The sequence below is a fragment of the Mchenga conophoros genome, linkage group LG22 (assembly GCF_057382185.1).
Source record: "Mchenga conophoros isolate Kocher_MC1m ecotype Shallow Benthic linkage group LG22, M_conophoros_male_GT1.1, whole genome shotgun sequence".
Taxonomy (NCBI): Eukaryota; Metazoa; Chordata; class Actinopteri; order Cichliformes; family Cichlidae; genus Mchenga; species Mchenga conophoros.
Genome location: NC_140546.1, coordinates 2,214,992 through 2,285,558, shown reverse-complemented (window position 1 = coordinate 2,285,558; position 70,567 = coordinate 2,214,992). Strand labels below are relative to the sequence as shown.

The following is a 70,567-nucleotide window of genomic DNA, read 5'->3' as shown; positions in this document are numbered from 1 at the left end:
GATGATGAGGGATCACTCCACACACACACACCGCTACATGAACCCTGTGATGCGGCGGAGTCCCATAATCATTTAAAGCACTGAGGTAAAGTCACCTCGATGAGGGAGCGTCCACCGGTCCCTTTGACCGTCGTCCATCCCCGACCTCACCGTCCGTTGACACAACGAAACGTTTCACCCGCAGCGCTCCGTGAACCAGCCTGCACTTCTGCAGCGCTGAGCAGAAACGCCGCGCGGGATAATGGAAGTCCTCGTCGCAGCTGACGTCAGTAGGCGTCACCTCGGTGGCCGCGGAGCTCCGAGGCCGGGCCAGTGTCCACGTTTTTGTGCCGTCAGTGAAATTGTGCACCACTTGTTGAACATCAGATTAAAGCCACCACGCTCTGCGCACGTAGGGAGATCCCAGATGAGCTTTTGGAAGAAGCTTGTATCTTCTGACTGATTCTTTCAGGCTCTGCCCACGGCGGGGTGCGTTTGTGGGGATGGGAATATAGATCAGCAGTAAACAGTCAGCTCCCCACTTCGATCCACATGGGGGTGTCCCTCGTCCCTTTTTACCACTTGTGTGCCAGACTTGACGGTACTTGAACTCCTCCACTTGAAGCAGCTGCTCCAGCCGAGAGCAGGCAGTCCTCTCCGTTCACGTATCTGACTGAAAGTGGCCGACTGACTGTCAGAGCAGCCAAAACCACAGCAGCGGCACACTTAACAAAAAAAAAAGGATTACAAGAAAAACATAATAAATGTGAGAGGTCTTTACCCTCGAGACTCACACACAATAGTATGGAGGAGCCTAGCTTTCACTGGAACTGATGGGCTTAGTCTGAACCTTGGAAAATAGCCCAAGGCCAAGATTCAGTTGGATAAAAAAGTGTGTCCTCATACTTTTGGGCATTCTTTTATTCTGAGAAATAAAAGAATCAGCCGTGTAGAACCGACTGAAAGGTGGCTCAGAGTGTTTTAGCTGTAAAATTAACAGGAATTCGTCGCGCCTCCAACGGTGTTGTGTAGCATTTTAGCATCCAAATAATTAACACGTTGACTCTGAATCACAGCTGTCACAATCAGCATTTCCCCAGACGTCGCAGCTGCAGGAAACACTTCGAGCAAAGTTTGTGGAAGTAAAGCAGCTCGTGAGGTTTCTGTTAAAACGTTCCTCCTCTGTGCAGATCTACCGCATCATTTTTAAAAGTCTGTTATGACTGAGTTACGATGACCCTGTGAAGGCCAAACGCAGAATAAAAAGTCTTTTCCTGACAAATAAATCCCGGCTATGCCCAGACTCGTCTGAGCTCCGGGCTGTGGGCTTAACGGGCACGTTAGCTGCACATCAGAAATGTGCGTTAAAAACATTTTTCGGACTCACGTATTCTTATTGCCGCCGTTCACACAGACCTGCCACTGTCACAGGACGCTGTTTATTATTTTAGCTCAAGCTTGACTTTTTTTCTTTCAGATTTTTTAGATCTGAATAAACAGATCTGGCCAATCAGACGACTGCGTTTGGAAAGTGTGCTCGTAGCTCAAAAAAAGCAGCAGTACTGAAAATACAAAAACTTACAAAGAAACTTTAAAATCGTGTTTTCCCTCAGACGCAGCGCTTTACACACCATGAAATCCTCCCTGCTGCTGAGATTTGGATGAACCAGAATCTGTTTCTTCCTTTTCTTGTGTAGCAACAGCTCGTCATTGCAGGAAAGATCCACCACGCGCTCGGTGTGGAATGCCCTTCAGTTGGCATCAAGTTATAAAATGCTTTCAGCAAGAATAGAAACCCGCTGAAATAAAAGTACATTCAAGTATTTTCACTCAGCAGCTGATGAAAACAGAAGCAGATGTGTTCCCTGAGGTTACCTTCAGCCCACACCTCGGGCTTTTCCTGTACCTGAAGTATTTTGGTGTTCCTTATTCTTATCCTGGGACTGTTTAGCCGTTCACATTTTAAACTAATCCTCCTTTCTCCCACTCTGGGTCTTAGTGCAAACAAACAGTTATCCTGTCTCAAACCAGCAGCTTTAGCTCCACCCAGTTCCAAGACAACTGTTTTCTGATTGGCTGCCCCTCAAACAGAACATTTGAACAGCAGGTGGGTGGAGCTTCTTTGTTAATAGCATCCATATAAGCCCATTCCTTCTAAAGTCATAAAGATCCAGGAGTGTTGAAACGTGTACAAACTTCCAGTCAGACCCAAAGTCTTGAACCTGATTTTACAAGCGTCCTTTAAATGTTCGTGACTCATTTGACACAAAATTCAAACGGCTTCAAAAAGAGTCATTGACGAGCTTCACGGTGGTGGAGTTAGCACGTGTGCTTCATGTCACTCCTCAGGCCCGCCGGCCCGCTTGGTGCTTTGGTGATGGTGCGCCTGACACGGAGCTGGATTGGACATCAGTGTCAGCTGGTCACTGTGTCCAGGTCAGTGGTGTGTGGACTGTAAAAAGCTGGATTAGTGCACTTTTTATTTTAAATGCTTCCCCGAGACTCTCTGTGCACACACTGTAATGTTTTGTGTGGCTCCTCGTTTCCCCCCGGCCTCTCGGCAGAGAAGGAGAGCACAAACTCACAGAGACTCAGAGCCACAATAGCCTCACTAATGGGAAACCCACCAGGTTGAAATAAAGCAGAATTATCCTTTAAGCCCTATTTTGGACGGGATTAACCTTCCGGGGAGGTGGATGTGGCTCCTGGGCACTGATCCGGATGGGATTTTAAACTTCTCAAAATTACATGATCTTGTTTGTACAAGATAATCAGCAGGACGATCCGAGGGAGGAAGAAAGGAAACATCATTAAATCAGCTTAGATGTGTCAAAAAGACTCGTCAGGACCTGCCTGTGAGGAGTAACGAGTGTTTCCTTTAGTGTCACAGCGATGCAGTCAGGGTTCCCTGTGCGTTACAGGCGGGAGGTAATGATTGACATTAGAATACTAACATAGTTATCAGAGTTTGGACTCGGAGCCACACATGTATACATGTATAAACACCAATAAATAATGGTGTGTTTATTTATTTATTGGCAATGATGTGACGTCTGCTCACTCAGGTAAGCTCACGTTAACCAGCAGAAAGCCAGTGAAGCTCCTCCAGCCTGCAGGTATCCTTGGCAACATGCCGAACCCCAGGTTTGCCCCGATGCATCCAAAGGAGTGCGAGAGTGTGAACGTCAGGCTACAAGTGCTTCGGCTGTTGTCCTGTATGAGTACCAGTCCACTTCCTGAAGCCTGGGTGGGGTCCACTGTAGGTCAGGACCAGCCGTGAGCATTCATGCTAACTTAGCTTCAGATTTATTTCCCCTTTTTGTGTGTTTACAGTTTTTATATGGACACATTTGCCCTGCTGACCCATGTATGGCAGTCATGTGTCCACTCCATGTTAACTTGTCAAGGTAACCTGAATAAGGTCAGTGACCCCAACTGCCTGTTGCTAGGGCAGGGGTCGGCAACCTGCGGCAGTTATTCTCCACCGTGAACGATGTTACAACAAACATGCTCGCGCCTCACAGACGACAGCTTACAGTCCTGTAGAGATGAAAGTGACTTCGTACAGCCCCGACCTGCAGACGCTGTGCGCAGAGGTTCAGGAGCAGAAGTCCCGTTGTAAACATATCACGACAGACCCGACGATGTTTGCATGAACGCGCTTTACAGCGTCTCTTTATTGACCACTTTTCACACACGGTTCCTGTACGCATACAGCCGCTTTGCAGCTTTGTAGCTTTGCAGCTCACAGCCCGACGCACACCAACAACAGCAGAGATGTATTTGCGGCTCACAGTGTTTTCTTTTGCTCCAAACGGCTCTTTGGGTGTTAAAGGTTGCTGACCCCTGACCTGGGGTAACCTCTGTAAACCCCTCAGCTGGTTTCACCGGGTGAAACTGCTCTTTGCTTTGGTCGCTGACGATGTCGACTTGTCTGCAGATGTTTCACAGCTGCTCTCTGAGCTGCAGTGAAGCCGTAAAAGGTTCGATAAAATAAAATAAAATCAAAATAAAAGGTTTGAATCTGCTACCCATGAAAATAACAAATGCTCCATCTTAGGCACTGAATTCATTACCCAGTATGTGATATCATCCTCCATCATCATCAGGGTGATTTTTTTATTCTTATGCTTTTATTTCTTTAAGATAAACTGTGAAAAATAAAAGATGGAGGAAAATTATACAAATTATTACTCATATATGCAAAATCATTATTTAATTAATTTCTAATTTGTCAACAAACACTGCAGTTAAAAGGAGAAAAATGTGAATTTTCTGGCATTTATTTCAGGTTCAGCCGTCACAGAGAATATGAAAATGCATGAAACGCTTTCTCAGCTCAAACTTTAAACTGGGCTGACTCTTATTTTCATATTTCTCTGCACAAAGCATTTATGTTTGATCGTTCTAACCAGCTGGATATTTTTAATGGCACAAAGGAGGAGAACGGCCCTGCCACACCTGAGCGAAGGAGGCGAAAGGCTTCGGTTTGCAACGTGGAAACGGTGAAAATCGAAAGCAAGCTGTGTGAGCGAGCCGTGCCGCAGTTTAATCACTTCAATTGCAGCTTTTAAAGGAAACTGGAAGCAGAGAAAATAGTGCCTCATTTTCTGTTTTGGTGACGTTTGGGAGCCAGAAAAACAGGCGGAGAGCTGAAATGAAAGGCTGGAGAATGAGGGCAGGGTGAGGCAGAGATCAGGTTATAAGGAGTGAGGAGGGCGTAAAAGAGCGAGACGGGGGGAGAGAGTGTAGACAGAGGATGGAGAGAACAAAACCGAGCAGAGGGAGAAGCGACGAAGCGAGACGAGTGACGAAAAGAATACTAATAGATGAGAGACACACAAACACTCCTCCGCTGGAGTTTGTCTGAGGTCTTTACAGAGGGACTCTCTATATACGAGTGTGTGTGAATGCAAACAGAACGTGTGACAGGTGATCATCATCCTCCTCCTCCTCCTCGTGCTCACAGCGTCCTCGACTGCATCAATTAGACAAAGGTGGTAATGCGGTGGCGTTTGAGCGGCGGTGACGGGTCCTACACTTTGTGAATTTCGATGAGTGAAATACAGCCGACACGTTTCTGTGCGGTCGCACTTCTGCCAACACGCTAAACACTTAAAGGTGTGTTTGGAAACTTTCTGATGGGTCTGTGTTTCCACAAGCCCCGCTAGGTTAGAAACGTATTCCCGCTAACGACAAAAACAAGGCGAACATCAAGGGAGGCCCCGCCGGTGTCTCAGCGAGCACTCTGAATCCTACCGCAGACTGACCCCGACGACGGCCTCCGCTTGCTGCCTTTTATTGGGAAAACAGTTCACACAAAACACATCACAGCAAAAGCACCTCCCACCGTAAACCTCCAATGGTTCTAAGACAAGGCACTGTGTGTGTGTGTGTGTCTGTATGCATGACTTCCTGCTCACCAAAAGGGTCATAAAAGCAGGAAGCAACAACACAAGAAACAGATCTGTCAGATAGGCTGTATCTGCAATAAAACCTCCCCCAGCACCGAGTGGCTGCAGAGGTGCTCAGGATCAAAGGAATGTCTTGATCCTATAGATTGAACTCAGAGTTTACAAATTTAAGAAACACAATGACACATTCAACAATTGGACTTAACATTTCTCCGTGTGTTTATTAGAGATGGCACGATACCACTTTTTTATGTCCGATACCGATATCATAAATTTGGATATCTGCCGATACTGATATGAATCCGATATAGTGTTTTTTAATCAACAAAACTGTTTTTTAAATATCTTGCTGCATTTTGTATAAGTTCATACTCAAGTTTAAAACAACAACTACACTAAAGCTATTCTGTTATACCTGTATGCAAAAGAAATATTTCATAGTTCAGCAATACTGATCAATCTAATAAACTTAAACCTGCACCATCCTCCCTATTCTGGTATTTTAAAGAGTACTTAGCGTAAATATTAAGCAACCTAACTAATAGGGTTCCAACTCCCAGCAACAACAAAAATAAATAAATAAAAAATAGGGAACCACCCCTCACGCTCCACCTCAGATGGTACCTTCCCAAAGGAAAAAGTACTATAGCTTACTAGGGTATATTAGACTTAATAGTCACTATATACAGTAATTGACTTCTATTCATTTTACATCAAATTAAAACTTTGGGTGTAAGATTCAGATAAATATTAAATAATTAAAAGCTCGACATTTTAAATGAGAATAAGAAAGAAAAGTATGTCTTTGTGCCCCCTTTTCCCTGTTAATGCCCTATCGGCCCCCCCGGCTAAACTTTGCTAGATCCGCCCCTGCACAGTTACCAGCGTCAGCTACATAGAAAAAGATCCTCGAGTAGAAAGTAATATTAAATACATTCTAACAACAGCTGATCAAGCTTAAACGTGCTGCTGTTGTTCAGCCGCTGGTTTCCTGTTTCTGGTGCAAAGTGGACCAAAAACAAAGGAGACAGACGGACTCGGACAGAAAAGCCGATCAGCTGATCATTAAGCAGTTTCATGATTGAAGTAGCAGCAGGAGAGGCAGTCGCTCCATATATCGTTTGTTAAGCTTAACGCAGGAATGCTTTACAAACATTCAGAGATGGACTTACACACTTGCTTTACTTCTCTCGGGGATAACTTTGTCAGAGATGAAATGCCGGGTTGCTAGCGAAGCTCCACATGCTATCCAGACCACCACAGGTCCCGCATGCCACAGCCGCTCTATCACGTGATGCATACTGCTCCGACGTGCTAACGTTCTGAGGTGAGTTACGGCGTGTTGCAAGTTTTGTGAGGTGCTTTCGTGATATTTAATGGATCGGATTACATTTTTTATTTTTCTCCGATATCCGATCCAGTAATTTAGGTCAGTATCGGACCGATACCGATACGTAATATCGGATCGGTCCATCTCTAGTGTTTATTGGCTTTCTGAACAGAAACGTAATAATGAGAGCTTCACTGACTGTTTGAAGTACTGTGCAGTTATCTCAGTGCAAGTGAAAGCACAGGTGTGACGTGTGCGCTCGCTGCCCAGAGCCTCGCTGCATCAACAGTGAGCAGCGGTCGCTAACGTTAGCTTCAGCAGGGCGTTGGTCCAGATTGATTTTCACAGTCAAACTCCACCCTGAGCTCTTTCCTCTGGTTGCTGATGGCAGCTCAAAGATGTCTCGCATAATTCAAAAAACGCCTGCCAGGTCTCTGGGTTTGAGCAGCGCTCTCGCCAACTTCACTGAGCACAAAACCTAAAAGATGAAGCTCAGATTTCACGCTAGCGAGAGCCAACCACCTCCAGCAACCACTCGTTGTGGGGTCTTCACACTTTTCTCAGCTGATGGTTGCTGACTCGTCTCCCCAACCTTTGATTGGTCCAAACCCTCAGAGCGCATCTGGAAACTCTGTGATCAGCTGTTACAAACTAACTGTCCTCAGATTCATGGAGCGCAGCTGTAACTACGTGTGTCTCACTTCCTAAATCAGATCTGATTGGCTGTTCGGTGGGGCTATTTTGTCTGATCAGCTGATCAAGGATATCAGCTTGTTTACATATTTTCTAAAGAAATTATTTTGGAGATCAGTAAATCATGTAATGGCACAAAGCAGAGATGTTCACGGTTTAAACAGTCATGCAGTAATGGGTAATATATGTAGGTGTCCAGAGCCTGAAGGGTGGATGCAGCTGCTGCGGTGTCACTCATTGGTTAAACAGCTCCGAGCATTTTCCTGTTGTCACGTCGGTGTTTTGAACTCAGACTGTGAAATCACAGAGAAACACGAACAGCTGGTGACTCTCAGCGCTTCCAGAGGTCAGGGCCAGAGGTCCTTCTGTAGCTGCAGGTATCGCCCCCTGATGGTCATCAGAGAGAGTGCAGCTCCACGTAGGCTTCACTTCCTGACCCTGAAGCTAATGTCCATCTTTTCTACTGTGGATGGTTAAAGTCCGTGTGGGAAGCACTGCGTATATACAGAAATATGTTCATAAATAATAAATACCGGCTGAGCTCGGTGAGCGATGCAGGTCTGTGTTACAGTCTGAGTGAAGCAGTCTCAGTCGGCCTCACAGGTCACAGAATATTTTCTTAATTCGCAGATGCAGCAATGATCGAAGAGGAGCTTCAGGGATTATTAAACATACGCAGACCTCATTATTTGAGTTTATGGACGTGTTTAATAGGAGCAGCCATCACTGGAGCATGACAGGAAGTGAGGAAAAGCAGTTTCCCTTTGATCTCCTGCTGAATCCAGATGTTGGCTCCTCCCACATGTATTTCCAGGTTGATTATTTGTCTTCCCCGCTTCAGCAGCTGTCCGGCAGAGGTCACGCTGCGTTCACCGGGTTAGTGAATCAACCAGTCGGTGTTGGAGGTGTCAGTCGGGCCGGCTCCCTGAGATGGAAGCGTTCTATTTAAAGCCACCGTGCAGAAGCGGCATATGTGGGGTCACCTGAGGACGCTCAGAGGCGTTTTTTCCTCAGTGGAGGCTCAGAGTGTGTTTGTGCGCTCATGCGTGCCCCCCCCCCCCGCCTGCATACGTGTTGGCCGGCGTGTGTTTAGGTTTCCCGACGCACTGACCTGAAACTGGGAGTTGGTGAGCGGATGGTTTTAAAGCCGTGAACAAACAGGAGTGAGAGTATATAAGGTCTCTCCTGACCAGGTGACTCGCCCGCCGAGGAGTGTATTTATGTTTTCTTTTCTTTTTTTATTAAATGGAGGCCATATAGCCTCGGCGAGTGCACACGTGCCGAGCTGGAGTGTGTTTGTTCGCTCAAACGTGAGCGCGTCAGAGAACATGAGGCGGTATGTACATTCAGGCTGCCTGGTATCCTGGGAAGACCCGTCACACAGGCCGGCTTTCCGCCACATCACACACACACACACACACACACACACACACACTCTTACCCTCAATTTTACCCTCGCATCAACCCAGCCTTCATCCTCCTTAAAGTTCTGATTCCCATCATGAGGAGCAGCTTTCTGTTTACAGCGGGACTCTGGAAGCAGATTTATCTCACACGCACACACACACACACACATGCATGCACACACACATGCATGCACACACACATGCATGCACACACACACGGCTACATCTCCTGCGTTTCTGCAGTCACACATGTCCTCGGCTTGACCTCTATCTGACCTCGCTGCAGCTGAAAGTTTCTCAAAATCGTGCAACAGAAAAAGTCGGCTTCAGTAACGGCGCTGATCTTAAATTCACAGACATAAAAACAGAAGAAGAGAAAAACAGAATAACCGTTTCATGTCCAGGTCACACATGTCGTAGTTTGAATGCTTACATTAGACATTTTGTGACATCAGCAAAAGCTTCATTCACATGTTAAATCAGTTGACGCCACCATACTGTCGTTTAATTAAGGTTGAATTCTCGGAGCTGCGTTCAGACTATGAGACACACATCAGCCTTCGTCTACACTGATTTCGTGGAAGCGTCTCTCGACTGTGGTTCTGTCACAGGAATCGAACCAGGACAACAGAGTCTGAGGGAGGCTCACACCTGACCTGCTCCGTCTCATTAAAAGGAGCTTGGTTCGCTTTGCTTCTTGGTGCAGTTTGTTTGTGCAGCAGCCAATAAGAAGCATCGGGGTCAGACTTGGAAACACCTCGACGTGAGGGCGACTTTTTTGTCTTAAAGTTTGAGATAAAAATCTTTCTGAGAGCACGAGACGTTCAGGGTTTGTTCTGGTCTCATAAATAACTGCACCGAGTGACTCCGGTGAACAGATGATGTATTAAAAAGTAAAACTGCAGCAGAAAACAGTCGACTTCGTGCTTGCAGGCGCAAATATAATAATATTGGGTTTTTGTTGTGTGTTAGTTCTGCCAATGCCATGCACAGAAAGCGATGCTTGGGAGGGGCTGGATGTTTTTATTATGTGCTTCCAGAAGACAAAGAGGCAGCAGATTAGGCAGCTAACATGGAACTGCAATTAAGCACTGCACATTCATAAACACAAGCTGACGAATACAGAAGTGAAATGAACCAATAAACTTCAATTATCTCTGGTGGGCCTGACAGCAAGCGAATAACCAACTCGTCCGGTTTTAGGAGACTCGGTGAGTGAGGAGGCCAGAATATGACGTCTGTCTCATGTTTCTGACCTTTCACATAATTTTGTGTAATTTGAAGCAGAATTTGGCAAAGTGCTGTTTGTCTGTTTCCGAGAGTTCATCGGGTTTCACCAGTTTTGTGCGTCAGCGATGCTTTTGGGAGCAAATATGCTTGTTTATGCAGTGCTGCCCTTGGGTTGCAGAGTAAGTGGAAATGTGATTTATGAAATCATATTTTAGGTTGTTTTAGGTGTTTTTTTCTATACCACCAATTCACAACAGACTTATCTCGTATCACCCCACAGTAATACAGAGAAAACCCACAACAATCAGACGACCCCCTATGACCAACCACTTGGCAACAGTAGGAAGAAAAAGCTCCCTTTTAAAAGGAAGAAACCCTGGGCTGAACCAGGCTCAGGGAGAGGCAGCTAAACTAACTGCTAAAAAATAGCTTAAAAGCTGAACTCTGGATCCAGCTGCTGCTTAAACACTTAAACCCAGAAACTGCCCATCTGTCCATCTTCTTCTGCGGATCCAGTCCAAGGTCACGGGTGGTTGGAGCCTATCCCAGCTGTCACAGATCGAGAGGTGGGGTTACATCCTGGACAGGTGGCCAATCAGTCACAGGGCAACCTGAAGCTGATGATCCAACAACCCAGCCATGCAGTCCTCAGAGGACACTTCCACCACCTCTGACTGAGGTAATGTTGGAGACTCTGACTGCTATTTGCTGTGTCGTGTTCGGTTTATGATGCTTCCTGATGCAAAATGTAATCTATTCATCACAAGCAAGACAGAGCCAGGAGACCCATCGTCATGCCTAAACACCTCAACTGCCTCCTTTCGATGTGGAGGAGTAGCGGGTCTACTCTGAGACCCTCTCGAATGACTGAACTCCTCACCCTATCTCTAAGGGACAGGTCAGCCAGCCTTCGGATAAAGCTCATTTCTGTTGCTTGTATTTGCATTCTTGTTCTTTCAGTCGCTATCAAAACTTGCGCCATACTATAGATGAGGGTAGGAACATAGATTGACCAGTAAATCGATAGCTTCATGTATTTGCTCAGCTCTGTCTTCACCACGATGGACTGCAGACACCGTCGCAATCTGTCTGTGAATCTCTCGCTGCCCTCTCTCGTGAATAAGACCCAGAGATACTACCTTTCTCCAGTTGGGGCAGAAGCTCATCACTGACCCAGAGTTAACATGCTGGCTGAGGACCACGGCCTCAGAACCACTTCAGCATGAACTGGAGGGCACCACCTGATGATGCAGAACAACATCGGTCCTGGCGAAATCCACCACCCTCCAGGAAAAAGTCCAACTTATCTCAACAGGCGTCCAGGACTGTTGTTACAGGCCAAAACCTCCATAAAAAATCCAAACTGAGTCCTTTCACACTGTAAAACCATCCAGTCAGACAGACTGGACCATTGTCCTAGCCCGTTCTGGCCAAAGTCACACCTACTGCGATTGAGTATTGACTATTGATTTATTGATTAGCATTCAAATATCTCAGTGAGTACAGAATAAAGATCTACCACAAAGCAAGAAAGCACGAGACAAGGCTAATCAAAGCATTTGCTTATTACGCCAACCCTTTTAACAAAAGATCTTTTAGCATGCAGCTCAAGCTAATTGTTATTCACCCACGGATTCACTTTTGGAGTGGCCTCTGGTGGACATCGGAGACACTGCGGTTTCTGGCTTCATTCTTCAGGCTCTTGCTGGGAAAAGACGTATATAAGTACACATAATTTATACATGCAGCCCCAGCGTTGTGTGTTCTGCTAATTATGCGTGGTTTGGGTTCGTCTTGAACATTTTCTGTGAGCTTAGAGTTCCTCGGTGTAACCAGAATAAATCAGCGCTTCAGGTCGGTCTCAGAGGGTCAGCGTGCATTACACATGAAGCTGGCTGACTCTTGATTTGGGTTTAGACAGTTTTAATACCAGCGTGCAGTAAAGTAAATGCAGTTCAGTCTTGAGCTCAATTCAAACAAAGAATCAGTGAGTACTGGATATTTGTCTCTCCCTGTAAGCCAGACTTCAGCCTGTCAGGGGTCTTCTGAGGACACGGCGGTCCAGCCAAGCAATCTGTCAGAGCTGAGGCATCCGGGACAGGCGGCCATCAGTTAATTCAGGGAGGGGCGGCTGGGTGAGGGGAGGCCGCGGCAAATGTTCTCATGTTAAAGGGATTATCTGAGAACAGAGCCAGGGAAGCGCGGTGGGCTGGAGGGACTATATTTCACTGCGGCGGGATACAAACTGTTTCCTCTGCTTTGAGTGAAGGTTTTTTGTTTTTTTTTTCAAAAAAGTTCTCAGATTTTTAAAGGTCAGCACAACGGCGGCTTTTTAACCTGATTTCAGCCGTTTTTCTTTCATTCAAAGTTGGAGGAGATATATAAACCACTGACAGTGCTCACTAATCCCACCAAACCCAGACGTGTGTCATGGATGTGAACCTACAGTGAAGAAAAGGTGTCAATATCCATGCATGTCCTTCATGTTTAAATGCAGGTTTGGAGGGTTATGACCCCAAAACCAGACCGCACAATCTGATCCGCAGACGGAGAACAGAGGTCCAGCTTATCTGTTTCGTGTTTGTTTCATACAAAAAACATTTGGTAACTAATGTGGTTATGAAGCGGCTGTGATCAGATGCAGACTGGTGTTACCAGAAGCCTGTTTTTAAAGAAATGAACAACACCACTTTTGTTTATCTGCATCTAAATGGTGTCTGCACGGTGTCTGGACTGTCGCAGCCGTCGCCTCTCTGCTCGTCTCTGTCAGCGTCATAAACCTGAAATGCGATCACGTCTGCATCAGTTAGATGGATAAGAAAAGGACCCTGAAGCAACAGGTCAGGTCAGGTGTGCAGTTTGTTTTTCTTTGATGTTTTAAAGGTTTCACAGGTTTTTGTTCTGTTGGGAAAAAAACCCTTAACATAAACTTCTAAGAAGTTCACTGCAGCTGTCCACACGTCTCCATTGGCACAACTTCAACTGTCAATTCCTAAAAAACCAAACAATATGTAGACACATGAGCACAGGAAGTAGGAAGAAAGGTCCAGTAAGGCAGGAAGTCTAAAACCTGACTCAGACTTCAGCCAAGAGAATCTGAGATGTTTGAGTCTGAATCCCACCTGAATCAGAATCAGCTGATTATCCTTTAAAATAACTGCTATATTTAACAAAGCCTGCTATAAACACTTTCAGAGTTACTGACAGGGTTTATTTAGGCCCTCGAAGTACATCTGGGTGGGTCGAAATTCGGTGTTTTGTTTCTAATTCCAGCTTTTTGTTTTTGTTAATTGTCCCTTGGGGATAAATAAAGTTTTCTGATTCTGATTTTTTGAGTCGTCAGAAGTTTGCGAATCCAGGAGATCCAGAGGAAATCCTCAGGGCTGAAAAGCCTGCGACCAAACCGAGGTTACAGCCTCTCCGAGGGTCAGCATCTAAAGTTTCTACTCAGCACGGTTTGTCTCTCTAACCTGCTTCAAGCCTCAGACGCATCATAGTCTGCATGAACCGCATTTCTAAGGATCGTCTCTTACTGTTAGCTTGTTCTCTTTGTGACTGTTTGGCCAACTTGAATCACCCATGAACCAGCAGTAGTGGGTGGAGCCTAGTTAATCAAGCCTTTACCGGGCTCCACCCCCCCAGCGGCCCTGAGCCAGATGTGCAGTTAAGAAAACGAATGTGACCGGACCTGTTTGTCTGCGTCTTTTTTCACCAGCTCTAACATGGAAGATAGGATCGATGTTTGCCGGGTCTGAACATAATCATCACAGAGAATGGACTTGTTTGCTTCTAGGGGCTACTTATAGTCCTTATCAATATTATTAAAACACTTGTAGGGACCCTGATAAGAGCTGCCAGTAAATGAAGTGCAGTGTGCCGGACAGATAGCGATCCCCTCCTTTTATGACTGCGGTTTAATGAGTTATTATCGTGTGTTCCTATTGAAAAAACCGATGTATAATTAAATTATGTGTAATTGAAGGAAAATCCTGGATGAATTTTAAGCAGCGTTCCTTCTGATGTCGTATTTAAAGGCTCAGCGCTCGGCTCGCACGTGCAGGCTGTAAACTTCAGGAATCCAGGGAGGAGAAAACACAAAAAGCTGCAGTGACGCGTCTGCGAGCCGACAGCGGTGAATTATTTATTCTCATGTTGGAGGGATTATGGGGGAGGAGGGGGAGGAGCTCTGACAGTTAACAGAGAGTCGTACTGTGGAGAGAAACGCTGTTTGTGCCGTTTTTTCTGATTGAATGGATATAATGAGAGGTGCGATGACTGTCAGCAGGTTGCCAGCCAGCGTGTTCGTGTGGATACTGACGTCTCCGTTTATGAGAGATCGCCACTGAAAAAATAGACCGACAGCTTAGAATGACAAATAAATACAGGACAGCTGCCACCTGGACTCAGAGTCGGACGTATCGCGCTCACAGACGCAGCAGAGGGAGGCTAAGTTACACTCTGAGGTCAGCGGGTCGCATGAGGTCATCGTCATGCACATGTTCGTGGAAACAAACCCCTCCCCCTGTCCCGCCTTCTCCTCAGAGAGAGTTTAGAGGAACTCCACTTAAACAAAGTTCTCACAGTGATTGTCTGTGTAGATGCTGAAGGCGTTACAGGAGGGCAGGGGTGGGACTCGTTCCTCCACCTTTAGGCTGAAATTTGTTCCTTTATTGACTTTGGACAAAGTTTAGGCCTCAGCTTTTATTTTTATTATCAAAAGGCCATAAAACCAAACCACGACTTTAAAGACCAAACAGTCTGAATATAACGAGTCAGCCTTTACTTTGGTGTCATATCGGATATGTTCGAAAGAGTATTAAGAACAAAAACACTGTTTGGTCCGAGAATAAAGCTTAAATGTGGAGACTGGCGCAGGTTTAGCTCAGTGCGTTGGGCGGGCGACCACATGCCATACGGCTGACACAGGCCGGCCTGGGTTCGAGTCCTTTGCCGCAAGTCTTCCCCCTTCTCTCCCTGCACCTGCTCTCCTGTCCTTCCTTCACTGTGTCGGTCAAATAAGCTGAAAAAGGCCAAACAAAATGTGGAGACTAAATCTGTTGTTTCAGATCAAGCGGCTGCTCTAGCCTCTACAAGCTGCCGTGTGCAGGTGAAAATATTTCTTTATATTTGACACCACAGGTGAAACTAAAACCTCAGAGGACTTTGAAGTTTGTGAGAGAGAAATGATTGAAACGGTAACACGAGGGTCAGCGGCTCGGTGACCTGGTGATCAACACCGAGGGGGTCGCTCTGGCCTGTATTTGACTGTTTTCACCCCCCGGCCCGTCTGTGGATGCTCTCCTTGGTGTTGTTACCGTAGGAACATCAATATGACGCGATGAGAAAAGCACCACCGGTCCTCTCTGACCCGTGGGGTCTCGTTGGGTCTGGCCGCTCCTACAGATTTGGATCTGCAGAGTTTGTGGAGGTCGGGTCGGCGCCTCAAGCTGTTTGCTGCGTTACATGTGGATCTACGGCGAGTCGGCACGCGGCCTCGTTTTTCAGCTCCTCTCTGACAGACGCACAGTTGGGATCCATCACGTCCTCACGATACAAACGAGCGGACGCACGAACGAATGAACGGATGAATAAGCTGCCGGGCGTGCGGATATGTAGGGCGATGCAGCGAGCAGGCAGCGACCGCGGGCACAAGCCGCGATGGGAGGGGTCTGTGGAGGGGTATAGGAAGAGCGATGGAGAGAGCGACGGGGTAAAGCGAGGAGAGATGTCCTCAGAATGACCCACATCAGCACCAGACAGCTTCACCCCCTCCCCTCTCTCTTACTCTATATCTCCTCATGCTCGCTCGCTCGCTCTTTGCTGCGTAATCGGCTGAAAAAAGAAAGCGAGGGGAACACGAGCGGGACGCCTGCACTCTACAAACGCTCTCATGAAGGGTTCAGTAAGGGACCCGAGGGTTCCCCAACTGAATGAATACAGGAAGTGTTTTTGTGATCTGCAACTTCATTAAACCCAAACCTCTGACCAAAACAGCCTTTCTGACGCCGTCACATGACTTCATGCTAACATGAGCTGAGTCTCACTGAAACGGTAACCATCCTCACACCGGCACACGAAGCTGTCGGGAGTGCCACGTCAGGGGCGTTTTCCACTCGCCGTTTCCTGTCAGAGGTTTCCCCGTAACCACGGAGCCGCAGTGACGTCACCTGCTCACACCTGCACTTTGGCCCTTTTGGTCCGACCGCACTCCGAGGCACACTGCATCCTCATTGGCTGACGACTTCTGACTGACAGAGTGCTCACCAATAAGCAGCCGTTGGTTTCTGACTTTCACCATAAAATAAACGCGGGGATTTATCCTCCGGAGAGCCGAGGAAAAAACGTTAGTTTAACTTGTTTCGTGGTTCGTATCCAGAGGACGTGACTGAGCAGGCTGAGGACACCGAGACTCTCTCAAACATGACAGCAAACATGTTTGGTGTAACATGTTCCAAAGTAACACATTACTGTAATCACATTACATTTTTCAGTAATACAGTAATGTAATGAGTCACAAAGTTCTTCAGTTATCTGCACAGAGTCTCTTTCTGCATGCGCACTTCTGCTCCGATCAGCTGATGCGAGAGCAGTCATCCACACATGGACAAAACTTGGAACGTCGCCCAATGAATGGCCGGCCTTCCAAAATGACTACAAGAGCACGTGACACGAACATCAGGACAACTGAGCGATTGCAACGCAGCAGAGGCTTAGAGATAAAGTCACCTCGAGGTTCATACAAGGTGAGCAAGCACTTGGCAACAGTAGGAAGGAAAAACTCCCTTTTAACAGGAAGAAACCTCCAGCTGTGACTAGTTGGGGTTATACACGTACAGAGGTGTATAAACACATAGTGAGAGAAGAAGAAACACCCAGTGCATCATGGGAATCCCCGGCAGCCTACGTCTATTGCAGCATAACTAAGGGAGGATTCAGGGTCACCTGGTCCAGTCACAACTATATGCTTTAGCAAAAAGGAAAGTTTGAACACAAAAGTACTGAGTAAAAGTAACAAATTACTTTCTCTAGCAACTCACTCGGTAGATGATGCATTACTTTTGATAAAAGTACTAGTAGTAATAGATTACTTTTTTGTACTAATGACCCCAGTAGCAGCGACACCCATGATTGTGCCTGACACGCGTGTGCGTCTCCGTTAGTGTTGCACTCATTGGTGGGAGTTGTGTGTTTGCAGCAGTGCAAACAGGAGCTGTTCATAATGAATTCAGCTAACTTTTAATGCCTGCTTGGCTTCCTCTGCGGAGGCTGCCAGCCTCAGAAAGCCTCTGCTGTGCTTCTACGTGCTCGTGTGTGAAGCTAACGCGGTGGGAAGCAGGACCGGTGTTTTTCAGAGTGTGCTCCAGAGACGCAGCGTGTGAGCGGAGCATTAAACGGGAGGTTTAGCCCCGTCGGCGGCGCTATAGATTCAAACACGTGCGTGGAAGTAGGTCAGTAGTGAAAGGGTTCTCGGCTGTCCTCGCACGGCCTCTGCTCGGCCTGTCACACCACTCGCGTCGACTCCAATTTTCTCTTCCTCGCCCCTCCTCCTCCCACTGCCCCCTTCCTCCTCCCCCTTCATCCCTTTCTCTCTGCCCCGATTAGGAGGGGAGCAGGTCCCACCCCTGGTTCAGACGGGTCTCCTGTAGGTTAACTCTTCCCGCTCCGAGTGAACTTTTATCTCTCTGCGAGGTTCCTCCTCGGCGGTCGGCTCGTGTTTTCACCGAGGCCTCTGCCAGACCACGTGCGGCGTGTAACTGGTGTTTTTGAGGGAGACCCGACGCCACAAAATGGGGCCAAGCTCGGCGCTGTGAAGGCAGGACATGAATCAGCCTTTTCTCCCCGAAGTTCGAGTTAAAAACAGAGGCCAAAAAAAATCTGGGAAATTAAGGAGAGAGGGAAACTGAGCCAGTGAACTTCCAGGAAGGCTGGATAAAACCCAGATCTGTGAACAAATGGTGTATTACCCAACCCGGCCAGCTTTACATGATTTACAGTAGAGGTTAGAGAGGGGCGGGTGGCTGAGCTCACACCGCCATCTGCTGGAAAGCAGCGACAGTGCGAGGACAAGCCCCCCTTTAACCACACAGACGAGCCAAAATGCCCCATCATGGCTCCCAAAAATGTGGCACAAATTCACACCGAACCCGGACCGAGTGTAAGCAAAGATGTTTTCTGAAAGGCGCTGAAACGCCGAGCGATGAGGGCTAAAGCGAAGATGTAGAGGAGAATACAGTGGTTTGAATATCTGGAGGAGAACAGCGTGTTCCCAGGACTGGTTCGGCTGGTTTCTATGGTGCTGATGGTTTCTATGGTGGCGGTGTTTTTGGTGGCGGCGCTGAATACCTCGAATAATTGAGGCGGTTCAGCGAGGAGGGAAAACAGCGCCGCAAGTTAAAGAAGGAACAATCAGAGAACGCTGGAAATGAATCTTTTTAGACGCAGACAGACACAGATACCGTAAAGCTCAAAGTGAATATACACGTGTGCTCGCACCGGTCACTTAACCGACTGTCAACACAGATATCTAATCATTCAATCACATGACACCAACTCATTTACTGGGATTAGAGTGTACAATATCCAGTAAGCGTCATATCTGTCTTATCGAGGTCAGAGGAGACAACCGAGGCTTGCACAAGAGCATCTCTCCGTGCACCACGTGTCCAATATGGAGGCGGATGAGCTACAGCAGCAGACAACCACACCGGCGACGCTCCTGTCGGCTCAGAGCAGGAAACTGAGGCTACAGCTCATAGACTCAACAAAACTGGACACAGACCACCGGGAAACACTGCCCGGCTTCTTCCAAAAGGCCAACACACCACGTCATAAAGCTCCAGTCATCTCCATCTGGTAACACTGGGAATCCCCAAAAACCCACCGGTGGCCACCAGCACACTTCAGCCTGTGTCAGTTTGATCTGTCCGAACCTCACGAACATTAAAAAGGCCCAGTTTGGAGGAGCGTCTGTAACACTGGAGCGCACGGCATCAAGAATCCGCTTCAGACCACAGCAGCTACAAGGACCAGGAAAGCTGCTGCATCATGTGACTCCACAGTAGTTTATAACAGGTTTTTTCAGCAAATTGTCAGAAAACTAAAAAAAAAAAAATCAGCTGACTCTGAGGAGGGGGTCAGGTGCGACTCACATCCAGGGCCGACGAGCACGTCGTTAATCTGAAACGAACGCTCATGTCGTCCTGCCGAAGTCTCTACATCAGTCACTCAGCGCCGGTGCCAGTGCGACACCTGCTGGTGGTTTCAGGAATTTAAGAGAAATCCAGCAGCCTCACATGTTACTGCTGATTGCACATCTGCATGTGTTTCCACCAGAGTTTAGAGGATGTTTCATTAAAGGTGGTCTGATAAACCTGAGCTGCTCAGCCCGCGGTTCACGTCTGCAGGCTTCAGCTCACCGACTCCTTCCTGTTTCACAGCAGAACAAAACTAAAGAGAAAAACCTGAAATAAGATCAGAACGCCTTTCAGACGCCTCGAGGTCCCTTGGGCAGGTCGATCCTGAGCCTCGGGGGCTCCACCTCCAACAGCCCCGCCTTCAGGTTTCAGCCTCCAGCTGGTGCATTACGGTGACATCAGCGAGGCCACGAAGGACCTTCAGAAGCACCAGTGCGGTTTTAAATGAGCCCTGGGAGCCGGTGTGAAAACACCCAAACCCAGAGTTTGTTTTTTAGTGGTCATGAGAGAGAAACACAACAAAGCTGTGTGTGTCTTTAAATGTTACAACAGGTCTTAGTTTTAACATCTGATAAAAACATGACGTCAAAATGTAGCGTTCGTCTTTATTTTAGGGTCTTTGTCCTCATCGGGCCGAGGAGCCAACACTGCGCCGAGACACCGAGGTGACCCGCGGGCCGGAGTAAAGATGCTGAAAGACCGGAGTTTGCAATCTATTGTAAATGATTTCTAAAAAACAAAAAACATCAAATGTTTGAAGAATTTATGGAGAAAAACTCCTTTTTTTAATTTAAAGGTAAATTACAGCAGTTACAGTTTCAGACATAATTTGAGAACAATATCTGAAAATGCAGTTAAATAAAACTACACTGAAAACTAAAAGTGCAGCAAGATGCTGTCAGTAAACATGAGCATCCAGGACCCACTCGCATCTTTCTGAGATTTTCTTACATTTCCGAGTGTTTTTCCTTTTTTATTCCTCGTTTCCGCTAAATGTGCCGGTTTTTTAACCTTCAGTAACACCAACACGCTGTCAGTTTTATTTACTCGAGACATTTTTTTGATCGTTTACATCTTTATAAGTTCGTTCAGAGGCACAAAGACTCGACTGTATTTGGAACATGAAGATAAAACGCGTTCACACAAACATAAAACAGGAAAACAAACTCGTTTTTTCACTTTTTATTTTTTGCTTGCAGACAAAAAAAGATCCATGAAAGTCCAGATATAATAAATAAATTAACTACTAAAAACCGTCGACTATTAAAGCGATTTAAAGAAGAAGAGGACGAGTGGTTGAAAGGTTACAGAGAAGATTTTACTGCCCACCTCCACCTGCTGATTGTTCCTTGATGGTTGCATATCCTATCAGAGACCTACGAGGTTCCCTCACCACAGGAAGAGCACAGAAAAGCAAAATAAAAGCTTTTCCCCCCATATGAAAAGTTAAAAAGCTCCCGTAAGAACTGAGCCTGGTGGTTTATTGTCCCTAAAATATCGTCTTTAATTCGAGGAAACCTGAAAGATCTCGTTTAACTAGTTCACCCGTATTTGAGCTAATAAACACAGTAATAACTATGTCTTCTTCTGCTGTTCCTCTTTGAAGCGATTCGCTGCCTGTGGTGGCGAACGCTGTCTGAAAGACATAATTATTTTCATGCATACAGTAAAGGAGAAACCTGTCGTCGAGTGTAAATGTCACAATCTTGCCGAGTTTGTAGTTTAACTGACTGAGGTAAAGTTGCCTGTTTCCTGAAGTAGAGCGCACCTGCCTGTGTGTGTTTGCTTTTTGGACGAGGAGGCGGCGCTCGGGTTCAAACGTTTCTCAACTTCATCGGTTTGTAAAGTTCAGATTATTTTTTTTTAAAAACCCAGAAAAAAAATCATCCGAGCAGCGAGTCTGTGTCCGCACAGCGTTAAAGGAAAAATCCACTTCCATCTGAACTTTTAGTTTTTGCTCTGTGACACGTCCGGTGATGTCCCTGTTCTTTCCAAGCGCTGAGCTGGATCACAGCTGTTTACCTGTTACCTCTCCAGTGTGTCCTGGCCACACCTCTGATAGGTGTTCGGGAGTCCGAGCCACCTCGGCTGCCTCCTTTCAGGGCGGTCAGGAGGCGACCGACCTGCGGTCACCACTCGCAGCCTGTCAGCAGGGGTCAGGGAACGCAGAGCATCTGGAAAACTGACAGACAACCTGTCCCGTTCCTGCAGACAAACTTGGAGCGGCTTCTCACTCCCAGCCTGCTGATTCGCTGATTCTGGACCCAGCTGACCTGCGGCTGAAGACCAACCCAGTGGACCAACCCAGAGGTGGAGGCCATCGCTCAGCCCAGATCTTCCGTCCACTGAAGGGAACAAACCAAGCTCGCACTGCAGCCCTGCAGGGACCGGAGCTGCCCCGCCCCCACCCCAGGAGGACGAGCTGGAGCAGCGCTCTGTAACCAGGATCAAACGGGATCGCTCCTCTAGCATCCTGGGATCTATGAGTGAGACCCACCTGAGGCTGAAACCCTCTGGACCGGCATCCGTCGAACACCATCCATGGATGCTGGTGGTGTGAGCGGTGCAGTCGTGATGCAGGTAGTTTGATTAGAAGCTTCAAACCAGCGGTTAAATGTTTCCGTCGGCACAGACGAGTAAACAACAGCGAGAATCAAAAATCTGTTTATGTCGAGGCGTGCTCGTCTGTGGTTACCCCGCAGAGGGTAAAACTGACCACGCTCTGAGTTTTAAAGTGGATTTTCCCGTTAACGGTGCGTCACGTGTTCTCTGGTTGTTTTGGTTCAAACTGAAATGATGTTGAAACTGAACCCGAACGCCTGAAAACAAAAACAGATTCAGCTTCCATTATATGTTTTATGTTGTTCAGACTTTAAGAAATCACCTGGAAAAATACAAAAGGTCTGCTGTGGGTCTCTTTCCAGCGCTGCGTTTGTCTTTATTTAAACAATCGTAGAAACAGAATGGCACTGACTGGAGCGGTTTTAAAAACCTCATCTTCAGAGGAGCCGAGTGTTTCAGGGCCGGAGGACGATCCCTCCGGAAAAAACGTCCCGCGGTTCCTCCGTTATTCTGAAAAAAGTCCTTTTAATAAAGAGAAAACCATGCGAGGTCTGACCTCTGAGAAATGTCCTGGACTTCTGTCTTTATACAAACGCTGATTTCTTTTTAGTTCTGTATGAAAATCTGAGTAAAAGCCGAGTCGCTGTCAGAGTAAAAGCTTGTCGTTTGTACAGGAGCAGAGCTGAATCGCAGCGCCGTTCGGTCCCCGGCAGACTAAATCCACACGCTCCGTCCTCCGTCGCGGCGATTCTCAGCTGCACCGCGACCCAAAGCCTCCGAGGCTCCAACCCACCGCTCGACAAGCGAATGTCCATCTGACCTTACCGCAGCCATCTTTGGGTCCCGAACCACCAACTGAGAAACACCACATCCTCTGTCATCTCTGCGCGGGGGGAGCAACGATAAACCTGAGGAAGGACAGGTGGGGAGAGAAGAGAGGCAGGTAACTACGGAGAAACACGCCGGGTCATTCAGGATTCATCTTGTTATCCCAACAGCGTCACACGTGACTCAGGAAGTCAGCCCCAGGTTTGGTGAGATGGCTAACAGCACCTTCACCCGAGGCCAAGTTTGCAGCATCTGACCAATCAGAATCATGGACGTGCCTACGGTGCACTGACTACAGGGACCCACAGGAGGGTCAGCACTGTGCACTGACTACAGGGACCCACAGGAGGGTCAGCACTGTGCACTGACTACAGGGACCCACAGGAGGGCCAGCGCTGTACACACTGACTGTGCACTGACTACAGGGACCCACAGGAGGGCCGGCGCTGTACACACTGACTGTGCACTGACTACAGGGACCCACAGGAGGGCCGGCGCTGTACACACTGACTGCACTGGATTCAGTTCAAAGCTCAGAAATCAAACAGAAACATGGAAATCTCCTGAACAACCACTGCAAAGTGGAGCAAACATCAAATCTGTGGCACAGCAGCAGTGTTAAAGACCGGGCCATGTAGTCTGTCTCCTGTTAACGACTATTATATGAATAAAGTTCAGTCTATTTGAAGTCAGGAGGCAAAGCTGGTAGAAGCAGAACTGCAGCACATGTCCCTGCAGAGAGCAGATTCAACCAATCAGGAGCTGTAATATCAGGCAGCTCCTCCTGTGCTGACAGGCTGTGGTTCTTATCTGTTTCTTATCTGTAGTTGGGTCGACTGAGGACAAAAGGTTTCATGAAACAGAAACTGCTTCTACCTGCTCGTCGACTCACGTGTCTGCAAACTGTGCGGTAATTTTCCGGGTTTTAGTTTCTGCTGAATCTCTGGAAATAAAAAAGGAATAAAACTGAAAACATTTCTCACCTGTCTGCTCACGTCTGCTCTTCTGCCTGAGGCTGTGATTGGCTGAAACCTTCAGATCCCTCCTGGATCTCTTCATCCTCCTCCTCTTCTGCGTCCTTCTCGTCTTCCTCCACGCAGTCGTCGTCCGATGCCTCCTCTCCTTGTTCTTTCACCTCCATTTCTCCCTCGCTGTCTGCGTGCTCCGCCGTCGCCTCCTCCTCCTCTTCCTCGTCCTCTTCCTCCGCCTCCTCATCGCTGAAGAGCTCCGTGCCCTCCTCCGCCCTCCTGGCGGTCTCGGAGAACCAGTCTCTGACCTGCTCGTAGCTCATGCTGGACTTTGCCACCAGCTCGTCCAGGTCCTTCTCGCTCAGGGCTCGGTGCTTGAGGTAGTACTCCTTCAGAAAAGCCTTACCGGACTTCACCTGCAGGAGGAACAAAGATCACCTTCAGTCACTTGTAATCCTCACATTTGCTACACAATGAGTCCAGGAGAGGCTGGACTGTGAAATGTGGACGATCCGGGGATCGATCCGGGGATCGAACCAGCGCCCTGGTTGGCAGACGACCTGCTAAAATCCAGCTGAATACTCGAGTTCTCCAGCTGCTCTCCAGCAGTTCAGAGACAGGCTGTTGTACAGCCTCTCGCCCAACGATGGCCAGCCGAGTAGGAATTTTTCTTTTTTTTCTAAAAACGCACCTTGATGGCACCGTCGCCGCCCTGTGGAGAGCGCTTGCAGGGATACGGCCGGCGCGTCCTCCTGGACCAACCACGGAAACGCTTCCTTGACTTCTTCTGGCTCTTTGCGCCGCCGTTCAACGCCTCGTCCACCTGGAACAAGAAAAAAAAACGTCAGATGTTACCAGGAGATGAAGCGTGGCGTTTGTGTTACATCACAAAAAAGGTTTCCTGCGAGCGCACCTTGCCGCTCTGGTAGAGGTAGTACCACTTCAGGTTGCTGTTCTTGCAGGCGTAGCGCGTGTCTCCGAACCAGTTTACGATGTACGTCCTCGGCAGCCCGCTCTCCTTCGCCATCTGGTCGTACTCCTCGGGCGTCGGCCACTGCGAGTGGACGAAGGCCTTCTTCAGGATGTGCAGCTGCTCCGGCGTCTTCTTCACCAACTTCCTGCTGATGGGAGGCGTGCCCTGTCGTTCCTGAGCCGAGGGCGAAGGCGCGGCGGCCGGTTTCGCCTTCTCGTCGTCTCCCTCTGCGTCGCTGTCCTTCGACTGACCCGCCGACGGTATTTTCCTCCTCTCCGTGAACCAGGCGTCTACTTCGCGCCTCGTCAGCTTCGTCTCCGCCCGCAGCCGGCTCAGCTCCTCGTCTGAGGGCGTGTCCGACTTCTGGAAGCTGGCCTCCAGCACGAGCAGCTGCTCCGGAGTCTTTTCCTTGAACTTCTGCGGCGTGAAGTCGGGGAAGGCGTGGCGGAATTTAATGCGGAGGTCGCTGGAGGACCCGGCTGAGCCTGGAGCGCCGGCCGAGGTCGGCGAGGAGTCGCTGGCGTCGTCGCTGGAGTCGATGACGATGGTGGAGGTGTTGTCGCTGTTGTTGCTATCGTTGATGCTGATGCCACCGCCGCCGCTCCTTCCTCCTCGGCCGCCGCCGGCCGCGGCTCTGCCAGGCGTGGCCTGCGTCAGCAGCAGGCTGTGGTGGTCCTTGGAGTTCCTCTGGTTGTAGCGCGTGTCGCTGAACCACTTCTTTATCGCTCGCTTGGAGAGTTTGGTGACCTGCATGAGGCGCGAGATCTCCGCCTCGGTGGCGAACTGCCGCCGGCTGTAGCTCGCCTTCAGCTCTGCCAGCTGCTCTTTGGACTTCTTCGGCTTGCTTGTGGTCGAGTCCAGACCGAGCGACACGCCGGCCGACGAAGACGACATCTCGGCGTTCGATTCGGACGTAGACGGCTCGGCGGCTTTGGGCTGGCTGCCGGGGACACCCGCGACCGTCAGCGTGATGGGAGAGGCGACGGGGACCGCGCCGCTGTTCCCGGCCACCTGAGTGAGGACGAGGCCCGGCTGACCGACGATCTGACACGTCTGGAAGATGTTCTGCAGGCCGTTTGTGGTGGCGGCGATGTTAGCGGGGATGACGGTGATGGTCTGAGGGATGGTCTGCACTGTGCCGTTAAACTTCTTCCTCCGCGCCTCCTCCACCTGCAGAGAGGAGCAGTAGAAGGTCAAAGGTAAGGTGTGACATCACCGACTTTCTAAAGTTATTAAAGTTGTGGGAGTTATTGTTTAGATGCTGCAGTGAAGATGTTTCTCAGAACTGCTCAAGTGCCTGCCTCAGGCTTCCTCAGAGCCACAGACTTATTCTACATCTACGAAACAACCAGAACGACTTCCTGTCAGGAAACTGAACCACAATCATCATCATCAGCCACAACAAAATCTGACCGGGAGTCACGTGATCAGTGAGGCGGTGACGGCCTGTAAAAACCTGTTTTATAAAGCGACCTGACGAGTCTGGCAGCAGTTAATAAACACTCATAACTGGAGTTCTTAAAAACTGGACCACGTTTGTGCTCAAGCACTTTTTTTAATGACCCAGGAAGAAGTTAATGATGTAGTTTCTACTCACACAGTGTGACACTCAACAGCACAATAATGTTTCCTGATGCTTTTCTCTGAGAGTAAATCTGACATAGGAGCAGATTCTTCCTTTTACCAGGATTCATCTGTAAACTGTGAAGGAAACGTGTCGCTGACGCTGACTGCAGATGGACCCGGAGACGCAGCATCAGCGACACGTTGAAACAAACTGCTGAACAGCCTCTGCTGCAAAATCCACTTTCAGTTTGAAGCCTCTGGTGGCCTTTCAGAGCTGTGGGACCTGCTGAGACTCGTCCTTCAGGCTGCTCGCACACAAACTCAGGATATTTGATCAAATTAGACTCTCGCGTGGTAACTGGAACAACATCAGACGTGACGGGAAGTTTAACTGCAGCCGGTCAGTCTGCGTGTGAGCGTCTGCTGAAGCACCCACCTCCTCCGGCGTCCAGCTGACTCCGTGTTTGAGCCTCTGAGCAGAAAACCAGACTTTGATCTGCTCCTCGCTGAACTTGGTCTGTGACGAAAGGCCCACGATCTCCGACACCGAGGGATACGGAAACCTGCGACACAAAAAGCACGCACACTGAAACGGCAGCGGGATTACACACCAAGAAACACGTCTGTGTGCTCGTGGAGCAAAGCAGTAACCTCCACCCGTCTGTGCTACCACCCAGCCTCCATCCAGCTGTGACTGATGCAGTAAATGCGGGTGTAGTAACCGGGCGGGTCGGCTGCTTTTTCGTATCATCAGGTGCACAGAGAAGTGCAGTAAAATAAGATAAAGCATGAGCGACAGCTGGCCTTTCAAAATAAGAGCGAGCCAACTGTCTGACAGTGATTAAATATACAAAAAGCTAAAATCAGTGGGCGGTTCCACGTGTGCGGCGCCCCTCAGGTGTACCTCAGGTGTGCTTACCTGTTGTAGGCGCTGACCAGCAGGACGTTGTTGTCCATGGCTGCGTTGTAGGTGGGGATGCTGCTGATGGGGATGAGGAGCTGCGTCTGCGTGCTGTTCTGCTGGCTCTGCAGGGCTGACAGAACCTGCGCCAGCGTCCCCGGAGGCAGCACGCCGCCACCAGCGGGGGAGGCCCCGCCTTTAATCTGCAGCACGTTGGGGCTGTTCACCACGATGCTCTGCGGCACGGCCTGGACCTGCAGCGGCGCGGTGATGGGGATGAGGCGAGGGGCGACGGTAGCGGGGGCCGTCGGCGCGGGCGACAGCGCAGGCGGCTCCTTGTCGTCATCCTCGTCGTCGCTTTCCACTTTGATGACATCGTCGACGGCCATCTTGTGCGCGGCGGTGAACTTCTTGGGCTCAGCTCGGCTCTTGTTCCTCATGATGGGCGTCTTGCTGAAGGCGATGCCTCTGCGCGCCGTCTCCTCCGCCTCGTCCTCCTCCACTTTGACGAAGCTGCCGTCGAAGGTCAGGTCGTTCACCGTCTGCTGGAAGATGGTCTCGTTGTTGCGCTTCACCATCGTCCGCGTGAAGTTGTCCTCGCCCGGGTGCAGCCGAGCGTTGTGGGCCAGCAGCGTGTCGTAGCTGGAAGCAGAGGATCATGGGTAAATAAAGCAAAAAAGGAGATTCAGAACTCAAACTATGGTAAAGTCCACAGTGTTGATGCTCAGTTACAGATCATTTTTACATCTTGGCGTAAACGTCACTGAGTAGCAGCTTTCAGCCCTGAAATTAGGGATTAAAACAGTGATTTCTTTAATCGTCTCTTTGTTGAGATTAAAAATCGCTCTTTCTGCTGTGTTTGTGTGTTTTTTTTAAGGAAGTGAATGAAAGTTTTGTTTCCTTCTGCTTGCTGGGACAAGGACTGCTGCTGTGCATTTACAGGAGGTTTAAAAATGAAACGTTAAAAATGGACGAGTGGAGCCATAATCGCTCTGTTGGCGTTTTTCTGTCTGAAGATGATGAACTTTGACACGTGTTGGTGTGTTGGGTGTTATCAGTTACTCTAACCTGCCTTCAGGGCCTGGATCTGGACTGTTTTGGCTCTTAATCTTTCACATTTCTTTTTAAATAAACGCACTTCCTGTCAGGTGGTGTGAGCGTGGTACCTCTTGGTGTGGTAGTCACACTCCATGCAGACATAGGAGGTGTTGAGGACGACGTCGGGATGCTCCGTGTCCACGTGCATGGTGAACAGGTTGAGCTCCGACGTCTGGAAGCTGCAGTATTTGCACTCGTAGCCTCCCTCCGCTGCATTCAAGTCCAGGTAGGGGTCCGACGCCGCGACCTCACGCCTGCCGTCGGCCTCCTCTCCTCGCTCCTCCAGCAGGCCGGAAGCCTCTGAGGAGACGGTTGCCGCGCCGTTGCTGTCCTCTGGATCCGCCGCGCCTGTTACATCCTCCATCTCCTGGTCCGAGTCCACAGTTTCTCGGGGAGGAACCATGCAGGGGATGGTGGACTTCCTCCTGCTCGCCATCCTGAGTTTGGGTGAGCGCCGCGTTCAGCCGAGTGTTGGAGCCGACTCAGTTCAAGCCGTCCTGTCGTGGCTCCATAAAGGAGGAGGTCACCAGTCGAAATGTTCCCTTCGCTGTCTTTAAACCCTGTGGCACAGAAATGCATCATTACTCAGAGCACATCCCCACGATCACGCCACCTGTTCTTTAAGATCAAACATCAGCAGTTAACCCTTTAAAGCCGGTCGGAGCGGGCACGCTCCGTTTTGCATAACTACTTTTAAAACCCTGTAGAACCTGAACCTGTAAGCTAGCGCAGTAATTTTTTTTTCATATGAAACCAGAGGAGTTGTACTTACATCTTATGCCATCAGCTTGTCCTAAGTCACAGTTTCCTTCCACATAAAGCTTTGCAAAAATTGCATAAAAAGCACTTGCAGGAACAAAACATAATATTCCAGAAACACGCTTTGCCGATCCGATCAGCTGTTCGTAACACTTCCTACATTGGAAAAGACGTCAGTGCGAACTATCGCATGTCCGCCATTACCTGCCCGAAACTAGAAGTGACGTCATTTTCGCGGAAAATGTAGTTTTTTACTTGTAGGCCTTAAAAGCCTATACTGGTGTTTTTAAAAGTCATGTTTGACTTTATGCTTTTCTGAATACTTGCTGGGATGCTTAGAACTCAAATTGCACTGCTGGAAATAGTTTATTTTGATGCTGTTTTCTTTGCAAATTTGCATCATAGGATTGTTTTTCATTTTTTCTGCAGTATATAAAAATTGGTGTATCACAAAAATAAAACTATGAAGACACTCAAAATAAATTTCCTGTTGTTGTAAACTACTGTTTGCAACTTTTTGTATTTAAAATTTCTCCAAGTAGAAATATATGTAAAAAAAACAAAAACGATTTCCAATTTTTTGTAGTTTATTGCACTTTTTTGCATTTTATGTAGTTACTATGGACTTAATGCATACATATTATTAGAATTTGGGCTATAACAGTTGTATTGATGTATAGCAACTTGAAATGCTCCCGAAAATGGCTCCACAGCATGTAAAAAATATAATATAAGCTCTGGCGGACTTGGTTCTATGGTAGGTCTTAAAGGGTTAAATTATCACGTACGGGTCGCTCCACCTTCATCCTCCTTCATCGCTCTTGTCTGTCAGAGGCTTTGTATACAGTGAAGTAACATGTTTTTAAATGAACTGTGCAATTATTATGCTGTAAATGCTGAAACACGTTCATGCTGATGAAATCAGTTATTAAACTGTTCCAGCACCATCAGTGAATCCTTCCTATGATTGCTTGATCACGACCACGCTCAGTATCGTAAACTCAACGATCCATTTGTTAACACATCACACAAAAAAATGTCCGTTTACAGCAAAGATGGAGGGCGACAGCTCGTTATTCCGCAGCTCTGACTAGTTAACTAGCCTGTCTCAGAAGAGCAACTGCTCATGGTAGCCACAGGGCAACGAGGGCAACACAAACAGTGTCACGCCGCAGAAATCAGTCTGATTCTCAGAGGATACAAAAAAAAAAACAAAAAAAAAAAACAGACACACAAAAAACAACAACAAATAATCTTTCTGTTGCTCCGAGTTGCAGGTCAGGAAGACGGCAGCACATTGTCCTGTAAGCTATGGTGAAAAGTACGGCCAGCCTACGCTGACATGGTCTGTCCCACTTTGCAAACTGCTGGATTATATAATTTAACGAGGCTTTAGCTTACACTGACGACAGCAATAATTACTTAAACGAATATTTTGGGCATAAACAGCAAATGTATGAGCGTTAAATAGTTTAGTCACATAAACCTTCATAACTACAGCTACAGACAGCTTTGGTGTATGACAGCAGGATCCTTTAGATGATAAATTTAACTCCTAAAGTCTTTATCATTATTCTGTCATATTACATATCAGGTGTTACTGACCACGTGACTGTGTTTCTATTACCACTTAATTAACCCGCCGTCCCCCGTACACAAACAAACTCAGAGGTGTTGAAGCTGTCTTGGTTGGGTCTGTCTCCTCAGCTGCTTTCTACAGTTTTGTTTATTAACTGTTAATAAAATCAGAAGTTGCCAATAGTCCCAGTTTTGGTTTAATTCGTTTTTTTACTAACATCGGTGAAAGGGGAGGAGCCTGAGTCAGTGTCAGCTGATGGCTTCTTCTTCTGTTTGTTTATGTCAGGCTCCTAGCTGCCTGACTTTGTTTGGGCAGAAACATGGTGACCCTAAAGATTTCATTTTCCTTTCAGCCGTGGATTTAGGGGCAATAACGCAGAGTATGCAGAAAACCACACGTGATTTTAAATACTGTAAACAAAACAACAACAACATCATAATTAAAATAGTGCCAGTGTGGGGGATGATCACAGGATCCTTTCCATGAGTAACAACTCTGACCACTAACCCTACAGCTCACTGTGGGACATCAGGGAGATATAAAAGAATAAAAGGAGTTTTCCACCAAAGCCAGTGTAACTTTGCTACTGTGCACCCTGGAGATGCGTCTGGTACAGTGGCAGACCTAAATAAACTTTTACTGCAGTATATCCTAATCTTATACTGCTGCTGTACTGCATTTCTGAGGTAAATATTTGCACTTGTTGCTGCCCTACTTTGACTGTAGCCTCTACTTAATTAGGTCTGTGCTTTATTCCTTTGAAACAGCTGTAAACAGCTGATAGCTTCAGATCGGGATCATTGATTAGTCCAAAGTCCTCCTTTGTTTTCTTATTAATCATCGTATGATCCCTGGTGACCCTTCAGAGGGGCCCAGGCCTTAGTTTGGGGACCGGTTTACAAACCGTTACCAGTACTACTTCAGTCAGAGATACATTTCCTGCAGGGAAGGTACTTCTGATACTTCTGCTCAGCACTGATTGCAGTACTCAGTACCTTGCCTCGGCGGTGTGGGGGCTCGGCTCGCACTCGGTGTACTTCCTGCCCAGCACACACGTAAACATGTTAGAGCTCTACGAATCTCCCCTGTCCTCACTGAACATCCTCCCGCTAACGTTAGCTAGCCCCGCCGCTCCGCGCTGTGCTAGCCGACGCTCCGCTGCTTGCAGCGGGCAGCAGGCTCCAGCTGACGCCGCTAGCAGCCTGCTGAGAGCCCGGGCGTGTTTACCTGCACTGTCGGTTTCCGTTTTCCTGCATGTCGGAGCGAACAGTTAGCTGTAGCCGTGTCTGTTGATACGCAGTCTTCCGCCTTTTGCTTGATTTCACCGCGGCTCCCATCTGCTTCAGCCGGACACAGAGCCGCTCCAGCGGCCGGGGAACATGCTAACTACCGCCGGCTAGCTCCGGTTTGGGCCGGTCGCCGCTCCGACTCGCATTGCTCGCTGTCGCGCTTTGTTAATGAGACGGACCGTTTAAGTGAAAAGGGTCCGATAGTTCACCGAATCTGACGATGGCCATTTTTCATACCGCCACTACAAGCGAGCAACGGCCGAGAAATGTATCCGGTTTGAGCTTTTCGCAATAAGAGCATCAACGCAAACACGAGAAACGCCAGTAACATGAACTGTGTGGGTAACTGTGTAACTGACACACTCACAGCTGTAGTTGAAGTCAACAACCACAGCGACGAAACACATTTAAATACGTTAAATTACAGTAATTACATCTCACAAAACCTACAACCTGCGGTGCTGTTCTTACATATCACTAATAGTATTAGAAATATTTCATTTAAAAATGATCCTTTGTTATTTTTTATTTTAAATTTCAGTTAGTGTAATAATGTTTAGGATGTGGGTTTGAATCCTCTGAGCTTTTCTGTGTGGAAGTTATCTCCAGGTACTCCGGCTTCCTCTCACAGTCCAAAGCGTTTAGGATACCTGGTGATTCTACGTGGACTGTGTGAGTGAACGGTCGTCTGTCTGTGTTCGCTCCTGACAGCCTGGTTACCCGTCTAGGTGCACCCCGCCTCTCGCCCTGCGGTAGCCGGCACAGGCTCCAGCCCTGGGTGGTGTTTTCTTCCAAGTAAAAACAATAAGTTTGTTTTACAGCGTTTCATATTCTGGGATGTGTTCAGTCAAAATAAAAGTACGCGCAAGCGCAATGTAGATGAAAGGAAACTAAGAAAATATATTTAAATGAAAGCTAATGACGATCACTTATCAGCACTCAGCTCACCGTGGCATCGAAAAACCACTAACAATGTATAAAAAGACTTTATTTTGAAGAAAGCGGAAGCGTCTGTCAGCGTGCTGAGGTCAGTGTGTGACATTAATTATTTTTTATTTTTTAAATATACACACACATATGAGCATGGGGGGCACGAGCAGAGCCTTTGTGGTTATGTCACATGGCTGCGCTGCGACTTTCAGAGTAAAAGTACCATCACACACACACAGGAGAGAAAATCCACCATCATACACTGAACTCTAGCCTTACTTACAAATCACTAATATCATTTATTTTATTTAATACTAACGGATTCATGTGAGAAACTGAAAGAAGCTCTTTGAGTCTGAAGCCCTTGAAACTGTTTCCAGCTCTCTGTAAACACTCAGATACTAACGTTTCCCAGCATCTGCATTTCTGTCAACTCTTCTGAGGCCTGTGACCCCAGCTGCATGTTTTCATGGTTTTATTCTGTGGTTTCGTGCTGGAGTCGCATGTGCAGGCTTTCAGCGGTCAGCTGAACAGGAAACAGACGGCGGCTTCATTCACGCTCACAGAGACTTTATTAAAGCGACATCAGACAAACAGCATGGAGATAAACATGGTATTACTGTTTGAAAAGCACTGCGATAAAGCACACCTGAGAGGAGAAACTGAACGATTCCTGACGAATGAACGACGCGTTTGTTTGAACACTGAGGTTTATTGAAGTCGAGCTGCTGGAGGTCAGGAGAATCGATCGATTTCTGTCTTCATTTCCTGGAAAGCAAAAGTGAGAAAACTGAAAATGTGCTGTTGGTGTCTGTGCGCTGCAGGCTGGAGGCTGGTACCTGATAAAGTAGCTACTGTAATCAGTTATTTATACTGAGGTCACATGAGCGCCCTCTGGGTCTCTGTGGGCGTCGTACCTGCAGCAGCTCTGCCTTGTTGCAGTTGTCTCTGTGTCGGTAGATGCACTGAGCGAGCCGGGCGTAAAGCTTCTCCAGTGGCTCCACCTCTGCGCCATCCGTCTTCGCCACAGCTCTCCTCAGGAGCTCCTGGAAAACAGAAACCAGTTTGAGGTGGTGCCTGCAGAGGCCCGTGGGGCCCACGGCCCCTGCTTTATTCATTACTGGCTGCTGGGGTGGGGGAGGGGATGCTGTGCGACTTCCTGTTTGTTTCCGGTCTGAAAGCAGCTCTTCAACCGTTGGTGCTGCAGACTGAAGATGTGAGCAGACAGCTTCCTACAGTCAGACGTGAGCAGATTCCTTCATGTTCAGCTTCCTGACGACTCGCTGAGAGCAGACGGAGACGATGAAGAGCTTCCTCCTCATCGTAAAAGGACAAACTCAAGGCGTCTGACTGGTAAAGCAGGACAGCCGCAGCTTCTTGTTCCTCATGTTTGTCAAGTATACTTCACTCTGTATGTAAACTCAGACGGACCATCCAGGTATGAAGAGTGAAACGAAGCTGGACATGTAAATCTGCAGTTACGTTAACAGCCAGCAGGGGGCTCCAGCTGTGTCTGTGACCTTGTTAACTCTGCGTTGATGGGTTTACGGTCACACTGAGTACAGTGTGAAGGTTATTCTCTTCACGCTGATCCAGGATCTGCTCACTGATGAACGCTGGCTCTAATGAACACAGCGTCACGTTTTATTCAGTCTGAGCCCCTTAAAGAGGCGAGCTGGGACTCACCTTCAGTTTGCTGCGATCGACGATCAGCGGTGGAGTTTCTTCCTGCTGCTCCGGCCTGTCCCGACTCAACACCTGCTCCAAAGCCGCCTTGTTGGCCCTCGACTCAGACTGTTCGCTCTTCTCTGAGGAGGAAGACAAGCAGAGGAAGAGGGCATTACCCTGCAGTGCCTCCCACAAACAGCCAACTCTATGCCTTCACAGCTGGAATCAACCAGGTTATGGCAAAAAGAAATGACTGGAGTTTTCAGCTAACGGTAGACATCATTTCCTTTGGGATTAATATTCTGATTTGTTAGAAAGCTGCAACACACACACACACACACACACACACACACACACACACACACACACACACACACACACACACACACAGCAGCCGTGTTATTGGTCAGATAATTTAAAAAACACCACTCAGCGCTGCGTCAGAGGAACTGCAGTGTTCTCATACCTGGAGGCGGAAGCTAACAGGTCAGGTCTGATTGGCGTGATGCAGCCATCAGATTTACAGATGCAAAGCTCCGCTGTGTGTGTGTGTGTGTGTGTGTGTGTGTGTGTGTGTGTGTGTGTGTGTGTGGTATTTACAGTGTGTGCTGAACCACAGAGCCGCGTTAGCGCTCCTGCAGTGCGTTTCATTCAGACTAAAGCAGCCGGCTCTGACACCTCACACGCTCCTCCTGCTCGATGCCCGGAGCGCTGCGGAGCCTCGTAGCGTGAAGCGGCGGCCTGTAGAAGCTCGATCGGCAGCGGCTGCGCTCTGAAGCGGTCCAGTGAGTCGGTTAGTACAGCGAGGCGCTCGCACTGCTCGTGCTCACGCGCACAGACCTAAGCTGTCCGCGGTCTGGCCGTTCAGCACGGTCTCCGGGCCTGGGAGGGTCTTTGATGAGCGGGTTTGACGCACGCCTACAGGTACGCCATCAGCCAGCTGGCGATGAACCGGCTCGGTGTGGCGGTGATACCCGTTCGTGAGGACTCCGTTGTGGGATCTTGTGATGCGGTTTGGGGTGCGATGGAACCCACTCAGGCCGCCGTCACTGCTCTCTGATGGGCTGGACGAGCCAGCACCAGCAGACCCGTTCACCGCTCGCCGTCCAGCAGCTCTGACCTCCTCCGCACTCGACTCAGAGCTGAACTTACTGGACATGGAGGAGAGGGAGGTGAAGGAGGAAGAGGAGGAGGATGGGACTGGTGGCTCCTCCTCCTTCTTCTTCTTCTTCTTAGGTTTCTTAATGACGCCGGTGCTCCACTTGGACTTTCGGGGCCGTCTGTAACGTTTCTTCTTACGAGCTGGAAAACAGAAGTGGGGGTGGGGGTGGAGCGGGGAGGAGGAAGAGTAAAGGTCATTAGAGAGAAAGGTCACTTCTCGTCCTCTCTGCCTCTTCCTGTCCTCGCCTGCCCTGCGGCTCTCACGTTTGAGCAAACACTGTGGCTTCCTGCTCTCGCTGCTTTCGCTTTCACTGAGACGTTTTTAAAAGCAGCTTTTTGCTGCAGCAGCCGAAAGAAGCGCCAAGCTCTCTGTTCATCAGACGTTTCACAGCGTGAGACGAACCCGGAGCCTCAGTCCTGCTGCGAGTCTGTGAATCCATCGTTAACATGACGACTTCTGTTTTACTCTCATTTGATCTAAAAGCTGCTCTGAGGAGGCGATCCCAAAGAAAAAACACATTTCTGTAGATCCACAGACGAGGAGAATCAGCTCGCTGGCTGACAGACGACTTTAAAACTGATTCATTACTTAAGGTTTTTATAAAGTTTGATGGTTACAATCTTATAAAATCGACTGTTTTTGTGATTTAAATGTCATCTTTTTGGCATTTTGTGAAAGCAGCTGAGTTTTGAGAACTTCTGAAGAATATTTTTGGAGCAGCCTGATGTCCTAATGTTTGGTACGCGAGTCCAGACTCTGAAACAGGAAGTGAAACTGGTGCACTCATCAACTGTCACTTCTCTCTCACGGACCAATTAAAAGTAGGGGCGGGGCTTATCAGCACTACTAACAGTGGCTGAGGAGAACCTGACGGGTGGTTGACGGCTCACTGGTGCACACGCTGACGGTGATCAGACCTGATGTGATGTCTGCTGGTTTGCTCTCACGTCACTCATATTTCTAACAGTTTTGTAAAGCAGCTGCTGACGTCTGTGACTAACAGTGCGCAGAGAGCCGCCCCCGTGCTGTTTCAGTTCAGGGGTGAACTTACGTTGGAGAGTGTTTCTGGAGAACGCCGAGCTGCAGACGCCATCGGCCTCCTGCGGGTTGGCCACCATCAGAGCTGTCACCAAAATAAAAGTCTTAATATAAAGTTTGACAGTACACTGTTAGCAGCAGCTGGATGAGGCGTGAACATCTGGCTGAGTTTCACCTCTGTGGATGCGCGACTCTCTGATCTCCTCGCAGACTCTCTCGAAGTCTTCGTCCAGCTCGTCTCTGATGATGGCGCGGACCGTGTCCTTCAGGGCGCACGCTCGGTGACGGATGTTGCGATCTGGCACATGCACACGCACGCACACGCACACACACGCACGCACGCACACACGCAGTAAAACAAACAGGTTTTTTATCACCTTTCCACAGGTGAGTCCAGCTGAGAAATCTGCTTCTGTTTAGTTCGTCTCTCCTCAAACAGACGCAGACAAACAGAAAACGATTTTTTTTTTCCCCACCCAACAGCTGAACTTATAGCCCCGCCCATTGTGGAAATGTTTCCACCTGGAGACGCCTGCTCCGTCTGTCTCATACAGACAGCAGAAGAAGAAGAAACTTAAGAAAAGGAAGGAGACTGTGGGGCAGAGGACAAACCAAGAGAACGGTCACGGGTGATGTCGTCTCACCCATGGGGTCGCTGTCCGGGTTGTACTCCAGAGCGTTCTTCCAGATGAAGTCAGCGTCCGCCATGAACTCGCCGACGGTGACGTACTTGTGCTGGTCGATGTTGGTGAGCAGGGTGGAGAGGTCCATGGGCTTCTTAATCACCATCAGATAGTCGGGGACCTGGAGGAGAGGAAGGAGGGTTTCTGCTGTTGGTGTTTGGTTTGGCCACTCGGGGGCAGCAGAGACAAATACTCTGGGCTGATTCACAGATCGAACAGGCGAGAGCGGCAGCGTTGTTTCCGTTTTATAAACCCCTGGTTGGCCTTCCCCTGACACCAATGAGCCAATCAACAGTCAGAACAGGAAACAGGCCAATCATGATGTCATGCACGGTGTCGGCGTGTGGCTGCGGTCTGACGTGATTGTAGTAAACATTTCTGACGTTTGCTCCGCGTGCTGATGGGAAACTAAAATCTGATTTAGTGAATGCTGAATGTGTGGATTTGTTCCAACATTCTATTCAATTTTATCTATACATCACTAAATCACAGTTGCCTCAAGGTGCTTTATCTGGTAAGATACGAACCCTACAATAATATAAAGAAAACAGAACAGCCCACAGTCAGACGACCTCATGAACAAGCACTGTGGCGACAGCGGGAAGGAAAAACTCCCTTTTAACAGGAAGAAACCTCCGACAGAACCGGGCTCAGCTAAGACGACTGCTGACCCGTGAGTCTGGTCTTGCCATCTGACCTCATCAACCTGCACTGAATCTGCTGCACACTTTTTTAATAACATGTACGGCGTGGAGCTGGGAGGAAGGCGTGAACTGATCCGATTCCGTTTGTTTAATTATTCACGACCTTAAAACTGAGCGGCAGATGTCGGCGTGTCTTTCTCTCAAACTCTCACCTCCTCGATGTCGACCGGTTTGGTGAAGGCTTTGAAGCGGCGGTCCAGAGACAGGCGCTCGGTGATGTTTCGCAGGAAGAGACGGAGCTCTCGCAGCACGTCCTCCTCCTGCTCCTCCAGGCGGAGGTGCTCTTGCGCCGACATTTTGCGAGGAGGCGGCGGTGGAGCTAGGGGGAGGACCTCCATTGCCTGAGATACTGAGAGAGGAGGAGGAGGAAAGAGTGAGCGATCTATCACACTCTGGGCTTAACAACCGCAGCATGAAGGCGGAGTCACACACATGTTTTTCTCTTAGAGGGAGGGGCCTCGGCCGCCTGGTTCAGAATGAGATCCTGGAAGAAGCTGGTCCTCTCCTGCTGGGTGGGAACTCTGAGGACGTAGACCTCCCCGTAGTCCTCCCGAAACAGGCTCTGAATCTGGGAGCAGCACAGCATCGAAGATAAAAACCTGTAAAACCTCCACGCACAGGGACACAGCTGAGGGACAAAGTCCTCACCTCTGGGTCCAGCTGCTGGAAGGACACGCTGCAGGTGGCGAGGAGGAGGATGGGGGAGAAGGACGGGATGCTGCCCAGCAGGCTGAGGAAGGATGCCCTCAGTGCCGGCCCCGCAGTGTCCCACCACTGCTGGATGTGCGGTATGTAGAGGATGCTGGGAGACGTCCGCTTGGCCTCACAGAACACCTGATCAGGGGAAAGGTCAAAGTTCACATCCTGAGACTGTCCGGCACAGACAGGCTGCTTTAAATAATTAAAAACATTACAGAGTCAGAAAGAACCACAGAGCCGCCTGTTAACACTTCTAAAATGATTAAATGAAGTTTTTATGAAGTGTGTTTATGTTTGTGTGCACATGCATGTCGACCTGTAGATGCACATGTCTGGAGGAGTCACCTGTGCACAGGCTTCCTCTGGCGAGGTGCTGCTGACACCAAACAGCACCGCTGAGTCCAGGCTGTGGACGGTGAAACGCTCCAAAGCGTGCAGGATGGCGGGGGCCAGGTGGGAGGTTTGACCAGCGCCAGGACGACCTGCCAGCAAGATCCTGGGGCGGTGAGACGTCGGCTGTTTGACGGCACTCCTACAGGTCGGGGGAGAGGATCAGAGAATGCAGCGTGGGGGAGATAATCGATGAGAGCACGCAGTGTTTATAGAGACCATCCCTGCTTTCTACATGACCAGTTGAACACATAAATCACGTACATGTATAAGTCATACCTGCGATACTGCAACGCAGTGTTTGCTGCGGCACCTTTACTGCACTTTAACACACAGGATCTAACCTCGGATCACAGGAATCAGTGAAAATGTGGCGCTTTGACCCAGCTTTAGACTCGGCTTCTGTTACCATGGTGATTCACTTCATAGTCACGCCCCTCAGGTGTGGATAAAGGCTCACCTGAAGAAGTGCAGGAAGGTTTTGTTCTTGGAGGGTTTGGAGATGCTGGGGCCCTCGTCTTCGTCAAACATCAGAGTGTCATCGACGATACCCGAGGTCAGGTCTGACACAGGAAACAGGAAGTTTGTAAACAGGAAGTGATGTGTAGACACAGCAGAACTTTGGCCTCTGGCTCACCTGGTTCCCTCTTCCTCTTCATGCCCTCCTCAGCGTGTGGAAACATCCTCTGCAGGGCATTGAGGATTTCTTGCAGGGCGCCGCCTAGAAGCAGGTGGACCACAGGGGACAGCGGTTTGGCCGGGGAGGCGGCAGAGCGGTGCGAGGTGGGCGACATCTTCTTCAGGGCTGCTGCAAAGTCGCAGCTGCTGACGGCGATGGAGGAGACGTCCAGCAGGAGCTTCTGGGACGTGCCGTAGATCTGCGGGTAGCGTCGGCGCAGAGCGCACAATGCCGCCTCGGTGCACACCGCCCTGATATCAGCGCCGCAGTAACCTGAGAGCGACAGAGGCTCAGGAAGTCAGGTTACCAATAAAAAAATTACTACATTTTCCTGAGACAAAAAAAAGCTGCTGCCATTTTTCTCACCGACACATTTTTCTGACAGTTCATCGAGAAAGTCTTCAGACGGAGGAGGTTTCCACTGCCGAGTGTGGATCTTCAGAATGTCTTTACGAGCCTGAAACACACACACACCTAAATTAAGGTCCCTGCTGCAGTTCCTCTGATGTCCAGCAGAGGCAGCCTCAGACTCCCACAGTAAAACTTTACAGCGGAAACAAACACGTTTACATCCTGATCCTGAAACAATCACTTCCCTTCATCACAACCGTGCTGGTAGATTTTTTAACACCAGCCCACACTGACACTGCAGAGATTATGGATGCAGCTGAAAATATATAAAATCTAATAAAGTAAAGAGTCACCTCTCTGTCGGGAAGGCCGAACAGGAACTCGCGGTCAAAGCGCCCGGGCCGCCGCAGCGCAGGGTCGATGGAGTCGAGCCGGTTTGTGGCTCCGATCACGACGACCTCCCCTCGACTGTCGAGCCCGTCCATCAGAGCGAGGAGCGTCGACACGATGGAGCTGCGAGGATTTCCATTTATTTAGTCTGGCACACGTTTCCTTTGTGTCAGGAATAACTTTACAAACGTTTACAAACAATCTACAGCGGCGGCGGCGCCTCTGACCCGTTACACTGAACCTCAAACTCTGACACCGCTGAGGTGACACGTGTGGAGAAGCTGAAACTGACCTGTGGATCTGGTCCTGCCTGCTGGATCGGACCGGAGCCAGACCGTCGATCTCATCGAAGAAGATGATGGACGGACGCATCCGATACGCCTGAGTACCCCACACCCACACACACCCACACACACCAACACACACTTTAAACCTGTTCACGATGAATTAAATGAATTTAAATTCACAGGGTTTGTTTAAAGAGTTTGATTTCAAAGTTTCCAGCACAGACACTGTCAGAGTATTAAAGTGCTGCTGACACAAACGGATGTATGCAGATACAGGTCACAGCGTCTGCTCAGAAGCAGCTTCTCTCTGCTCAGACTCATTAAACTCACTCAAATCATATTTCCTGCTTCAGTATGACTCAGGTGAACGTTTACCTGCTCAAACAGCAGCCGCAGCTGCCGCTCTGACTCGCCCACCCACTTGCTGAGGACGTCGGCTCCCTTCCTCATGAAGAAGGACACCTTCCTGTTGCCGTGGCTACACTCGTTGGCCAACGCCCGTGCAACCAGCGTCTTCCCCGTCCCGGGAGGGCCGTAAAACAGACACCCTCTGCAGAGAGACGCAGGTGGAGTGTGTTCACTGTGTAATCCGTCTTAAAAACATGAAGTCCAACCTTTGACCTCGGCCCACTCACATCATTCAGTCTCAGCAGGACTCAGTAACTACTACAGCACACATTTACCTTTGTGAGAAGGTAAACTCATGTCCCTGCATCAAGCATCACTCACCTCTGAAGGTTTCTTTATATATTTAGAATCTGGGGTACACAAGCGTGTATTCATATCTTTGTGGGGACCAAATATAGAAAGTTTACTATACTTGTGGGGACCAAAATTCTGGTACCAAAGAGTTTGAAGGGATTTTAGTCTCAGGGTTACAGTTAGGTTAAAGTTAGGGTAAGAGGCTAGGGAACGCATGACGTCTATTAGACGTCCCCACAAGACATGAATACCTGACGTGTGTGTGTGTCACCTGGGAGGCTGAATCTTGAAGTTGTCAAAGACCTCAGGGTAGAGAAGGGGGAAGACGACCATCTCCTTCAGAGCTGAGATGTGACCTGACAGACCCCCAATACTGTCAAAACCCACCTGAGGAAGGAAGGAAGGAAAGGAAGGATATAACAGGATCAGGTGGAGAACAAAACAACACAATGAGAAGATTTTTCTGTGAATCATGTGTAAAACACGAGGTCACAGGAGAACATATCTAAGGTTTAATCTCACAGATTGGTCGATGGCCATGGGATCGATGTCCGCCAGGCCCGCTCCTGCAGCCATCTTGTCGTTGCGGGTTTCCAAAAGGTTGCCGGTACGCAGGCTGAGTGGGAGACAGCTGAGAGGGAGAGACAAGTCTCAGTAAGACAGGCAGCAAACCACATCTAATCTACTCCATACGCCTCGTGCTTCACAGTTAAAAGCATTGATGATGGACGATGTATCAGGAAGTGGTTTGATGATCCAATCAGATTGGCTGTCTCTGACCTGTCAGGGGCCTCCTCCTCTTCATCATCAGAGTCTTCATCAGACTGTTTGGACCAGGCGCTCTTAGTGGGTCTGCAGGAAGAAACAGAGACCTGAGTGTGACAGATGAAGGTGAAGCATCCAACAGGTGAAGTTTTGGTGATGATGATAAGATCTGTTATTCCTGTAGTGAAGGCGGTGATTTTACATCACCCACCTCTGCACTGTGTTTGTGCTGCTGGAGCATTTTTAATGACATCAGCTGACCAACAGCATGGCTGCTGAGGTTACAGCACTAACAGGGCTGAGCTCCAGTTTGGTGAAATCGTAGGACTTTAAAAGCAAGTTTGTAAAGGTTTTAAAAGCCAGTGATGTCACAGTTTAGACATCAGTCTACGGTGGCCCCTCAGGATCAAACGATACAGGAACATTTGTGAGGGAAAATTAATAAAAACAAGAATGCAGAAAAAGTGTGACTTGAGTTTTCGAGGGTTTAGCCTGTGTAGCCAACCTGCTTCAGACTACATCATACTTCAGCGTTCAGCTGTGTCCTGCTTTATTTGAAGGAGAGAGGAAAGGCGTGTCCACGCTCTGACCTGAAGGCTGCTCTGCGGGTCATGTTCGCTCCGGAGGCGCTGACCGGGAAGGTTCCTCTCAGGACGTCTAATCGATACCAGAGAAAACAAAATCATCAGAGCTGGAGCTTCAGTACGTTTCAAGTGTGTGGTTTTATTTTTCTCCTGAAGAACCCGTTGTTCACCGATTTGTAGTCTTTTAGGGTTTTTATTGTATTACTCAGCATGTACAGACGGCGTGTTTGGAGCGGCGTACTGACCGCTGGTCGGGCCTTGGTACAGCGACGAGGCTCGGCTCAGTTTGGCATCAACGTTGTGGCCGACGCTGCAGTTGCTGTCTTCATCTGCTGTTACGGCCTTCCTGCTGTCCTCGTCAAAGCCCGCCCCTGGAGACACCAGAGAAGACGTTTTTACCACCACGTCTCCCTCTCGTCATCATTCCTCTGCTCCTAACCATCTGCACTGACCTCGGCTGTCCTCGCTGTCGCTGAGCTCTCCTCGTAGTGGGACTGGTGTTTTACTCCTCTGGGCTTTAGAGTAGATCTTCTGCAAATGTATCAGTTATTAGGTGTGTAACGATCAGTTAATCATCCCTGTGTTTATCCAAGTAATGCATCTGATTAAAGTGACCAACGTGACAACGAGGGATGGGACTGTTTTTGGACATTTCACAGATCAGTTAACTCGTTACTGAGGAACATTTCAGAACCGCTAATATAAACACAAACTCCCACTGTGGACACAGAGCTGTGGGCCTGTGTGATGTCACAGCTCTGACAACTCAGACATTACACAGATCCATGAGTAGAAGAAAACTTGACCAAACTGAGAGTTTCAGGCAAGCTTTTGGTTCACTGGGATTACTGCACATACAGACTCATTATTAGAAACCTGACTGATGTGAACATCCACGGCTGGGACAGAAGATCTGTGAGCCTGCTGTTGTTCTCTGACAGGATGTAAAGCACACGCCACACTTCACACACTCTGATTACAAACGTCTCAACGACTCTCGTTGTTTTACTCATTCAGAGCAGCAGAAACTCCATGTGAGGAGGAAATATGAACATGTGGGCACAAAATAAGGGCTGGTGCTTGTCGGCTGCTTTCCAATATGGTGCCAGCTGATATAGACGCTGCCCCCTCCCCACAAGCCGCGAGCAGTGGGAGGGGGGCTGGGTGCAGCCGGGTCCACCGCCCTCATAAAGACCTGATAAGAGAGGCAGCGCCCACCGAGACGGCGGCCTCAGCTGAGGGTTTACAGCTGACTCGGGATGTAAACAAACTCTCAGCGTTGATTATCAGCGTAAAAACATAAACACAGCTCCTAACAACAAAACACGACACAGCTCCACGGCAACAGTGACGCCACAAAGCGCACACACGCGTGTGCCTTTATAAACACTGCAGCTGCCTTAGATGTTTGTGTTGCAGTGCAGTCTGGGTAATGATGCCAAAAGGTTAGGGTGAGGGAAACATGTCAGTGTTTTCTATTTGATCCTTAAAGAACGAAAAAGACTCGGACTGTTTGTGATGATGGAGACGATCACACTGACCCCAGAACAGCTGGTGACCAGCGCACAGCTGTCTGTATCTGAGCAGACTGTTTGGGCCGATGTCACTCCTGGTCAACGGGGTCGTGACCTTTGATGACCTCTGACTTGTGGCAGAAAATACTTGACACAGCGTCTGGTTTGAGTCCTCGCTTATACAGATCAGCATCTGTGAGCTCTTTAATTACAGTACTGTGCTGACCCTCGTTTCTTTATATTTTTCTTCCAATGAGCCAAAAGTCTGAAAAAGGTTTTCTTTGTCACTCATTTTCAGTCCAGTCCTTCTACCCGAGCGTGTCCAGAGGAATGATTTTGCCTGTAATAACTGAGAACTGAACAGAGAGACGTTTCTTTGTGCAAACAGGCAGGATAAATACTTATAAATACTTATAGTCACTGATCCAGTCTAACGGCTCCACTCACTCCTTCCTTGTTGTTACTGAGCCGCCTCTTCTTCTTCATGCTGTCCATCCTGTTCAGGACCGACCTGGCGGCGCTGCAGAGAGAACAGCGTGGACGTCACCACGATTCAATTTACCATATTATCACAATCGTACAGGTTTGTGGCATAAAGATCAGTGCAAACACAGCGGACGGCCACTCTGAGCTGCTCAGGTTAAACTTCAGACTTTTAATGTATCAAAGACATCTGTGAATCCCAGCAGGGACGATCAAACACAGAGCTGTTGTTCTGTGTGCTTCTTTCTTTGGCTGTCTCAGTGTTAACAATCAAAGTGTCATTGATGGCATCATAACCTGAACTCATCTCAGTTTCTACGTCACGGCTTTTACTGCACGTCCATCACCTCACATGTCAGGAGGATTTTCTTACTTGGTGCTGATGCCGTCGAACATGTTGGAGGCCTCGTACCTGCTCGTCACTTTGGTCAGCCTCGTGCTTCTCCTCAGCCGGCCGCCTGACACGCACGCACGCGCACACACACACGCACACACACACACACGCACACACACACACACACACACGCACACACGCACACACACACGCACACACACACACACACACACACACACACACACACACGGGGGAGATACTACAACCTTTAATTCCTGAGCTCGTGTTTCCAGCTGATGCTGGACTGTTTTACATTAAGAGGTGTTTCTAATGTTGTGTCCAATGCATCTTCAATATGAAGTCATAATATTAGAGACGTGCAGGTACACAGCACTGATGGGTAAAACCACCACTGAAGCTCAGCATATTTTAAATACATATTAAAACCATTTCCCCTCATAAACATATAAAATATCAGGACTTTGAATGATGCTCTTACATAAATAAATATTCAGAGAAATGTTTTGTTCTGCAGCTGGAAAAATAATGGACCACTTTGTGGTCTTGCGCTGTTCCTGTGTGAGATGTTTTCCTGTCTTTGTGTGTAAAGTTTAATAAAGTGCACAGTGTAAACTCTGAGACCTTTCACGTCTTCCTGTTAGCGTTGTTTTTCTCACCTGAACGCTTCTGGAGCCGCTGAGATTTCCTGCCAACACAAAACCAACATCAGTGACAGTAAAATGAAAGCTTCACGTCACACACTGACTCCTGACCCACAGTTAGAGCCGGTTTAAAAGCACCGTTCACATCTGTGTCCTGTGGCCTGCAGTTGGATTGTTTCTGAGCGCAGTTCCTCCTGCACGCCGACACAGGTGCCATGATGAAATGTAATCGCCCAGCTAATCATTTTAGCTCTGAGCATGCTCAGTAAAACAGCTTTAACTGGTGACTTTTGTCTGACCTGATGACGCTTCCTGCTGCTTTCTCATCTTCATCCTCGGGTGTTTCGGAATCGGTGAGGTTCTGCTCCTCATCCTCAGATTTACATACCTGAGGAAGATGTGAGAGGTCGGGTCACTCGCACTCATTTGGAGGCGCCTACAGCACTACAAGTGATACACGCGTGATCACAGACATTTACACTCAGTGAGCTTCACACGACTGCAGCTAAAGACCAGAGGGGTATTTTACACATGTCACATGACCAGGGAGCCTGCTGCACCATGTGACCTTACAGTGGTTTACATGAGGCCGATGTAAAGTTAAGAAAAACAAAACAAGCGGCTGATCTCAGAATAAACTAGTAAAATATCTGCAGCGTAATTAAAAAACGTTTAGTTTCCGATTTAAACCCGAACACTAATGAAAATATCTGGAAGGTTTTTTAAAAAAAATATTTATAATAATAATGATAAAAATACGGTTACTTTTCTTTGAGATGTAATTTATACATTTGTTTTTTTAAACGTATTTCTTTACATTTCGTTCTCAGAGACTAAGCTTCGCTCTCACTCGGCGGCCATCTTTAAACACAGGGTTTTTATTTATTACCGGACTTTTACTAAAGCTCGTTAAAAAGCAGTGAGTGAGACCAGGAGGAAACTCCACCTGTTTACTGATTTTTACCAAAATAAGTTTGAAAAGCTGCCCCCGGTCCTCTCCCGGTCAGTTTAACGTTTTCCTCCCTCCGGTTAAACTGACGGTCATTTAAACGTCGCCGTGAGTTGAACCTTACACACCGAACACGGACACACTCACATCGGACCGTCCGGACTCTTGAATCCGGGGAGCGTTCTTCCTCCTCCGGGTCTTTATCTCAGATCGTGCCGGGGTCCCGGTGCTCGTGCTCGGCCCGTTTCTCCGGTCCGCGTCCCCTCTGCCTCGGAGCGTCACCATGGTAACGACGCAGGCATAAGCTAACGAGATTAGCCTTAACGACAAAAATAAAGAAGAAGCTCCGAAGAAACTCAGACCTCCGAGTGTCCGCCGGCTGTTTGTTCCCGAAGAGCGTCTCCGACTGTGGAGGCTCAGCTGAAGCTGCAACACACCCAAACACGAGCTCGATAAGCCGACAGACCGCACAGCTACACCGCTGTGGTTCAAACGCGAGGGTTCTGCCGCCGCCTGCTGACGTCACGCCGTAATGCACGTGGTGCGTAAACTGTTGATAATAATAATAATAATATAAATAATAATATAGATGATTTCAACGCTCTGTCCTGTCAGCGGCTGACTCTCAGAAGGATCGATCTGCGGCTGTTTGCTTTATCAGTGAAGATAATTAATTATTTTAATGAATAGAAATCCACTTTCTCCCCCCCCCCTGTCCTCAAACAACCAGTAATAATGGTTAAATTAAGAAATCTACTTGGAGCCTTAAGTTTTCAATTAAAATAAATCCCATCGAGTATCTCAAAGTACAGAACTGTGCAGCTAAAGTGATGCCACTTTATCAGCCACATAAATTAATTCAAAAGATGAACTCATTTCATTTTTCATGCTTCATATTGTCTTTCATTTTCCTACTTAAACACTCAGTACAGACACTCACTAAAATCTTTTTCTCTTTGCTTTCCTGAAAACTTCCCTCCAATGGGACTGCAGTGGTGATTCCTTTGTTTGTCCAACCAAACATCCAACAATTTAAAATCTACAAGCCACTGCTGCACTGTGGTAGTATTTTGTATGCAGGCAAAAGAAGTCAAATGTCCAAAACCTGAAAGTTGCGTTTTATGGTTTATTTATCCAGTTTGGCAAACAATAACAAAGATCCATTTCTGATGCTTAGTGCGGCTTCTCCTGTTTTGATAAAAAAACAAAAACCATAGGCCCTCCCCAGTGCATGCTGGTCCTATACCAGTCTCTTAATTTATAGAAAAAATGGCCCCACAGTTCTTCCTGACTGACTTAATAAGATAAACAACAAAACAAAACAAAAACATGATGCAAGTATTAACCTACAAATAAAACGTGTAAATAACAAAAGATATAAGTTAACCAACAACAAACTTTAACAAATTTCAAAATAATAAAAATAAAGAACAAATCGCTCCAACAGGGACTGCATGAAATTCTCCATCCATCCTTTTCTGGACACACGCTGCTCATGTGGTCAGTTTGCAGGGCTCACTTGAAATTACACCAGGAAACACAATAATAATGAAACAAGACTTATGAACAAACTGAGATAATTTTATTAAAATACATAAAATTCACCTCTGACCTCATGTGACGTTCACTGTGACTGAGGTTCAGCTTAAAGAGGAACGTTTTAAAAACTCATTTCAAAGAACCTCATTTCAATGCTGACTCATCAGTTTCTTGATCTGTAAAATGCATTAAAAGGAAAATATTCCACTTTTAAAAAAGCAAAAACAAAACATACTTAATGCTCTGCATTAAGTATGTTTTGGTAAATCTGGTGTTGTGTGTAGATCTGATGGAGACTTCAGGGCTTCACAGGACTCAGCGTCTCCAGCATACAGCTGTCAGTGACTCAGGTGTCAGTATAGTCTGCAGGGACAAGCAACTGTTTTATTTCATATTTCTTATGTTCAGCAAAACTAAAAATGTCTCCAATAAAACAAATATTTTGCTAAAATATATGTTGTACATTTCTCTTAATTTTCTAACATATCTCTTATTCCCAGTTCTTGCTGACCCCTGTGCTGCAGTAATGTGAATTTCCCCAGTGTGGCTTTAATAAAGTCTGGGTCTAAATAATGAAGGTTTAAAAAAAATAACTGTTTAGACTGACGCTGTATAAAACACATTTCATGTGCTCTGTGTTTGTCCTTCGATGTGCGCTGCAATACTGGTCCAGCATGTAACATTTGGCATTTTCCCCATAAGAAAAACAACAAATTGTTTATTTATTTGTATTACATCTGCGTGTGAAACACGTTTAACCTTTAACACACTGGCACCAGCTACATACAGAGGAGTGTTACAAGATGAAGTAAGTTTGGTAAGACATTCATCCGGATCATTTTGGACACAACTGTAAATGTAAATATCTCAATGTTTCGACCACATTAAACTTTGATACTTCCAAAATGAGATTGCTTGTTTCATTTTCACTTCCTGCCGACTTAGTTTCATTCTCTGCATATCCGACCTGCTCCAGTTTTGTTGATACTTCAGTGCTGCTATAACAGGAGCGTTACAGACCTGGGTCGGTGGTGTAGTACTCCAGATTATGGATCTCTGTCCACCTCCGCTGGACTTCTGATGGTCCTCTCCAGGGCAATGCACAGTCTGAGTAGAACAATATTAGATGAATTTCCAGCTTTATAAATAATAGATAAATTATGCAAAACACCAAAATTTCACAGTGAAACTCAAGCCCTCAATACATTAACTGACACAGCCCTAAGCAACAACAGGTCTGAAAACACAGAAAACTTTCTTACCGAAGTCATGCTTAATGTTCTGGTTCTTATAAATGACTTCATAGCTGTACTTAGACTTGTCATCCTTTGAAATCTCCACATGGGCTCTTATCTCCAAGGTGCCGTCTTTATTTGTCTCAGGGTCTGATCTCATCAGACCCTTCTCTTCAGTTACAGTCTCCCCGTTACGCTTGATCTCCACGTCGATGGCTCCCTGGCCTCTGGCGATGCATGTCAAGAGGATTTTTTCACCGTCCTTCGAATTCTGTGCATACGCCTCATCTTCAGCTGGAAGGAGAAAATGTAAAATGATGTAGGGGAGACCGGGGATAGTTGTAACGTGGGTCAGTTGTAACACTTCCAATTTCTCCAATCAGGGCTAAGTTTCAAATGATGTGACTCATCCTGTGCATGCCTAATTCAGTTCTGCTATCACACGTGAAAAATCAGCACATTTTGTCAAAAACAGACAATTTAACACCAAAAAAAGTAATTTGTATGCCAAAAAGTAAGTTTTTCTACTTTATTTCAATGTTTAATAGCATTATCTGCTTTGCAGTTAAACTCATCAAACTTAAATTATGTTATTTGTATGTCTATGGGGATATATTCTGTGTAGGTCTTTAGTGCTAATGTTTTAGCCGTTGGCTGTAATGTTAGCTAGTTCATGGCTATAGGAGTCTGGGTCAGTTGTAACAGCAACAGTCTGGGTCAGTTGTAACAGCAACAGTCTGGGTCAGTTGTAACAATAATGTAGATGTTACAACTTACCACACTTTTACTTTAACTTATATTAAGTTAAGTTGGGGCAACGACATCAGCAGAGAGAGGTTCACTGGTCGCTTTTGTATATGCGGTTAATGCCATTGGCAACACAATTCCTCCACTGTTTGTGTTCCCACACATACATTATGCAGACCACTGTGTCAGAGATGGACCAGTAGGAAGTACTGGTAGTGGAAATAAATCAGGATGGGTGCAAGAAACAGATTTCCTCATCTTTCTGAAGCACTTTGCAAACCACACCAAGGTAAGCCATGATAAAAAGTAATGGAATTGAGATGCTGGTGAACAACTACATTTTTTCAGCTTCATTGTTATGTTCAAAATTGGTGCAAAAGCTGTAGGTTATAATGCTCACTGAGCCAATGAGGCCAAACTCAAGGAAGACCAACCAAAATTAATGAAATATTCAGTTGCAGAAAATTCCAGAATTTGTCTTTTTGGGGGGTTGGAATATGTTCAAAAGCTGGATTTCTGCATTCTGTCACACACACACACACACACACACACACACACACACACACACACACACACACACACAGAGCTACATAAATGGCTCTAAGTGCATTCATGTGTTGAATAAACAAAGATTACATGTTAATGTTTTGTTAGTACCCTTATTTCATTGTGTTACATTTCACCCCAGGATATGTTACAACTAACCCAGACTATGGGGTTAATTGTAACATTTCACTCTTTGTGTTTGAGGCCATACCATGCAATGGGTAATTGTGCTGCAGAGAAAATAGCTGCACTATTTAATAGCAGAGACATGTAAATACTTTGCATTACATTTTGAATCCACTACCTTAAAAGAGCTCCAATTTACAGACAGAAATGTCAAAAATGTTACAACTATCCCCGGTCTCCCCTACTATACAACAATAAGTTCAAGTATGGCTGCACTGAATTTGGATTAAGCCTGGCAAGCACTTTGATGGAAACAATCTTAATGAAAGAAAGTTAACCTCCTGGACTGCTGCAGTCCTTCTAACAGAAGACTTAGCCCAGACTTTTATACCCAGTATTCCAGTATATATATGTTCCACGGTAAGTGTGACAAATAACGCACTAACATCAGTGTTAGTAAAGACTTGTGGAAATTAGAAGCAGCACTCGGTCATCTCAGGATGGACTAACACGGAGTTTTCTCTCGGTCCGTGGGGACAGTTACAGACAGGGAACATCTCGTGAAAACTATTTCCTCCTGTGTTTTGAGATGTCAGGCCTGTGCAGCAGGGTTAAAGCTCTAGAATCGATCAAATATCTTTTCTATCTATCAACAATAAAAAGCGAATCGATCATCTGAAATGTGCGTCACTCTTTACTTTCACTTTTAAGCCTCCTGCAGGACGGTCACTCACCGCCGTCCACGCGCAGTCCTGTCCCCGCGAGGACCAGAACCACCACGAGGATCATTCTGACCCTGTTCTCGTTTAGAACCAGTTTTATCCTCCTGCTGGAGCGGGGTCTCCGTGTCTGCCTGAGACCCACAGCTGCTCGCCTTCCTGCTGATGTTAGTGAGCAACAGCTGGAAGACATCAGCTGGATAACGGTTTCTATTTTTTTTATTCCCAGCTTTATTCTGGAAGATCACACACGGAAGAGCAAACCCTGGAACACCAACACTAAAAATAATAATACAAACACATAAAGGAGAGAACAGAGTGACTTAATCAGAGCATTTAAAATATCTTTATTTATTTTTATCAGTGTAAATATTTCAGCGTCATTTAACTTTTTTAGCTCCAGTTTTATTTTGAGTATCTGATGTGGTGTAATCTAACCTGTTTTATTGTGAAAGGGTCAACAGGAAGTGAACGTCGGTAAACCGGTGTTCTAACAAAACACCCTACTTGTGTTACTGCGCGTGCGCACAACTCAAAACGGCCATGTACGATGGAGGCATAAACCACGTAAGGTAGCACGGATTGATAGACATGGCTGTAAATCTACGCTGCGGTCGGACGTTTGAAAGGTTTCCACTTAGCAACCGTAGCCCTTTAAACCCCATAAAGTTAAACAGGCCGCCTGGAATGACGTCGTTGTTTGTAAAAGTGTCATAAAGTCTGTGAGGATGTGCTTTTGTCCCTTTTCTCAGGGATACCACTTCTTTCAACATCTGGTAGTTGTTTTGTTTTACTGAATGTTATAAGTGTGTAATAAGGGAGTAATAACGGGAACACACACAATGAAATTGACATTTTGCAGATTTTTACTGAATGGAAGCACTCAGATTGTACGTGAATCAAAGATTTAGAATTAGCGATTTGAACTTTGAACTATGAAACACTAAACAACAACAAATATGTGAACTTTGGCCCTGTAGTTTGTTTCTGGGGGTCTTTTTTTCTAAGCCCAGGCGTTTTTAGCCCCTGGTGGAACTCCAAAGATCAGTTCCTTACAAGCTGCAGACAAAGGACATCTGCTGTGATTGGTCGGGGTGAGAGAAACAAGACAGGATAAAGACATGCGGTGGAAGAGAGACAGAGGTTAATAGCAGATATGATTCAATGCAGAGAGGTCTGTTAATACATAGTGAGTGAGAAAGGTGACTGGAAAGGAAAAACTCAATGCATCATGGGAATCCCCCGGCAGCCTACGTCTATTGCAGCATAACTAAGGGAGGATTCAGGGTCACCTGTCTCAGGGTGATGCTGAAAAACGAGTTCATGTATCACACAGTGGAAAATTGTGTTCTTATATTTTGTTTTGGATCAGGCTGTGTGTTTGCATGATTTTATTGTGATATTTATATTGCATGGTTTTATCCTCATATTTATATTGTGTATTTTAGTGTAGTTGCACAATATTCTTTTAATCCACTGTGGACTAAGCGGACAGTTGTAGGCACCTGTGAGGTGGGGGCGTTCCCCGAGGCGGTCTATCAGCCGCCAAACTGACCTGTTAAGGAGGATAGTGAGCTGTGCTGAGGTGGGACAGAGTGACAGTTTGGTCCTACTGATGCTGAGAAAAATGTTCATTCGCTCAGGATTCTCGTCCTGACGCGTTTATCCTGCTGCTCCAGCACAAACCTGAGCTATAATCACGGTTCCTGCAGGTCAGCTGATCATTCTGATGATCGCACGAATCTAAAACTCACCTTTGCACAGATTTCCTGTGAAACTCTTCACAGCTGTGACAGTCACACCGTGGTCACATGACTGAACCAACCTGTGAGCTTCAACTATGAAGTGCTGACCTTAGTGCAAGAGCATCGTATCAATAATGATAATAACAATAATGATAAAAATTATAAATATCATTATAACGGGCGACCGTGGCTCAGGGGGTTGGGAAGCGCATCTGTAACCGGAAGGTCGCCGGTTCGATCCCTGGGCCCTCTGTCCTGGTCGTTGTGTCCTTGGGCAAGACACTTTACCCTACTTGCCTACTGGTGTTGTCCAGAGGGGCCGATGGAGCGATATGGCAGCCTCGCTTCTGTCAGTCTGCCCCAGGGCAGCTGTGGCTACAACTGTAGCTGCCTCCACCAGTGTATGAATGTGAGAGTGAATGAATAGTGGTATTGTAAAGTGCTTTGGGTGCCTAGAAAAGCGCTATATAAATCCAATCCATTATAATGATAATAATATTCAATTCAATTTTATTTATATAGCGCCAAATCACAGAGGGCCCGGTGGCGCCAGTGTCCGGCAGCCTCGCCTCTGTCAGTGCGCCCCAGGGTGGCTGTGGCTACAATGTAGCTGCCATCACCAGTGTGTGAATGTGTGCGTGAATGGGTGGATGACTGGATATGTAAAGCGCTTTGGGGTCCTTAGGGACTAGAAAAGCGCTATATAAATACAGGCCATTTACCATTTACAACAAAAGTCGCCTCAAGGCGCTTCATAGTAATAATAATAATGATAATAATTATAATGATAATAATTATAATGATAATGATAAAAATAATAATAATAATGATAATAATTATAATAATAATGATAATAATCATATTTTTCATTAAAACTTTATGAGTTTCTCCAGGATGACTTTTAACACCCAAAGTTTGATCCTGTGCAACTATTAATAAACGATACTTACAGGAGACACCTGAGTCAGAGGCGGAGTCAGAGGCGGAGTCAGAGGAGCTTTGAGAGTCTGAAGGAAAGAAATTAATTCAGGTAAACTTGTGAGTTGAATATGTAAAAATAACAATATCACGATAAAAATAATTAACATAACTTTCATATTTACGCACCACTGCACAGTTGAAAACACACAAACTTGAAAAACTTAAAAAATAAAAAAAAATTGCTGCACAACCAGTAAATTTTTAAGCTAATGTTCAGGAAAAGTATTTCCTGTTTAGAGTTCAGGTTTGACTTTTCAAGTGTGTGTAACTTGACAAGCGATTTGTTACAGGTAGTAATAAAATAAACTACTAACTCTTTTACGCTGTGTCCGCACCTACACGGGTATTTTTGAAAACGCAGCTGTTTCGTCCACGTAAACGGCGTTTGGAATCACCGAAAACGGAGATTTTTTTTAAAACTCCTTTTTTGCGTTTACGTGTGGACGAGGAATACAGAGTTCGTCACACAATGTCAAAGGTATGTGCCTTGTTCACGTCACGCTGATCGCACCTTATTTTTTTCCTATGAGATGAACTGCAGAATGGCAGATAGAGACAAAACACTGTTAATCTGACTGTCTGCAGGTTTTACACGCTTACGTACACAGATGCAGTTACTGTCCCTCCATTTACAAAGGCAGAGGCGTCATGTGTGATTATTTTACATGTAGTTGTTTTTTTCTGTGTAATAATATTTAACATTGCTATCAATGCATTTCTTAAAAATTGCCTCTCTGTGCAAAATAGGTTTAAAAACAAACAGCTGTGAGATCCTGTTTGTTCGTGATTTAAACCGGGGAACAAATCGTGGCAGGATCAGCCTGATGTTATTTGTATCCCGCTGTAACTTTACTGTATAAAGAGCAAAATTCCCAAAGTGCAGACGGTCTGCACTTTGGGAAGCTGTCTTAGAGGAAGAGGACATTTTTAACAAAAGCTTCTACAGTGGGGCAAAAAAGTATTTAGTCAGCCACCGATTGTGCAAGTTCCCCCACCTAAAATGATGACAGAGGTCAGTAATTTGCACCAGAGGTACACTTCAACTGTGAGGGACAGAATGTGAAAAAAAATCCATGAATCCACATGGTAGGATTTGTAAAGAATTTATTGGTAAATCAGGGTGGAAAATAAGTATTTGGTCACCTCGAACAAGGAAAATCTCTGGCTCTCACAGACCTGTAACGTCTTCTGTAAGAAGCTTTTCTGTCCCCCACTCGTTACCTGTATGAATGGCACCTGTTTGAACTCATCATCTGTATAAAAGACACCTGTCCACAGCCTCAAACAGTCAGACTCCAAACTCCGCCATGGCCAAGACCAAAGAGCTTTCGAAGGACACCAGGAAAAGTATTGTAGACCTGCACCAGACTGGGAAGAGTGAATCTACAATAGGCAAGCAGCTTGGTGTGAAAAAATCAACTGTGGGAGCAATCATCAGAAAATGGAAGACATACAAGACCACTGATAATCTCCCTCGATCTGGGGCTCCACGCAAGATCTCATCCCGTGGGGTCAAAATGATCATGAGAACGATGAGCAAAGATCCCAGAACCACACGGGGGGACCTGGTGAATGACCTGCAGAGAGCTGGGACCAAAGTAACAAAGGTCACCATCAGTAACACACTACAACGGCAGGGAATCAAATCCCGCAGTGCCAGACGTGTTCCGCTGCTGAAGCCAGTGCATGTCCAGGCCCGTCTGAAGTTTGCCACAGAGCACATGGATGATACAGCAGAGGATTGGGAGAATGTCATGTGGTCGGATGAAACCAAAGTAGAACTTTTTGGTATAAACTCAACTCGTCGTGTTTGGAGGAAGAAGAATACTGAGTTGCATCCCAAGAACACCATACCTACTGTGAAGCATGGGGGTGGAAACATCATGCTATGGGGCTGTTTTTCTGCCAAGGGGACAGGACGACTGATCCGTGTTAAGGACAGAATGAATGGGGCCATGTATCGTGAGATTTTGAGCCAAAACCTCCTTCCATCAGTGAGAACTTTGAAGATGAAACGAGGCTGGGTCTTCCAACATGACAATGATCCAAAACACACCGCCCGGGCAACAAAGGAGTGGCTCCGTAAGAAGCATTTGAAAGTCCTGGAGTGGCCTAGCCAGTCTCCAGACCTCAACCCCATAGAAAATCTGTGGCGGGAGTTGAAAGTCCGTGTTGCTCGGCGACAGCCCCAAAACATCACTGCTCTCGAGAAGATCTGCATGGAGGAATGGGCCAAAATACCAGCTACTGTGTGTGCAAACCTGGTAAAGACCTATAGTAAACGTTTGACCTCTGTTATTGCCAACAAAGGTTATGTTACAAAGTATTGAGTTGTATTTTTGTTATTGACCAAATACTTATTTGCCACCCTGATTTACCAATAAATTCTTTACAAATCCTACCATGTGGATTCATGGATTTTTTTTTTTTCACATTCTGTCTCTCACAGTTGAAGTGTACCTCTGGTGCAAATTACTGACCTCTGTCATCATTTTAGGTGGGGGAACTTGCACAATCGGTGGCTGACTAAATACTTTTTTGCCCCACTGTATAAAGTATTTACTTGCTTTCAGGTTTTATTCAAATGTTAGTCTTTTCATTTGTTTCCCCACTTTTTTCCTGTTTCAAAATCAAACACCAGTTTGTGAGAAGATTATCTTCTTTTTTTTTTTTTAAACAGGCATCGGTTTTGCATTGGCTAATTTGCCAATTGTATGTTACAAATGTTCTTATTTTAATATTCAAAAATGTTTTTGCCCAAAACACATGTGCACTACATGTCAGTAAAAATACTATGCAAATATTGATGTCCTTGAATGCTGAATAAACACTGACTGATTGTATCTCTTGTACTTTATCAACGCAGTATCTAAAAACTTTGCACCGTAGTGGTTAAAATCTCATTCTAATAAGAGTTCAAAGCGCATTCGGTTATTAGGTTTACGGGGTTATTGAATTATGGTTAACGGTTGGTAGAATTTTTTTTTTAAACATTATCTGCCACCCTTCTCCAAATCTGTGCCCCTACCTGGCCCCCCCAACAAAAATTTTCTAGACACGCCACTGGCTGGGATGGTCAATTTGGTAAAGTAAATCCGTTGGGCATCTTTCTTCGCCTTTAGACAATAATTCTGATGTAAAAGAGCCAAACAGGACAGGCAAAAAAAAAAAAATCAAAGATATCATTACCGACTCGACCCTCCCATTTATCCAGGATTAATACCAGCTACAGCTTGTGTTCCACTTGATAAATGGACTTATATATGTGTAATCTTTCTCACATGGTGTGTCGTAAACAGTGACAGAAAAATGTCTGTCACAACATGTGAGACTATTTAAATTAAGGCAAAGCTAAAACAATTTTGAGATTTAATTTAAAAATTAATTTCAGCAATCTTATTGTCACATTTTGTTGAAACGGGTTTGTGTGTGGAAATATAGTCATTAAATGATGTTGAACAGCATTTTGAAAAGTACATTAATGAGAAGAAGCTGGTTTGCTGGACACGCTTTCTGGAGTAGAGCCAAACATTTTTAATTGTGGAACCAACAGCACTCATGACCTTGTAAACTTTAAATTTTATGTGATGGTGGTGCAACTTAAATGAATAGAACCACATTCAGCATTATGATCATAAATACTTTGCCTATTGGTGTTGTTCTGGTAAAACTAGGTAAATCTCAATCACAATTTTGGCTTCCCACAATTAAATAACCATAATGAAGTGTGTGTTCTGTCAATACAATGTGAAGCAAAAACAAATCAAGTACTGCGGTGTATACAGCCTAAATAGTGCATCAGTGCACTGAATTTATGTTAGTAAGGCCAATTTTTTTTTAATTCAGGAATTTGTGCAAATATGAACCAGAATTCTTCTCTTTAAATGACAATGCACTATAAAAGTTTGGTTACAAAAATCATAAATAATTGTAACAAATAATCATAATTATCATTTTGGGAAAAATTGCGTAGCCCTATTTTCATCTGATGGAAGTTCTTATGAGGGCTTTGGACATCTTTGTCACGGCGGGGTGCGCCGATGTATGTGGAAACAGGACCCAAAAGCAGATGATGACGAGGAATTGTAATGATTAACAGAAAAGTGAACCTTTATTGCGATGACGGCAGGGAATGAACCAAGAGACCAAAACAAACAGGCAAAACACTAAGAAACAAAACACTATAAGGTACTAAGACCAAACACTATAACTATAACTGTGGAGTACATAAGCAGGCAAAGACAAAAACTAAGGCTAAGGTCAACATAACAAACGAAAACTAGAACTATAACTGGGGCGAGGTAAACAGGCTAAGACCATGACTATAACTGTAACTCTGGTGAGATTAAACAGACGAACCGACAATGGCATGAAGAAAACAAAAGGCTTAAATACAGACATGAGGTGATCAGGGGAAGTAGGGACACATGGGGGAACGGCTGACAGACATAAACCTAAAGACAGGACCAGGAGAGGAAAGCTAAATATAATGAACAAAGAACACATGACATTGTCAGAATAAAACAGGAAATGACAACACAACTTAACAGACCTAATACGTGATGAAATAAATAGAAAACCCCAAAACATAGAAAACCCAGGAACAATAACTGCCTAAACTAAAGGCAAATAGGAAATAACACAAAACTAATAACATATCAAAAAATACAAAGAAAACTCAGAGTGCTGGGTCGGAGACCCAGCCTGTGACAATCTTAATTGTCATAAGCATCACCTGCAGGGACACACAGCAGTATTATTTTTACATGCATGAAAACAAACAGAAGGTTCAGTGTTGATATTTTTTTGTTTCCCTTAAGTGTAAATCTGTGCAGTGCAAATTTCAATAAAACATACTCACAAGAGAAACCACAGTCAAAGTCAAAGCCTAGTTCGATCAGTCATTCTAATGTTGTTAATGATATTCTCTTAACTCTGGATTCTGGCAGCCCTGCTGCCTTTGACACAGTCAACCTCAATCGTTAAAACACACGCTGATAAAAAGGAAAACATATATAGATATCATTCTCAAATATGATATGCTGGCTCAAACGTGTCAGTGGTTTCAGTTTACTTATCTGGAAGGACTTTTTATTTCAGCATGTGCCCCCACAGCTCTACAGCAGCCCCTCTTAATGATGGTGCATCTGAAAGCTCAATCTTGGGTCTACTCTTGTTTGCACTGTACATGTTGCCACTAGGAGTCTATTTTTCTGTCTTTCTTTTTTAAACCGTATAACCTTTCATTTCACTGTTTTGCAGACAACTTGCATATTTGTCTTTAAAAGCAGAGAAAGATTCATTTCAACTGTTGCTACGTTGCCATGAAGACGTTAAACAGTGGATGTTCTTAAATTTTGAAAATTAAATGAAAACAAAAAAAAAGTCATTTTGCCAACTCTATTAGTAAATACATTGACAGTGTTCAGTGAAGGTATTTACACAGTAGTATCAGACACAGTTTAGTTTTTGTAATCATCCTGCAGTTTACTCAGCTTGGCCAAAAACTCTTTGGCCTTATTAATAAATAAAGGAGATTAATCACTATGTTTTACCACGACACACCAATGTAAATTCATTAAAGTAAATGCTGTAATGAAATTTCCTGTCACATTCCTTTTAAAACACATGCCACTTTATTTCTAAAGCACCAAAGGTCTGTACAAAAAGGGTAAAAGTTCAAGACAGATGAAAACTCACGCTGGTATAAAAGCCAAGGAGAAAAGGTGTTGGGTTTTTTTTTTTTTTTAAACGAGTTTTAAAAACAGCAGGAGAGTGTTTACCTGCCTGACCTCTAGCAGCAGCTCATTCCACGTTTTAGGAAAACTGCAAAGGCTCTGGATTTATAAAATGTCTTTGGGAGAGTCAAAAGCACCTGGTTAGCTGATCTACAAGCAGGTGATGGCGTGTAAGGGTGAAACATCTCAGACAAATAAGAAGGGCCAAGACCTTTAAGAGACTTCCAAACAAATAAAAGAATTTTAAAATGGATTGGAAACTGAATGGTAAGCTAGTGAAGGTCCACTAAACCGGGGTTTTTGTGCTCTCGTTTGCTTAAAAATCGTACAGCAGTGTTTTGTACCAGCTGTAGATGTGAGAGGGGGGCCTGGCTTATTCCAAACACAAGACATTAATCCAGGCGAGCGATGATAAATCCATGGATCAGAGTCTCAAGGCGGCATCTAGACAGGATGGGCTTCATTTTGACAGCTGCCTCAACTGAAAGATGGAGGATTTAACCACAGCATTGACATGTGAGTCGAGTTTTAGGCTGGGGTCCATTTTCACACCTAAATTAGTGATGCTGGATTTTTCGTGGGGGGCCAAAGAGGAAAGGTCAAAGTCAGGGATACAGCTGGAGGCACTGGATTTAGCATGACCTCAGCCAGTATTCTCTGTGGCAGAAGGTTTAGTGTGAATCCTGAACCTGTGAGCTGCAGGCATGAACAACAGTATTATTTTACATGTAAAGTAACACAGAGGCTGATCTGCTCTGATTTATTCTCTGTTCTTTGGCAAAGCTGCTTTCTACCCTCGCTCTAACTCAGAAAACATACTGCAGGTTCTCAGTGAGGGATACACCAACCTGATCATATCATGAAAATTAATAAACCCTTATGTGTAAGGGACACACTCCACTTAAATATTTACTTTCTATCTGTAATTTAAATCAATTAAATGTAACAGGGACTTCCAAAAATAGAAACCCACTGATCTGATATTTATTAGGAAAATAATAAAATAGTCAAAATCAAAAAAGAAAAGTCAGCTAGCAACGATCAAGTTGATGTGGATCCAGCTCTGTGAGACTGATATCAGACTGGTGCAGTAGTATCCTACATCATCAGTTATACTTACATGTCAGAGTAAAAACCGCTGGAGAAAGAAGAGGCCACTGTAAAGGAGAAAAAAGTATTCACATGGGTTTAAAATGTGTCGGTCACTACCAGAGTACAGAATAATGTGGCTTACAATTACACATCACAGAGCTCAATGCTACATGTTAGCTGACAAAAACTTACTGGAACTTGCTTTATTACCCTCGTCTTCGTCAGCACTTCCTGTAAAGACAAAGGAGGAAAAAAGTAAAAAAAAGTAAAAAAAAAAAAAGTAATCAGCTGCAACATGAGCTTAAAATGTATCAGTCAATATCACAGTACAGAATAATGTGACTCATATTATACAACACAGAGCAGCATGTTAGCTGAGGGAGACTTACTCTCACTGTCTGTGAGACGTTCGGTTTCCCCATCCTTCCCATCTTTAGCATCAGCCTTCTTATCTACAGTAACTGCTGCACTTCCTGTAAAGACAACATACATTGTGAGCTACATGAAGGAAACTGCAAACTTTAGCAACACACTGATGTGATGCTGGTGATCGTTCTGATGGGACGGTCGTTCCTTTCATTGATTACTGCAGGTTCTCACAGGCTAAGGTGATAAGTGGTGCTGTCATGTAGTTAAGAGTGGGAGAGAATAGACCGGGTTATATTTGTAGTCTTAATTTAAAGATAAACGTGGGAATTCCCCAGTGTTCTTGAACACCTCACATCAAAGGAACGTGGAGGAAAGCCTGCAGGAAAGGAGTCGACGTTCCTAAAAACCTTTTTGTTCCAATTCAGAAAGTAAAAACATCCACGTCACACAATTTTTATTCACCATTATCAATAAAAAGTTATCAAAGTTTCATTTTAATGCAACAATGACTCTCATAGAAATTTGTTTCACTGGTCCTCTACATCCCACTCTGTGCCCCACAGATGGAGAACGACTGATATAAAAGAGGCACCGTTCCACATAAAACACACAGAATATGAAGAACATCTCCTACAATCTACTGGGTCCTAAACTAAACTGTTATGTGTGTCTGAGGAAGGAGAAGGAAACACGTACCACTGCTGGAAGCCACACACACACACACACACACACACACACACACACACACACACACACTAAAATCAGCTTTAAGGTTTTCAGCTGCTGCTGTATAAATATTATTACCACATAAACATTTTAAATATCAGAAACATTGTCTGTATTCCAGCTGATAAATACAAATGATAGAAAGACAAAACGACATTTTAATTCAGTCAGTGCTTCATGTTTGATTCTTTTTATCTGTGTTCTTATAAAAAGTCATTTTCACACAAATGTTAAAGAGCAGTGACTCCACAGAGAAACTGAAAGTCAAAAGTACGTCTGACTTTTTCTTCCGTTTGTTTCATAAAGATGTAAAGTGTCAGTGAAACTGAGCAGCTGTCACAGAGAGGAACCTCTGCACACACCTGACAGCAGCCATGTTTCACCTGTCAGGCTCATCCAGATATTAGATATTAGGAGCTTTATACTGAACACAGGTAACCATGAGCCTGGCTGCTCTAACCTTTCTCCTCATGCTTCAAGTTTCTGTCTCCTCCACTCCAGGGCTCGTAAAATCGCTAGCCCGACGTCCTGGAGCTAGCGATTTTTCCAGTCGGGCTACCAAAATCTATCTCTGCCCTGCCCGTCGGGCTATCGTAGGAAGGAAAAAATATATGTCAATGCTTTTGCATTCTTTCAGAAATGTAGCTGGGTAATTATGTCATTGGCATCGGTGAGCCACTGTCAATATGTGACATATTGAAGTCGCGTTTGAATTTGCGCTTGTTTTTTTGCTTTCACTTTGCAATCGTGCGAACTGTGTATAGAGAGCGACAGCACTGATCTGTGAGTGATGATAATTTGTGCACCAATTCCTCTGACATCGTCTTATTAATCGTTAGCTTACTATGCAAACATGACAAGTGAAATCTCCCGCAGCTTAAACATGTGAGAGGTTGATCGCGCAGAGAATCGCTGAGCATTATGTGAGTGTGTGTGTAAAAGCAGCAGGATATATATTTCAGTTCTGCTGAGCCAAATAAGACAGGTCAGGGTGAAGAAGTGACAGCCAAAGAAAAGCTTACCACAAAACGGAGAAGTTATGACAAATCAGACTATAAGGCAAAAAGAAAGTGCAGCTTTATGGTTTCATGGACAAAATAATTTCTGTGGCTGCAATATGACGAGCTAAATAACCAGGGCTGCAAATTCTTATCTGGTGCGTCTTTTATTTTGACAGCGAATGCGCACATGCGGACCACTTATGTGCACCCGTGTAAATAACATAATGTTCTGCCGGGTGTGTTGTTGGTTTTCCCTCAATTTCTGAGTCGACAAGCGCCTTTGTTACTGGGACCAGTCATTTTAAGAAAGGCCCCCATTAAGACCCATGAGAAATGCAAGAAATGCATTATTGCTCAGTCTGCAGTATCTTTCCCAGAACAAACACCAATTGCAAATAACATACTAAAAATAAACCTGAAAAATCTGTTTAGAACAGCTACTATGTTGCAAAGAGTGAACTACCACTGGCACAATGTAGCAGTCTTTGCAAACTTCAAAAAAGCAAACGGCCTCGATCTTGGTTCCACTTGCCTCTTACCTGTGACTTCAGTGGAATTTTCAAATTCAGGATCTGACACAGACTCATGTCCTACACAGTTCTTACAACTTGGTCAGTGGTTCGATCCCAGGCTGCCTCCTGGCTGCATGCCAAATATCCTTGGGCAAGATACTGACCCCATGTTTGCCTACTGGTGGTGGTCAGAGGGCCCGGTGGCGCCAGTGTCCGGCAGCCTCGCCTCTGTCAGTGCGTCCCAGGGTGGCTGTGGCTACAATGTAGCTTCCATCACCAGTGTGTGAATGTGTGTGTGAATGGGTGGATGACTGAATGTAGTGTGAAGCGCTTTGGGGTCCTTAGGGACTAGGAAAGCGCTATATAAATACAGGCCATTTACCATTTACAAGTTCATAGAAATTTCTGTTCAATTAGAACCAAGTGTTTGAGTTGATGATTGTAATTTTTATACAATGTTATACTTTAATGTATAATATTGTAAAGGAAACAAAACAGGAAACAAAACATCAATCAAAAATTTGCTCTGTTTTTTAATACGGGCTACTTAAGTCCCTGCCCGAAGGGCTACCAGGGATTTTGAAATTTTGCGAGCCCTCCACTCCGTTTGCCTGTTCACCTCCTCTGTGCTACACTGAACAAATACTAATCTGTTAAAGGTGTTAATGGATGGACTCAGACTGACTCGAGTCTCTGAGCATCAAACTTTATAAGACAGAAAAATAAAGATGTTACCTTTGTTGTCGTTGGCTCGACGTCTGCGTCCTGTAAACAGACGTAACACAGACTGTCAGTGATGATGGATGAACTCAGTGGTTTGTTCTACATGTGTGAAGCAGCTCAACTCTGATATCATCATCAGGCCTCAGTCAGCAGCGTGTTCATTAACATGCAGTGTGAATGACTCACATGCTGAAGTGTAATCCTACAGTTTACTGTGATCCAGACTAACTGTTGTTGAAAAGTTTCAGCTCTACATGCAGATGTGTCTGAGTGGAGACGGTGGAGGAAACGAGCTGCACACTATCAGCAAACATCAATCATTTCTGTTCTGCACAGAAAAACTACATTTATGTCCCAGAGGGCTCAAAGTTATTGGATCAGAAGCTGCAGACAGGAAAGTCTGACATCATGTCACATGACTGTGACCTTTGACCCCCTCATGGAGTCCTAATAGAATACTAAGTGAAGTGTTTGAAGGCTGACAGACTGGAGCAGCTGATATTCAACATTTCTTACATTCATTTCAATGATTTTCTTCATGTGTTTCAAATGTGATGATCAGTAACAGAGCTCCATGTCATCACTGTCTGAGACCAGGACAGTTTCATTTTTACAGGATACAAAGACAAACATTTTAGCTCCACTCAACAATAATTACACACAACAGCACACTGGACTTACCAAGACAGCCTTTTTTATACAAGATCACACAGGCAACTACAGCAACTACCACGAACGCGACTCCTCCCACTGCACCAGTCATCGGAGCTCCAGGTTCTGGTTCAGGTTCTGGATGGTCACTGTTTCCTGAAACACAGACACAAGCTTCAGGTTGAGGTCACTGTCAGTTATTTGCTGCTGTTTGTTACTGAGATGTAGATTTGAAGCCACAGTCATGATGGAGTCAGTGATCTGACAGCAGTGATGTGGAGCAGCAACAGGAGGTCAGTGAGAGGGGACGGCACTGAGACTGTTCATATCTGGAACTATTCAGTGATGCTCTGGAGGAGATCGCTGCTCTGCCTCTTCAGGGCTGCAGAGCTGGGCTACATGTGACATGCTAGCTTAGTTCTAGATGGACTGACATGGATCTGACCTCAGGACTGTGATCAGGACAGAATGATGCAGATCTGCTGGACACAGAGGAGCTCCAGGCTCTGACTGAAGAAACAGAGTTATGATCAACAACAGAGGCAATAAATAAAGTTTCTTACCCCAAAGCTTCATAACATTCACACCAGTCGCCTCATGAAAGACTTCACAGCTGAACTTTGACAGGTCAGACTTCAAAATCTCCACATGGTCTCGTCTCTGGAAGGTCTCATCGTCATTTGGAAGAACTCCTGAGCTCGTCAGGCCGTCGTCTGCAGTCAGAACACGTCCGTTCCTTCTGATCCTCACGATGATGTCTTTGGGGTAGAAGCCTGTGGCGAGGCAGGTCAGGATGAGCTTTGTCTCCACTTTGGCCTTCTTTGCAAACATGTACACATCAGGTGGAGCTGGAAGCAGGAAATGGAAACTGTGTCACCACATGTGGTAACTGTAACACTGATTTAATGAATTTATCTGTGACACATTAAAGAATGAACCAGCTGGTACTGGATGTCTTATATGAGCTGTAAGTATTAAAGCTTCGGTCACACAAGAGGAAAAATAGGTTGGTAACCTCCATGAAAACGGGTTGGGAGTTGGTCGCACTGCTTTTCTTCTTTATTCTTTGTTGGTCACTCTGTGAATAATGACGCGTCACCAAAGAAGAAAATATCTAATTGGCTGAGAAAAACTAAAAATGTGACTGGCTGAGTTTACCTCATTTTATTCTGAGAAGCTTCGAGGAGCAGCTTCCATAAAAGACACTTGATTGTTCATTTATTTATGACAGTGGTTTAATTCTGTACTCTGATTCTGGTCTGCAGAGATCTCACAGACGAGCTGCAGATACAGCTTTCACAGAGTGAGACCTGATCTGTTAAAGTTTAAACCTGCAGAGAGGCTCTGCTTCATTTTACAAACATGTCCACATGGATCACACAGGCTGCAAACATGCAGATGTTAAAGTGACACATTTATTGAAGGAATATTTGGTTAAATGTGTGAGCATATTTCTGCCAAACAAAGGATGTTACATACAGCTCATTTATACTTAACTTTAAAAATAGAATCAGTTAGTTTTTAATTGTTCTTTTTCATTCATCCATTTTTTTTTGCTTATCCTCCTCCAACTTCTCTTGGAAAACACCAAGGTGTCCCCAAGCCAGCCGAGATATATAATGTCTCTCCTGTCCTGGGTCTCCTCTGGACACCCACATCTATGCTGATCTCACCTGGACCCACGACACCAACACCCTGGCAAAGAAGGCCCAGCAGTGGCTGCACCTCCACCTCAGGAGGTGCAAAAGTTAAAAAATAGACTAGACAGCAATTTAAAACAAAACATTATTGATACTTTTTAATGTGAAATGTTGTCACACACTGACCTAAAAATTTCATGAATTTATAACTTTTAGAACTAAAACTACCCTACAGGCTCCACTAATAATGAATTTAAAAACAATTTTTTTCATGTCATACATACATTTCTTTTTAAGCTGCTTCTGTCCATAACCCACAAACTTGCTCAGCCAATCGATGCACTCGTTCTCCAGGTATCCCTTGGTGAACTCTTTCAGGATCTGGACGCCGTCCCACTTCCTCTTGGTGGCTTCTGCCTCGGGAATCGGAGCGACCCAGACTCCATTTTTATCATCAAAGGACAGGAAGTCGTCTCCATCGTAGGCGTACATCCACACGCCTCGGACAAACCTGAGCGTGCCGTCAGGCTGCGTCTCACCCTCACAGCCCACAATCCACTGAAGAATGTGAGGGTCTGAAAGCAGGAGGGTGAAATTAATAAATAATGTTTAAATAAACATCAGAGGAGAAAATATGATGATGAACATAAACATAAAAACGTTTTAATTTAAACCAATAAGCAGGAATAATTTGGTCCAGAGTTGGAACTTCAAGCGGAAACATTTCTCTACAGTTACTTGATTTCATGCTTTGTTATTGATTATTGATCATTCAGAGTTCATGGATTGTACCCGAGTGATTAAATCATTAAAACAAAGCAAAGACTTACTGCTTGAGTCATTCTGTCTCATTCGCTCCATCAGGATGCCGATGTTGACCTTGAACCACTGCTGCTTGCTCTTGCGGGACTGTGTGCCTTTATCCCAGTAATCAGCAGGTAAACGCTCTCTCATCCACTCCTGTTTGGGAACTGTTACCTGATGCTCGCTGTCAAAGTAGTCGATCATCCTGCCGTCCAGCAAACCCATGGCTGTGAACTGGTGGATGCCCGGGAGGCCGACAGGTTTGGAGAACGCCGTGTAGATGTAATGGAGGGAGTGAGTGTCTGAAAGTCACACAGGAGGGAAAACACAGGAGCAGGATGGATGAGCTCTGATGTTTTTACTGGGCAGGTATGTTTGCAGATCCATGGATCAGAAGCTCTGGCCCTTTGCTATTTCAGTCATGAACAATCAGTGAGCAGCAGTAAATAATCAGCTGTGTTATTTCTGTCACAGTTTGCAACTGAACGATTTTTCTGTTCTTGCTTCTTTCAAACTGTGCAGGTCAGAATAAGTCAGGGATTTGGACCCAAACCTTCGTCTCCAACATCATAAAGACTAGGGATGGGTATCGAAAACCGGTTCTTGTTGAGAACCGGTTCCCACTGTTTCAATTCCTTGGAGTTGTTTGCCATTTTTGCAAACGATTCCCTTATCGATTCCAGTCGCCCCGAATGCCGTCACCACGTTGCGGAGCGTCTTTTACCTGGCAGGAAACACGGCGCGAAAGCGGCTCAAACGCTCAAAAGTTTGGTTATACTTTACGAGAACGGATGACAACAGGACAACTTGCAATACTTGCAAAGTAGATATTTCATTTAAGGGAGGAAACACTACGAATATGCAAAAGCATTTGCTCACAAACACGCGATGACCTTAAATGAATGTCGTGTTTTTAATTCCGCTCCGGACTCGTGAATCTCAACCAGCAGCAGCGGTAACGTTTGCACGTCCTCTCCCGTTAATGCGGCAGGTAAATAATCAACAACAGTGCATATTATGTTAGCGCGATCTGCCTTATTACAAACCTGCCATTACTGTGCGTTTAGGTGACCATGATGAGACAGACAGAGTCTGGCTCAGATGCTGGCAGCTCTCGCTGCAGTCTACCGGCAGCGTCTCCTTTCAGACCAGGATAGACGAACGTCACCGAGCAGTGACTCAGTTTGTGGTCAAAGGGTTGCACCCGTTTGCCACAGCAGATGATTTTCAGTAAGTGAATGTGTTTAATTGTAGGCAGGGACATTACTGGATATTCTTGTGTAATTGCTACAGAACAATTTATGTTATACTTTGTTATTGCTACAGAAGAATATTTATTTTATTATTTTACATTTACAATTTTTCCCCGGGGTCCCTGTGACACACCATTGAAGAGCCGTAGGCTGGATCTCTGAAGCTCTCAGTGTTGGGTTTGTAACGCCATGTTACTCCTAAATTTCTATCTTGTTCAAAGAGAAGATAAAAAACAAAGTTTTAAGCTAATCGACCTTAGTGTTGTCCTTTTAAAAAGAATCGATAAAGAATCGAATCGTTAAACAGAATCAAAAATGGAATCGGAATCGTGAAAATCTTATCGATACCCATCCCTAATAAAGACGTCTTTCTTTGAAGCTTCAACCTGTAATGCAGTGATTTCAGTCTCAGCTACAAACTTAGAAATGCAAACATCCAAATACACTGATAATAACTGAGGGTTGACTGCAGAGTTCTTCAAATTTTCTCTGAAAGGAAAAAAAACATCGAACTAGTTTCTTTAATTGTTAAAGAAAATAAAAAGTTTTGTTAACAAGTGTTTTTTACCCTCCCACCATCCCAAACTTTAACTCAACCTCAGCATTACTTTAAACTCAGAGCCCGGATCATTTTATTAAATGTTTAATTGTTTTTAATAGTTTGACATGTTGAGGTGAGTTTGTGTCCCTGTGTTTGTAAATGGAGTCCAGGCTGGGAGGAGGACAGACGATTCATTTTGATCACCTGTCTGTGTCTGTTGTCTTCACTTCAACTTTGTTCATTAAAACAGAGAAATGTAGAATATTCCTGAAGCATGAGGGAGGAACAGAGAAACAGAGACCTTTAAAAAGCAGTGAGAGCTCTTCAGCAGCACAGATGTGATCTGTGTTTGTCATTGTTGGAGTCAAATTGTTAAATGTTGTCATTGTGTTACTTAAATTTGTAAGTCTTTGTTCAAACTATATGATCAATGACTCCTCCCCAGCCTGTTGAATGGTGCGGGAGGCTGTAGTGTTTTATTACAGGCACATCCTGTGTGAGGGTTCTGTTTGCTTGTTTAGTAACTTCCTGCCTTTATGACCCTTTTGTGGGCAGGAGGTCACACACACACACACACACACACACACACACACACACACCTTATCTTTTATAACCATGGAAGGGGGGGGGGGGGGGGTTACAATGGGAGGTGCTTGTGTGTACTGTAACTGTTTTCAATAAAAGGCGGCGAGGAAGACCTAGTCTACTGTCACCAACATCAAAGGACCAGGAAGGGATGGGGAAAGCTCGTATCCCAACAGCAGATTGCAGAGTAAACACTGCCACCAGGTGGCAAAGAGGAGTGATACACCTCCTGCTGTCGGGCCTGCAGGTTTATCCCTGTGCTGTTCTCCTCTGTTTAGTGGCGGACAAATCATTTTTTCTTTTTACTGGCACGAATAATTTCTTACTGTGACACCTGATTGTTCTCTCGTTTTAGTTTTAGTAATATTTTTTATTAAAAGGTTTTGTATTATTCCGCCAGATGCATTTTTAGATAAATAGTTGTATACAGTGGTCCCTCGTTTATTGCACGAGTTACCTTCCAAAAATAATCCGCAATAGGCAAAATCCACAAAGTTGTGTTGTGTTACTAAAGTATGTCAATGAAAAAATAACTGTAAATTCAGAGAGGT

At 45.9% G+C, this 70,567-nt stretch overlaps 3 protein-coding genes and 1 long non-coding RNA gene across 6 annotated transcripts in view; all 4 read right to left on the bottom strand.

The window, feature by feature from the left end:
* Positions 1-20,413: 20,413 nt before the first annotated feature.
* On the bottom strand, positions 20,414-32,512 carry LOC146548504 (zinc fingers and homeoboxes protein 1-like). 3 transcript variants are annotated; one of them, XM_085263490.1, is made up of 8 exons: positions 32,420-32,512; positions 28,211-28,702; positions 27,063-27,686; positions 26,580-26,706; positions 24,518-25,747; positions 24,296-24,427; positions 23,620-24,020; positions 20,414-22,716 (listed from the first exon to the last, which is right to left on the bottom strand). In XM_085263490.1, the coding sequence occupies exons 2-7, from the start codon at positions 28,576-28,578 to the stop codon at positions 23,628-23,630; spliced, it is 2,874 nt and encodes a 957-aa protein (XP_085119616.1). In that variant the 5' UTR covers positions 28,579-28,702; positions 32,420-32,512; the 3' UTR covers positions 20,414-22,716; positions 23,620-23,627. The 3 variants fall into 3 exon arrangements, with proteins under 3 accessions (XP_085119616.1, XP_085119614.1, XP_085119615.1); XM_085263488.1 differs by lacking the exon at positions 32,420-32,512 and adding an exon at positions 31,708-32,040; XM_085263489.1 differs by lacking the exon at positions 32,420-32,512 and adding an exon at positions 28,915-29,062.
* Positions 32,513-33,391: 879 nt separating this feature from the next.
* LOC146548503 (ATPase family AAA domain-containing protein 2-like) lies at positions 33,392-47,261 on the bottom strand. Its single transcript, XM_085263487.1, has 28 exons — positions 46,891-47,261; positions 46,094-46,182; positions 45,810-45,838; positions 45,172-45,256; positions 44,763-44,835; positions 43,254-43,332; positions 43,047-43,172; positions 42,808-42,874; positions 42,233-42,304; positions 41,975-42,083; positions 41,724-41,839; positions 41,126-41,300; positions 40,756-40,844; positions 40,427-40,586; positions 40,089-40,179; positions 39,681-39,995; positions 39,504-39,606; positions 38,999-39,185; positions 38,603-38,788; positions 38,387-38,522; positions 38,107-38,303; positions 37,212-37,371; positions 36,743-36,865; positions 36,581-36,652; positions 35,208-35,669; positions 34,386-34,507; positions 33,617-33,745; positions 33,392-33,467 (listed from the first exon to the last, which is right to left on the bottom strand). The coding sequence occupies exons 1-28, from the start codon at positions 47,026-47,028 to the stop codon at positions 33,435-33,437; spliced, it is 3,723 nt and encodes a 1,240-aa protein (XP_085119613.1). The 5' UTR covers positions 47,029-47,261; the 3' UTR covers positions 33,392-33,434.
* A 594-nt stretch (positions 47,262-47,855) lies between these two features.
* Positions 47,856-55,581, bottom strand: LOC146548502 (uncharacterized). The gene is made up of 5 exons (XR_014890568.1): positions 55,558-55,581; positions 54,351-54,407; positions 49,545-49,811; positions 49,303-49,389; positions 47,856-48,645 (listed from the first exon to the last, which is right to left on the bottom strand). It is a non-coding gene; the product is annotated as an uncharacterized LOC146548502 (long non-coding RNA).
* Positions 55,582-58,464: 2,883 nt separating this feature from the next.
* The window catches only part of LOC146548501 (class I histocompatibility antigen, F10 alpha chain-like), a 12,921-nt gene continuing 818 nt past the window's right edge, over positions 58,465-70,567 (bottom strand). Inside the window, exons 2-10 of the mRNA XM_085263496.1 lie at positions 67,664-67,939; positions 67,118-67,408; positions 65,757-66,041; positions 65,224-65,349; positions 64,555-64,584; positions 61,601-61,684; positions 61,404-61,442; positions 61,240-61,276; positions 58,465-60,815 (exon numbers count right to left, since the gene is read on the bottom strand). Coding sequence (XP_085119622.1) covers positions 60,791-60,815; positions 61,240-61,276; positions 61,404-61,442; positions 61,601-61,684; positions 64,555-64,584; positions 65,224-65,349; positions 65,757-66,041; positions 67,118-67,408; positions 67,664-67,939 — 1,193 coding nt within the window. The 3' untranslated portion in view covers positions 58,465-60,790. The remainder of the gene's footprint in view (positions 60,816-61,239; positions 61,277-61,403; positions 61,443-61,600; positions 61,685-64,554; positions 64,585-65,223; positions 65,350-65,756; positions 66,042-67,117; positions 67,409-67,663; positions 67,940-70,567) is intronic.

Bases quoted from the DNA above. Each gene is read 5' to 3' on its own strand.
- LOC146548504 (XM_085263490.1), bottom strand. From the start codon at position 28,578: ATGGCGAGCAGGAGGAAGTCCACCATCCCCTGCATGGTTCCTCCCCGA. The intron at 26,707-27,062 runs GTAAGCACACCT...TTTGTGTCGCAG, and splicing joins CTGGTCAGCGCCTACAACAG to GTTTCCGTATCCCTCGGTGT. The intron at 25,748-26,579 runs GTGGGTGCTTCA...TCCTCTCTGCAG, and splicing joins TCAGCTGGACGCCGGAGGAG to GTGGAGGAGGCGCGGAGGAA.
- LOC146548503 (XM_085263487.1), bottom strand. From the start codon at position 47,028: ATGGTGACGCTCCGAGGCAGAGGGGACGCGGACCGGAGAAACGGGCCG. The intron at 39,996-40,088 runs GTGAGAAAAATG...TGTCGCTCTCAG, and splicing joins ACTGTCAGAAAAATGTGTCG to GTTACTGCGGCGCTGATATC. The intron at 36,866-37,211 runs GTGAGACGACAT...TGCATGTGCCAG, and splicing joins CCCGGACAGCGACCCCATGG to ATCGCAACATCCGTCACCGA.